The sequence below is a fragment of the Pleurodeles waltl genome, chromosome 4_1 (assembly GCF_031143425.1).
Source record: "Pleurodeles waltl isolate 20211129_DDA chromosome 4_1, aPleWal1.hap1.20221129, whole genome shotgun sequence".
Lineage (NCBI taxonomy): Eukaryota > Metazoa > Chordata > Amphibia > Caudata > Salamandridae > Pleurodeles > Pleurodeles waltl.
In genome coordinates, this window is record NC_090442.1 from 556,505,297 (window position 1) to 556,577,385 (window position 72,089).

Below are 72,089 nucleotides of genomic sequence, written 5' to 3' on the forward strand. Positions count from 1 at the left end.
GCCCAACCATATACAAGCAAGCCTGTGTGGTCCCAGCTCCAATGGGACTTGCCAAACTGAGACTATGGCCCTCATTTCAACCTTGGCGGTCTTTTCACAAGACCGCTGAGGTGCCGCCGGGCTGAAGACCGCCAGTGGTGGCGGTCTTCCGCTAACCATATTATGACTGCTGGCGACCCTCCACCCTTTTTTGGATGGACAGCCACCAGCAGCCATACTGGCAGTCGGCAGTGTAGTGGAGGCTGCTCCACCATCACCGCCACATCATCAGAACACCGCCCACCATAATACGACCCAGTATTCGGCGTGGCAGTGTTCTGGTGACGGGGTGCTGTCGGCGGAGCAGCCCCCATGGATCCCATTCCCTCCCGGAGGATCATCGGAGCAGGTAAGGTGATCGTCTGTTAGGGGAGGGGGCGGTGGGGTGCTGTGTGGTATGTGCGTGCATGGGGGTGTGCATGGGCGTGTGTAGAAGGGTTGTGTGAGTGCGTCTATGCATGCGGGGGTGCAATGTGTGTATGGGAAATGTAACATGTATGTATGTGTGCATGTATGTCCGCGTGCATGTGTGTGAGTGGTGTGAGCGTGCGTGTAGGGTGTGTGTGGGGGTTTCAATGGTGGTGGGGAGGGGGTCCTACCACCTTTGGGGCATGGTAGGGGGGTCATGGGTGTTGGGGGAGGACTCAGGGGAGGGGGGGGAGGGAGAGACCCCAATCCTGGCACTGATGGTACATACGCCATGGATTTCGTGGCGGTACAAAACCCCACGAAATCCATGCCGGTATGCGGGGTCCTGATACCGCCGGTGGTCTAGCGACGGCCGACGGGCTGGAGACCGTTGGCTCCAGCCTGGTAGTCATTACCGCCGTGGGAGACGGTGCGGGACATTGGCGGTTTGGCATATGCCAAACAGCCAATGTCATAATGGGGCGGTAATGACCGCCGGCCTGTTTGCGGTCTTACCGCCCTTTTTCCGACGTCTGCCAGGGTTGTAATAAGGCCCTATATCCCTCTGCATGAGTACTCAAAGTCAAAACATGCCTGGGGTTGTTTCAGTCTTGTTTTGTTCAATTACCCCTTGAGGAACAGGGTCAAGACTAATTTGGATATGGCTAACCCTTTTATGTGTAATGCAGTGAGGAAATGGCTGAAATGAATCACTTTTTCTATCTCTCATCTCCATTTTAAACCCATGTATGATTCTTTAAAATTATTCCTTACAATCAGTCAGTTGGCTCATTTCTTCTATGACCTACAATGTTTCCAGAGGAAAGGACACAAGGAGAAATTACTCAATCTCCTAACTCTTCTACAACACTTAAGTAATTATAGGTTGATTACTAAAAAGGAATCAGGCAGCTACATGAAAATTTAGAGGTATAAAGTGTAAGTGGCAAAATAATCTGCCATTTGTCTGGGTATTTTGCAATTTTGTGTGTGAGTTTTTGCCTGGGAAACAGTTCTATAATGGAAGGATGTTTCCCATGTGAAGAAACAAGAGAAAAATATAACTGTGCAAATGCACATTTGTGCTAACTTGAGACTGTAAATGTTCAATTCATCGGGTAATTCACCATTGTTGGGATATGGGTGACAAGTTCATGTCAAGAATATTATGGACGTTGGTGTTTGTTCTCAATTGCAGGTACACCAGTCGAAAAAGTCTAGGATGTGTAATACAGTGCAAGGATGGATGCATCTACCCTACATTTTTAGAATATCTATTGACTTTGTAAATGGTCTCTCTTTAGATTTATTATGGTTTAATTCATCTAATATAACCCATGGTATAGATCAATCAATCAATCAAACAATTTGTAAAGCGCGCTACATACCCGTGAGGGTTTCAAGGTGCAGGGGGGGGAGAGGGAGGGTGCTGCTACTGCTCGAAGAGCCAAGTCTTGAGGAGTTTTCTGAAGGAAAGAAGGTCCTGGGTCTGTCGTAGATCCGGCGGGAGGGTGTTCCAGGTCTTGGTGGCGAGGTACGAGAATGATCTGCCGCCGTAAGATTTGCGTCGGAGGCGAGAGCTAGGTTAGCGGAGCGGAGATGCCGGGTGGGAGTGTAGAAGCTGAGTCTGTTGTTCAGGTATGATGGTCCGTGTTGTGGAGTGCATTATGTGCGTGGGTGAGGAGCTTGAAGGTGATCCTCTTGTTGACGGGGAGCCAGTGAAGGTCTCTTAGGTGGGGGGTGATGTGGCAGTGGCGAGGGATGTTGAGGATGTTGAGGATGAGTCGGGCGGAGGAGTTTTGGATGCGTTGGAGGAGTTTGGATGGGATACCGGTGTAGAGGGTGTTGCCGTAGTCGAGTCTGTTGCTGACGAGGGCCTGGGTTACTGGGTTACTGTTTTTCTTGTTTCTGTTGGGATCCATTTGTAAACTCTGCGAAGCATGCAGAGGGTGTTGTAGCAGGAGGAGGAGATGGCGCTGACCTGCTTTGACATGGAGAGTGAGGAGTCGAGGGTGAAGCCGAGGTTTCGTGCGCTGTCGGTGGGTGTCGCTGGGGGACCCAGCGTGGACGGCCACCATGAGTTGTCCCAGGCGGCGGGGGTGCGCCCAAGGATGAGGACATCTGTTTTGTCCGAGTTCAGTTTTAGCCAGCTGTCTCTCATCCAGTCGGCGAAGGCTTTTAGTCCCTCGTGGAGGTTGGTTTTGGCGGTGTGCGAGTCCTTGGTGAGGGAGAGGATTAGTTGGGTGTCATCGGCGTAGGAGATGATGTTGAGGTTGTTCTGACGTGCCACTTGTGTGAGGGGGGCCATGTAGATGTTGAACAGCGTCGGGCTGAGGGATGAGCCCTGGGGCGGTTGCTAGGGCATCGCATAGTTCTTGGGAGGGGGTGATGTCGTTGACGGTGGCGTTTGGGTTGGAGAGTTCTTTTACGATGCTGAAAGTTCTTTGCAGTCGTGGGTGTTGTTTTCTAGGTGGGTTTTGAAGGAGGATCTTTTTACTAGCCTGGTGAGTTGGTGGTGTTTGCGTGTGGCATCCTTGAGTGACGTGTGGTTGTCTGGAGTGCGTTCGAGTAGCCATATTTGCTTGAGTTTTCGGCAGTGCCGTTTGGAGGCTTGGAGGTCGTCGGTGAACCAGGTGGCTTTTTTCTTGATGTGGTTTTTGGAGGGTTTTCAGAGTGGAGCAAGGCGGTCGGCGCAGTCGTTGATCCATAGCTTGAGGTTGTGTGCCGCCGTGTCAGGGTCGGTGGGGTTGATGGGCGGTTTCTGGGCTAGGGCGTTGGTTAGTTGAAATTCGGTGACTTTGACCCATCGGCGGCGTGGCAGTTGTTCGGTGAGGTGGTGTTCTGTCTGTTTCTTGAAGGTGAAGTGGATGCAGTGTTGGTCAGTCCAGTAGAGTTCGGTGGTATGGTTAAAGGTAACGTGGTTGCTTGTGGAGAAGATGGGGACAAGGGTGTGACTGGCTGTGTGGGTGGGTGTGTTGACGAGCTGTCTGAAGCCGAGGTTGGTGAGGTTTTCGGTCTGGGTGGTGGAGTTGGTGTCATTGTTGTTTTCGAGGTGAAAGTTCAGGTCCCCGAGGAGCATGTAGTCCGTGGAGGCGAGTGCGTGGGTGCTGGCCAGGTTGACAATGGCGTTGCTGAAAGGTGCCCTTGGTCCTGGGGGTCTATAGATGAGCGTTCCTCTGAGCGTGGTGTTGGGGTCGGTGCGGACTTGGAAGTGAAGGAGTTTGGCGGCGCTGAATGAGTCGTCCAGGGTGGTTTTGACTTCGAGGGTGACTTTGTGGACGATGCCTATGCCTCCTCCGGTTCTGTTGGTGCGGTCTCGGCGAGCGACTTTGTATCCGTTCAGGATAGCTATGGCGATGTTAGGTGCTGAGGAGTCGTTCCACCAAGTTTCGGTTAGAAAGGCCATGTCCGGGGAGGTGGAGTCGAGCAGGTCCTAGTCTTCGATGGCGTGCTTGCGTGCTGAGCGGGTGTTGAGGAGTATGCAACGGAGGTGGTTGATCTTGATCCTAGGAGGTTTGTGGCACCGTTGCAGGTGAAGCTGCAGTTGTGGCAGGAGAAGGGTCAGTGCGTGCTCTTTGGCGAGGCCTGGAAGCTGGTGGTGTCTCGGCTGGTGTTGAGTGCGCGGAGGGTGTCGGTGTTATAGCGAATGCTGACGGGGTGGCTGTTGCCGGGGCCAGGGGTTCTGCAGCTGGGCGTGTTTGGGCGCAGACGGGCTTGCCTTTGGCGCGCCAGCGGGGCAGCCTCGCCGCGGCTGCCATGAGAGGAGGGGAGGGTGGGAGTGGCAGCTGGGAGGTGGGAGGGCCTGGCAAATGAGAGGGCTGGGGGGTGGGGCCGCAGGGGACGCAGGAGCGGGGAAACCAGCAGCGAGGAAACGGTGAGAAGGAGGGGGGAGGGGCTGCAGGGGACGCAGCGGCGGGGAAACCATCAGCAAGGAAACGGTGAGAAGGAGGGAGGAGGTGGGAGGGGCCGCAGGGGACGCAGCGGCGGGGAATCCAGCAGCAAGGAAACGTGAGAAGGAGGGCGGAGGTGGAAGGGGCCGCAGGCGACGCAGCGGCGGCGAAACCAGTAGCGAGGAAACGGGATGGAGGTGGCGTGGAAGGCAGAGCGGGGAGCGACCTGCCTGCAGAAGCAGGGTCAAAGGTTGCTCCCTGCTACCGCGCCGCGTCTGCCATAAGAGGAGGGGAGGGTGGGAGTGGCAGCTGGGAGGCGGTAGGGCATGGCGAATGAGAGGGCTGGGGGGTGGTGCCGCAGGGGACGCAGCGACGGGGAAACCAGCAGCGAGGAAACGGTGAGAAGGAGGGGGGAGGCGGGAGGAGCCGCAGGGGAGGCAGCGGCGGGGAAACCAGCAGCGAGGAAACAGTGAGAAGGAGGGGGGAGGTGAGAGGGGCCGCAGGGGACGCAGCGGCGGGGAAACCAGTAGATCTACCCCTCCCTTATATGGCACACAACAGTAGTAACTTGCAGGAAAATGCATTTGTGTGCATGTTACTTATTCATTTCTTTTTTGGTGAATTGGAGATCCATATGAACTGAGAGTGCGGGTTCTCTATATCTCAATCTTCTGATGTAATCATTAAATAACACCTGCTACTGGTCATATGGATCTGTGTTTATGACAAGGAGAAGTAAGAAGTGATAATCTACATAAATACATAGCACCAATTATTAGACGTTAGTTCAGTCAATAAGGAGAATTAGGGCCTCATTACAACCCTGGCGGTCATGAGACCAGGGCCACGGTGGAGGTTGGACCACCGTCAAAGCAGCGGTCCAGCCTCCACCACGGTCGGTCGGACTGCTGACACCGCCAGGTTGTCACCAGCCTGCTGGTGCCATCTCAATCCGCCAGGCCAGCACTGCTTGCAACGCTGCAATGGAGATTACGAGTACCCTTTCCGCCAACCTTTGCATGGCGGTACCCCCACCATGCAAAGGCTGGCAGAAAGAGCAGCCTGGGGCTCCATGGGGGCCCTTGCACTGCCTATGCACTTGGCACGGGCAGTGCAGGGGGCCCCTTGGACAGCCCTGTTGCACTTTTTACTGCCTGAATTACAGGCAGTGAAAAGTATGACATGTGCTGTCGCACCCAACGCACCGCCACATTGCTGCCAGCTCAATTATGAGCCTGCGTCAATGTTAAGGCCCTGTCCCCCACTGGGTCGGTGGGCGGAAATGCTGTTTCCGCCCACCAGCCCAGCAGGCAACTCTGTGCGAATTAGTTTGGCGGACAGAAACTCGTAATGTGGGCCTTAGTGTCAGGTAAAGAGTTTTATTTTCATTTCTTTTAATGTTTCATAGTTTTTTCATTAAGTATTAAGTAAAGTAAAGTTAGTATTAACTTTCAGTTTCAGCATTAAAAGTTAATATAATCCATCAATCAATATTTGATTATAAAATAGAATACAATATTTGTTAAAATAACAGTTAATATTGAAATAATACAGCCAAGGTGTTCCATAAGGAAAAAAGCTATTCTAGATTAAATTGGAATGATGTGAAAAAAGGTGTCCGTTTGTAGACCCATAAAGAGTTCTGATGAGAGAATCAATACACAATCATAAAGCTTTTGCATAATAATCTGGAAAGTATTCTTAGCACACAAATCAGCAGACAGTTAACAAAATCTATATAAGGAAGCTCTCATGAAGAAAGGCATCAAAAACCCAAACATTAGTCTCCGGCCAGAGTTGGGGAAGGACTCTGAGCACTCATTTAGAAAAACACACTAATAATAACACACAATAATCTATGTTGCTACACTTTTAAAATGTATTAAAATAGAAAATGTCAGCAAACTCCTGGATATAGACAGACTTACCATCTTCCCAGACTGGTGCAATAGTCTTTAGACACTAGACTTTGAAGACCTTGAAAGGTTATAGTTATTTTGTGTGCCAGGCTGTATATCTCATGAGTCATTCTTCCAGTTGCTTCCTCTTCCTCCAAGAAAGATCTCACTATTGGTTGCCTAATACAAAACAAATGCCTTTTCACTAACTAACAGGAGGCTTCTGGGAAAAATGTAACAGAAAGAAAACATTGTGTGCAAACAACTATTCAATAAGTGAGAAAAGCCTTTTGGTGTTAAAATACCTTATTTTTCAGTTAGCATTGCATGGACAGTTAGGCAAATTTAAGTCAGACATTTTAGTTATTTTGCAGGCCTTTATATTTTAAGTATAATTACCTACTACAAATTTTGCACTTATTATTTTTCCTTGAATGTAAGCTTTTCACATTATTAATTGAATCAAGCTGTGAGCGAATAAAATTCACTTCAACAAACAATATGAAGATAAATCTGACCCAACCCCAGTGTTTCAAAGATAAAGAATTTGCCAGCCTCCTAGCAATTGAACTTGTCATTGTATTAAAATACAAATATTGTTAAAACATAATTTAAAGTTTAGAATGTAGAATTTCCATGGCAATATTTCATCAGCAGTAGTACGGTAAATTTTATAAAAACTATATATCCCAATCCGTATTTCTCATCTTTTCTTCTTTACAAACGTAGTTTTTTGCATCCAAATACTGAGGATGACAGATGCTCTTATCTCTCATATGGTACGTTTCTAAATCTTTGCTCCAAGCCACAGTTTACTAAAATGTTTGACATTTCTCAGTGGGCTAGCAGGTACATGTCAGTCACTTATATTTACTCACTGTGTCAAAGAAATGGTGATTTTTTTTCCCCTCATTGTCAATGACAGGCGATGTGCCTGGCCCGTTCTGTGTAAGCTCTAATAATGTCGCAGTCCGGCTGTGGATCTCATTAAGGTAGAAGAAACTGTCATGCTACTCTGAATGTGCACGAACTGTAGAGGTAACAGGGATGGATGGATGCAGAAAATTCATTTTACCATCCGATATCGACAGAAAGCTGATATTGTACACAGGCACTTTTAATTAGGTAAAAGTCAGCATTATGCTTGAAGGCACGCTGTCATTGTTTTCTAAATGTAATCAAAATATTGTCGTTTGAACATTTTCTTTAAAACTTGCAGACAATTAGGATATCCTAAATGCCTAGGTGGTCAAGTATTTTCGAAAGCTTATGACCCATATCTATTTCCAAAAAGCTATTATTTTGGTTAAGTGCACGTTCTTCAAGGTAGGCATTTCATTGGTACTATTTTTGCACTTTTCTACTTATACTTTTCGAGTTTCCTATTTCTGTCTAAACAATGTAATTTTTCACGTTTATCATAAAAACGTTTTTTTTATTTTTTATAATGTGGCATCTATTCTGCCAGCACGTCTTTGACACTAACAGCCACAAATGGCACAACTTGCAAGAATGCCTATTCATTGTAAACCATATTTCCCAGGACATTGTGACTTGCAGTACATAATAGAGGGTTCACCAATAACCTCGACCAATAGAACCAGCCTCTGGATAGGAGGAGTTTAATATGCCGAGGCATCAATGGATAAGGGCAGCAGCTAGAAACAGGGGTATGCCTTTACGATGTAACAGCTCCCCCTCACAACAATAAAAATCTGAAGGAAAAAAGCCACACAAGGGAGCATAGTACAGGGTCTTGCCGAAAAGCTCAAGAAAAAAGTATCTAAGGGAGCACAAGGATTCACATTCTGAACCATTTTCTCATAAATACTAAGCCCGCCTGAAAATACTACAGAGAAAAGACATGAGATGTAACCATATGTACATATATCAGGGAAAACCAGTGCTTAAATGTTATTTATTGACTTAGGAATTGTTATCAGATCTAAGAGAGCCTCCAAATTATTCCACTGTACATTTTAAGTTGTTTGCCTGAAAACACTGCGAGCTATCCATATTTTGGTGTCCATAACTGATAGTATACTGAGGTGGGGAGTCCATATTGCCATATTTCTAAATTAACTACTAGACTAACTATTAGATGCCTGAGTGTCAGTAATATTTGAGAGAACATTTCAAACAAATATGAGGGGCGTGCAATCGGCTCCTTTATGAAAGTATCAAATTTTTAATTGTTTCCTATACTGTGTATATTTCACATGGTTTCCCTGATAAAATGACTACATTAGCAGACAAAACATGTATGAAAAGTCTACGGCCCTCAAGTTGTAACTGCTGTGCAGCCGCCAATGCGGCCACACTCCCGCGGTGGCCATTATGACATCCCCGCTGGGCCGTCGGGCGGAGCTGGCCCAGCAGGGATGTGGGCCGCAACATGGGAGCTGGCTCCAAATGAAGCCGGCGGTGTTGCGGCCGTGCGACGGGGCTGGGTCAGGGGCCCTGCGACTCCTCTTTCCGCCAGCCTTTCCATGCCGGTTCCGACCGCCATGAAAAGGCTGGCGGGAAGGGGACTCGTAATCCCCTGGGCAGCGCTGCAAGCAGCGCTGCCCGGGCGGATTAAATCCGCCGGGACCACCGTGGCAGAAAACCTCCGGTCCCGGCGGTGTGACCGCCAAGTTTGCACCGCCAGCCTCGTATTGTTAAACAGTGAAATAAAATTATTCTTGAGGACTAGCTTTCTACCTTCGATGTGTTATTAGATGTTACTACTGCTGAAAGAGAGCATTTTCTGAGAACTAAAATCAAAAGTGTTTTCTACTCCTATGATATGACATTGTCTCTTGCTTTTAAACATTAATTTTATGTGAATCATTCATGTACTAATGAGATGCAGATACATTTAGACAGTACCTTATAGATAAGAATAAAATGTGATTTTTCAAGACTTAAGCCCTGATTTAGAGTTTGGTTAACAGTTCACTTCATCAACACAGCAAGGTACAATATTTCTGCCTCTCCAATGGACCTCTGCCAGTCAAAGTTAAACATGCCTGCCGGCCCTGCATGTACCCCTCTAAATTGGCAGGAACTACCATCATGGCACTTCCAGTCAATGTAGGAAATGTTTGATGGTCTGTACCATCAGCCATGGTGGCCCACCATCAGGGTGGGTGATAAGAAGTCTTTCCTCCAAAGGCCCCTACTCAGTAGGGCCATCAGCGAAAGTATTCCTCTGATAGATACAACAGGGGCGCTCTCAATGAAATACTTACACTCTGCTAGACTCTAAATGAGTTGAGCTCACTGAGGGTTTCACGAACAGGATACTCTTTCATGTTTGAAATTCATTGCCCTATCTACCAGACTCCAAAACCAACCCCAGATTCAATTTTATATCCTGATTTTACAGTTTGAAGGTGCTTGGCTTAAATTGGAAAAAACACAGAGATTTGATTTGATTTCAATGGTGCAAGGTAAACAAAACAATATAATTTCTCCATTGCTGGAATATATGTGGGGTTTGTAGCAGCTGGTGAGCAGCCCCCTTGTTCATTGTTACCATGTTGTGGGATTTATTATAACAATTAATTTGATACCAAACTTAAGGTATCTAACACTTAAGGGGAATTAATGCATTTAAATAAAGTCTCCTCATTCTAGCCTATAGAGGCCATTCACTACAATGAGGGTAAAAACTAATCGGGCTGTTAGACCTCACCAGGGCTTATAAAGCTATTTTTATAAGGTCCCTGCTTATGGTTATATGCACCTAGCCCTAGGGGCACATAGGGCACACCTTAGGGGTGACCTATATGTAAAAATAAGGTAGTTTCAGACTTTGGAACTACTTTTAATTCCAAAGTCGAATTTGCATGTAACTAATTTAAAAGCAGCCAGCAAGGCAGGCCTGCCTTTAAAATGACACAGGGCACCTCAGCAGTGCACCTTTGGGTGCACTACCTATGCTAAGGACCGTAAACCTACACGCCCTACCATATACTAGGGACTTACAGGTAGGTTGACTTGGCCAATTATAATTAGCCTAATTTGCTTATTGATTTTACACAGAGAACATGCCCTGGGACTGGTTAGCAGAACCCAGGGTGCCATCAGAATCAGGAAAACACCAGCAAAAAGTGAAAAATCGGGGCAAAAAGTTAGGGGGCCTCTGCAATCAGCCCTGTTTTCTCACAACAATGGACTTCTCTCTGTCCTACTTCATGATTCCCTAAACATTTCAGAGGACTAACATGCAGGCAGCACTTTCTCAGGCCATAGCATCTTGGTTTAGAATTTGTACCAAACGTCCTTCGGTAAAATATGCTGTCTTATATTTCTGAGAAATGCTGTTAACACTAGTTTACACACATACTTTGCAATGGTCTTATTTTACACCCTAAGGGATCCTTAATTGTACCCCTGGTCTCTTCTCAGAACCAAAACTGTGCTGACCTGGTTGCCCTTTAAGGCCTTCACACAACAAACACTCAATGACTCATGCCCTCGCTTGAGGATTCCAAGCCCAAAGAAGTCCTGCTTACCAAATAGATTGCTAAAAGCTGGCCTAAATTTCAAATCCATCTACCAACCTAATCCCTCTAAAAAAAAAAATACCAACAAGAACCACAGACACAGATGTCTAAAAGAACGTCAAGAAAATGTATCTATAACTTCTATTTCTGCACAAAGAACAGGTGCCTGAAAACTGGTCTGATTTACTTCATGCACAACAGCTTCCAATGGAAAGATCGCATTGTCAACCATCTTTGTGTGTCACACTCCACCAAAATCCTGTATGGTCTCAAGTGCTCTATCTTGCTGTTCTGCGGTTTCAAAGCTGAAGCATTGATCTTTACTTACAGAACATCACATTTTGATCGAGCCCTCTAACAGCAACCTGTAAGTGTTTGACCACCAATTCCCCACTTCAATGAACCACAAGAATGTCATAAACTCCATGCTCTTACACCCCCACCTGCTCTACCCCCAGTCTAGAGAATCTTCCTGTCCTACCTCATCTCACCCCCACAACCAATCCTGCACATATCCCTCAGTCCACAAACAATGGCACTTGGTTCTCAATCCACTGCCTCATCGCCTTATCCAATTACCCCAACTAGCACCCACCTGATCAACCCAAATACCATAGAATCTGTCTTTTAATCAACTGCCTCATTACCTTATCCAATGACCTCTGCCAGCATCTCTCTCTATAGCCCATTTACACCTATGCCTGGTTTTCGTCCAAACCCTCCTTCTGTTTTGGTGTCCACCTTCCCAGGCCCCTCTAATCCCATGACTGAATCCCATTCTAACCCTATGATGCCAATTAAGTTATGTCTCTCTAAGCCTACTCTCCCTATTGTCAAGGTACCACGCACCTTCAGGCTAATTCTCAACACTTGAAAAAGAAATCCAAGAGTGAGAAATTAGCCTCTAGGGAAAAGAGGGTTGATAGGAAGGGAGCAGGAAGAGGTAGAAAGGAATCTCAACACTCAGCTCCCTACCTCTGTGCACTCAAAGCATTTTCTCTAGGTTGGGTTCTTGTTCTCTGAAGTCTGACTTCCATTGCCATCACACTCACCCTTAGGAATAAAACACATAAATGTAAGTCACTTGGATTACACACAAGTTTTTGCTAAAGACGCAATTTAGAATCTAATCCAGTCTCTTCAAATTGTGTTCAAACTTTTAGCACTCACCAAGTTTCAGGTCTTTCTAAATCTGTAAGAGTTCTCTTTCTTATGAATTCCCAAACAATTCCTATTGAAGGCATAAAACGTTGGGAAACTATGCATATTCTTTTACTGCATAGAATGATCATATCTATGTCCCAAAAACCATAAATGGAAGTCTCGGACTTCTGTTTAGAGTCTCAAAAGTCTAGGTTCAGTGCATTGAACGTATTGGGGCATGTTTGCCAGGAAATGCCATGATACTCCCTTGGGCCACTGAGGACACCATGAGCCAGGAATCAAGGAAGGGAGATCCTTCTCCCTGACAAAGAACAAAGTAAAGTGAGGTCTGAGGCTTAGGAGACTTAGGAGTCTTTATAGACCGCAACCCAAGATGGCTGCTGAATTCCACAAGAACTTGAGATCTCACGAGATCCGGAGTACCGCTTTGAACAGAGTATAAGAGGGTGGGTGAGACTAAGGCATGTTATTGTACAGGGAGTGAGACCAGCCAGAAGGTTCATTCAAGTGATGATGAGGGGCACACAAGGCGCATGATGCTCGAGCCATTACACCTAGCATCCAAGTTTCTCAGACTGGCTTCAATCTCCCCCCAGAGTACACTCCATCCAAACCAACTCTCAGGATACTAGCTCCCAAACTCACAAAATCTCATAGCTGGCTCTCTCCTACAAATATGTGAACCTGTGTTAGCCAATAGACCCCCTCCTCCTTTGCCATGACTGTTAATAGTATAGCATAATCAGTCATAATTACTGTGACAATAAACTATCTTTTAACCTTTATAATCATTCATTTAGACTAAAAGGACGCCGCATGACATTTAACCTTCCCTTGGTCCTCACAAAAACTTAAAGTTCACAAGGTGCTGATCTTTCTCACTTACTCTTTTTTATCCTGAACACCAGGCATAAAATTTATGACACAGAAAAATTAAACACATTTTGGCTAATCTGACATCCGTAGACCTCACAACTCGGAAAATCAGAATAGTCCTCACCTCTCTCATGTCACCTTGAAAAAAATAATAATACCCTGCTGCCCATGGCCATGCATCCCTAGAAGCAACCATGAACTCTGGCCTAAAAGAGCTTAGGACTATCTTTGAAGGAAAACATTGTTGCGTTTCCTGAGGCCAATAGCTCTACTAGTGTAGCTCTCCCATCAAATTAATATTTTAGGAGGTAGAATGAAGTGTAAATTCAAGATAACTGCAATAATGCCAAACCCTAGGAATCTTCCCAAAATCACAATGAAGTGATTAGACAATGTGGGATGCTCTGGTGTGGAAACTGCAGTCATTTAGAGAAACTAAATCCAATTTAAATGTTTCAGAGTTGAAATTCAATCCGTGTTAAAATGAGTGGGAGTCGACCTTGCTTCTGTAGGCTCTACTCAAACCAAGATTCACGTCAGTTATCACTGGTCAGGAGACCCCAAACTTTCAATGGCCAATTTATGGATCTCATCACCAACCTCCCTTGCCAACCAACATCTTTGTTGGGGACTTCAATTATCTTTAGAACAACTATAAAGATTCTCATGTAGTACAACTGAACTAATTTCTAAGTAATAGTCAAATACCTATGTACAAGTCTAAATACACATGAAAGGCTTAACCTTTGAGCGGATTGGACCCTTTCTCTTCATTCCATCCTTGAGGTTGAGTGGTATAACCACCACAACATCCTTTTCAACTTCACTTCCTAAAGATTATTAACTAAAGGCCAAATATAGAGATTTGAATCATAGATTATAGGCATAAGACAAACCACTACCAACACAAAAACCATGTTGCATCTTTAGATGCTGCCCCAGAAAAAAAAAAAAACAACTCTTGAATTTAGAAACATGTCCAAACACTGACATTGTAGTAAACATTCCAAAGGAAAGTTGTGAGGAAATATCAGACTTCTTTGTTGAAAAGATGAAAAAAATATTCAACATTAGCTGCCAAAGGATTCAGAAAACAACAATTTGCCCCTTCCTAAGTAATACTTCCTTAAGGGACTTCAGAAAAGTCAATGAAACTAAACTCCTCAAGTCAACAGCCAACAACAGACACTCCACCACAATGTGTATCTGATGCCCTCCACCTTAATCAAAAAGAGCAGATATTACATCTCTTCTTACTGGATACAAGATATCAATTCCTCACTAACCCAAAGTACACGTCACTTCACTCTTGAAACAATCAGGAGTCAACACAGAAAACTTGAAAAATGTCCTTCCATTGACTAACATCCCGTACATGTTGAAAGTTTTGGAAAGTTGTACCTCAACTCAACTCAATCAATTGATCGATCACAACACCTACTCAGCAACTTTCAACTGGATTTCTGAGCTAGTTGTAGAAAAGAAACAACCATCCTAAAGATCATGGACGATGCTGTATACTGAATGCGAATAACTGTTGCTTACTCACACTACTCAACCAAATTGCAGTTTACATTACACTCAATCATGGCATCCTACTAAACACTCTAAAGGATAGAATGGGTATAAACTTTCCTGTCCTAAGATGGTTCTCTTCTTACCTGAACAGCTTGTCCAAAGAAATTAAACTAAACTGTACCCTATCAAAGCTGACTCCCATTGTCCATGGGTACCATATTACCCATTACTCTTTTCAACCTGTACATGTAGCCTCTGACTACAATCCTAAAACACTCATTTGAAAAATAATCTGCTTCACCTAAAAGCTTTATCTCTGAAAGATGTAGTCCAATTAAACCAAATTATAAAGGACATGCAATCTTGGCTATCATTCAGTTACCTGAAGCAGAATTCAATAGGGCAAGGTGAACCCTCCATATGTCAAAGAAATCCCGCTGTTCTGTTTTAGTATATTTTAGCATGGCAGCAAGAGGTGACAAACAGACTACTTCTTCTTTGAGTAATGAGCAACAAAATCAGTGCATTAGTCATTAAGGGACTCATTTAGAGTTAGGCAGGTGGCGAAGAGTCTGCTTTTGACTCAGCTTCCCTGACTAATGACCACCTGTCATATTTACTGATCCCTGCTAGGTTGATGCAACTCCCATTGCTTTCAGGGGAGCCATGACTAAGTGGGATCAGCTGAAGGTGCTTAAGATTTGCTGAGTGTGTGCCATGTTTGATTTACCAACTTAGTAAAGTGTTTTGTTTTCCAAAATTGACCCCAACAGGAAGGCAATTTTCCTCTTGTATTGTGGCCAAAGTATGATTCCTGCACCCAGGACCGCATTGTAAATCATGTCAGACATTTGAATGAGTAATGGTTGCCCATTCTATTTGGGCTACTATGACTTGATGACCCTGTGGTGGACGGGCTAGCAGGATAAATGTTTCCAATTTTCCAGCATGAGAACTACCTAAGACTTAGACATGGGAAACCCAGAAGATCCCCAAACATTAAACATAACATGGAACTAAATGTTTGGTGGGGTATGTGTTCTTCTGATTTAAAACAGTGTTCGCACTCTTAAAATTATAAATAACCCATGCAGTGTTAATGGAAATTTCTCTGTGGCCCGTTGGCAGTATGCAAGATAAAACTAAGTTAGCTACACTTGAAATGATACAGAAGTCACTCACATTTTGTCATACAAATGGTAGAGCTTTTTTAAACAAGAATGCCCTTTGGTTCTTAGGCATTTTTTGGATAAAGAAAGGTTCCTTGAATGGTTCTGGAGACAGTGGCCCCTGCCTTGAACTCACCATAGCATGCTATAGTTGTTTGCCCATTGCCTCAAAAACAAACACAATGTTCATGCATGTGCACTGGAGGCATTGTTCATGATGTGGATGAGAACCAGGGTGGGCTTTGTGGTTGGAGGTGCACTCCATGTTCCTAAGCATTTCAAGTTTACTGGGCTACAGAGGACTGACAGTAGTGATAGTGAAACGGATCCTAGTAGCAGGACAAACATTTTAGCATGTTGCCTGCTACGTAGAGATGCCTACTAGCCTCTTCTGTGTTTCAAATTTGGGTTGCCTACCCAACTGCACATGAATTTTTGCACCTGTCCTTGTGGTCCATGGACATTGTGATTTTGTGTCAATTATTTGTGGGTGTAAAACATGTATATAGAATGTGTAGGCTATGTGGCTTCAGCCTAGTGATATTTAAGATGGAGGCTTAGAGATGGCTTAGCCAGCAGAAGTCAGTTGGAGGAATTTGTTAGGCTGGTCCAGTGACCCTATCTAGTGGGGCAGGCAGAGGAATATTAAGAAAAAGAGACTGAGAGACCCTTTGAAGATAGGAACTTTCATTCTCTCCTTTCCAGGCCCATTGTTTTATGGAAGTGCTACTCTGCACATGTTAAAATATAGATATGTGGGGCAGCATCTCTTGCCTTTGTGCTCTTCCTTTGAGTTGCTCCTGACTGGAGGATCACCAAAGAATAAAGTTGTTGTAGCTAGAAAACCATAACTGAAAAACACGGGCAGCGGATCTCGTTAATGCTGTACAAGACCTCAATATCATTGGGATATCTTTGTGAAGCCATTAACAGAGTTGTTAACAGTAAAGTTAAGCTAGAAGAAACATAATAACCAATGTTCCTGATTGTTCTTGCAATACTGTGTTTATTCAAGAGTTATCACATTCAATACTTGGTTCTAGTATATGTCAGGCTCCAAATACCAAACCAAGGGCCAGATTTACAAGGCCCTATCACCACCGGAGTGTCACTTTTTGTGACGCTCTGGTGGCGCTAAACACTGCTCCATATTTACAAGGAAGTGCATCACCACTTTTTATGATGTTAAACCTCCTTGCAAATATGGGCCTGTCCGAAGCAGTTTTCTGCGTCAGAGGGGCGTGCAATAGGTGTCCACCGCAAACAACCATTGCTTTTGACGCTGCACCAGATTTACGAGAAATCGTAAATCTGTGGCAGTGCCACAAACTAACACTTTCCTAGGGGTGGTGTTAGCATGGCAAAATGAGGAGGAATGCTTTTATTCCTTCCGGTTTGTTGCTTTTTCTATATGTGCTGCATTCTAAAACACACATAGAAGAAGCAAAATGCCATGGATGATTGTTTATGTGCAGGCATTCTGCAGCACACATAGAAGTGCCAAATCGCTATTGTAGATTGTTTATTTGCAGGAAGTTGTACCTTCCTTCACAGTAACAATCACTCCCCTCAACGCAGATGCCCTTGCACTATGGTGAAGGATGCCTGCGTTGGCGCAGGCAGCTTAGTTTAGCGCTGGCACAGGGGGTACGAAGGGCTGCGCCATATTCTTGTGAATAAGGCACAGCCCTGTGTTTCAAAACTGGCGCAGCGCTACTGATTTTGGCACAGCACCTCGCTGCACCAGTTCTTTGTAAATCTGGCCCAATGTCATGCTTACATCATAGCTAGGATTGTTTTCCATTATATAGTTGATCTCACAAATTATGTATGAGTGATTGGAATAAAAAGGGACAACATTTTCTTCCTGATTTTGCTCTCTTCTGCTCTCTTGCTTTTGGGGTAAGAGAGCCCTAATTCTGAGGCATCAGTCTCCATCATAAAGGTGAACAGAAGTTTAGGAATATGGATGTGCAAATTTGCTCAATTGGTAATGCCTCAAAATATTTTTATTGAAGCTTTCAAGATTTGCAATATTTGAAGCTTTCTATTAATGAGAGAAAGCTTCACCTGTGCTTCACAGTAGACAGAAACATTGTCTTCTACAGACGTTGACTCTAGAAGACTGAGACCATTTGGCTGTTGTTCTTTGTCAGAGGCGACACACAGTACAATCAATGAATCATACACGCCAAATCCCAAGCATCACCTGGGTGACATTAATTCCCTCCCCTTCTTGTTCCGAATTGGATAAATCACTTTATAACATTTCTGGCACAATACCCAAGCTCCAGGTGTTCATGTCTCAAGCCCACAGTAGCGAATATCCCATCTGCCAAAATAGAAATCCCAGAGGATATAATGGGATTTATATTTCGGTGGACGAGATATCAGTCACTGGTGTGACGGAGTAACCCCTCCACCAAACTCTAATTCAGGCCTAAATTCTATTGATTTTTCAGTTTATGGTTTTTTCTTTACACATCTCTATTTAGGATGTTAAAGTATATAACACTTACTAATTCAACTTCTAACTGCTTGGTTGGCTAGATTAAAAATAGCTTGCCGTAAATCTGGGGAGAGATAGGACATGCATTGTATTAAGAATCTTTAAGTAGAGCCCTGTGAACATTGGTAAAGCATTAGAGAAGCCATGTTTCCTTGACAATGAATGAAGCTGACATTCAGTGACAGCAGAAATCTTTATGAAGGCCACTGACAGCCTATTAGCAAACCCAATAACGCTTATGCAGTTTACTTGATTAGTCTCGAAATACATTTCTCAGGCTTTAATGCCAGATTTATTTGTTAATTACATCATTCTTTACTGACTGCCACCTAAGGGCAACCACCTTAAGAGACAATTATTAGACAGTTTAGAATATCTACAAATGATGTATGCATTAGATATTGGCAAATAGCAGGGACATTTCTTAGTGCAAAGGGCATCTATTCAGTTTGAAAAAGAGTCCTACAAACATGTTTTTCACTTGTGTTCTCTTTTTACTCTAATAGAGTCATGTATGCTTCATAAATCAAATTTAATAGAAATCCATATATGTGCAACTTCTGGATACCCAAGTCAAGGGAAAGGGATACCAGTTATTGAATGTCACTTTATTGTTTCTATGTAATCTATGCATATATTTTAAATAATTCTTTGTTTCAGGTTTTGATAAGGATAATGTGTAACTGAAAAAGTACTGCAGCATTAATTGATCTGACAATTATACCCTCAAGACATAGGAGGAACATGACCTGTAGGGTTTTAGAACACGTTTCAAGAGACATAGGCCCTCATTCTGACCTTGGCGGTCTTTTCGCAAGACCGCCGAGTTACCGCCGCGGTGAAGACCGCCGACCGCGGCGGTATGCCGCTGTGCGCATTCCGACCGCTGGGAGCGTTCCGCCGGAAAACCGCCAGCAGCCACACTGGCAGTCGGCGGGAAAGTGGAGACTGGTCAGCCTCCACCGCCACGCCAGCAGAACACCGCCCACAGAATTACGACCCACATTTCTGTGTGGCGGTCTTCTGTTGGCGGTCTTCTGTTGGCGGTCACCTCCCCATGGCTCCTGCCGCCTCCCGGAGGACCAACGCACAAGGTAAGTTGATCGTCCGTGAGGGGAGGGGGTGGGGGGGTGTTGTGTGATGTGTGCGTGCATGGGGGTGTGCGTTTGAGTGTGTAGAGGGGGTGTGTGAGTGCGTGCATGCGGGCGGGGGGTGCTGCTGTGCCTATGGGCAATGTGTGTAGTTCGGCGGGTGCGCATGTCGGCATGTATGTGTGCGGGTATGTGTCCCCGTTGTGTATGTGTGTGTGTAGGGGGTGTGTATATGTGCATGTTGGGGGTGTGTGCATGTCGGGGTGCGTGTATGTGCATGTCGGGGTGGGGGTGGGGAGGGGGTCCGTACCACCTCTGGGGGGTGGCAGGGGGGTGGAGGGTGTGGGGGGAGGACTCGGGGGGGCAGTGGGGGGTGGGGGAGACCCCTATCAGTGCCAGGGAAGGAATTCCCTGGCCCCGATAGTGCCTACCGCCATGGTTCGCATTGCGGTTCCCGACCGCCAGAAACCGCGGCGGTAAGCAGGGTCATGATACCGTTGGCGGTCTTGGGTCGACCGCCGGGCCGGAGTGCGCAGACTCCAGCCCGTCGGTCATGACCGCCATGGCGGTCGGAGTGGGGAAGTGGCGGTCGATCGCGGCGGTGACCGCCACGGTCAGAATGCCATTTTTTTGACCGCCGGTCTGTTCGCGGTCCGACCGCCGCCTCTCCGCCGACCGCCAAGGTCAGAATGAGGGCCATAATACTTCGGGAAAGCTATAGGCAAAGTTTGTTTGATAAAAGATATTCAATGGGAGAAAAAACGTCCTAGACTGTGGAAGAAACACAGGTTTCTGGTAGCAGGAATCCTGAAAACAGTGTGACCCAGAAATGTGAAACTATTTCTGACTATTGGCATTGATAATTAATTTCTAAGTTAATTGTGACTAGTAATCCATATAATTCCTATAGTAGGATAGTGCATGGTTTTATTTTGGTGTCTAGTGTATATATTGTGTATAATGCTTTTCTCCAGAAGGAGTATTGCCTCTAAGATATTGTTGGTACTGTTTCACCCAAATAAACTACCTTTACTTTTGGTAACACTGAGTATTGTCTTTAGTTGTGTATAAGTACTGTGTAACTATAAGTGGTATTGCATGAGCTTTGCATGTCTCCTAGTTCAGCTTAAGCTGCTCTGCTATAGATACCTCTATCAGCCTAAGCTGCTAGAACACTGCTACTTCACTAATAAGGGATAACTGGACCTGGTATAAGGTGTAAGCCCCCAAGATACTCACTACAAACCAGGCCAGCCTCCACCACACATGCATTTTATAAGGGCAATCTAATGTATCCAGGGTCATTAATTGAGACAATGGTAAACCTCCTTTATTATCAATAAAGGGGGGTGTTTAGATGCTCACATCACATTCAGAGGTGGGTCTTTCTGTTCTGTCTTTCTTCTTTGGGTTAACATATAATTCCAATGGATCTGCTTCTCTTCCATTCTGTACTAATCAATGAACATTGTATTGAAACTAATTTCTTAGGTTGTGCCATGGTTTCCTCTGGATTGTTCGTTGTTTGGGATGGGGGGAAAAGTGAAGGAAGGTGGGAAGAAGATCCCTTCCTACATTTTACCTTTTTACTTTAGTAATCATTACAGGCTGTATCAGACAATTCAATTAGCCATTTCAATGTACTAAGATGTAATAGAATAATAAATGTCTTGTTGAGCCAATCATTGATTCCTTGGGGAAAAAGGTAAACTATGTTGAGCCAGCCAGCCTACTTTCAAACAATACTTAGAGAGTTAAAATTGGTAGTGTAAGACTACAATTTAATGTACCTTGTGGAGAGAATCTTCAGTGGAATGCTCAGTTTTAGATGAACAAACATTGTCTTTGCTGCAAGTGTTGGATAGTTAAGCATTACCTTGTCACAGGCTCAACCACATGAAGGACATTAACAGCAAGACTGCTAATTATAGAGTTCACCTTAATTTTGCTGGCCATGAACCAATTAGTCTGACAGGGAACCTGGACTATACAAGCATTCAGAACTTTGTTTAATATTCCAGGACTACAATCAAATTTTGAATCATCCACTCCAGCTAACATAAATTCTTATATGATTCTGACACTGGAAGTTACAACCTAATTTAGAGTGGCATTTTTAATGTAGTGTATTTAAACCTTCTCACTCAATTCTTGTATTATGGTTGGAAAGTCTCCTGTTTGCAGACTTTTTAGAGCAGGAACTTAAATATGTTGATGCTGCAGTCTGGTTTACATTTAACCTTGACATTTGTCTTCAAAAGAAAGAAACTAACACATGGGCGATTGCACTGAAGCTGTGTTGCCAACTCTCTATGTCACCAGAGAGTTTGCAAAGAACAACTGAAAGAGGTTCCAAGAAGATATCAAATAATTCAAGCTTGAGGAGGAAACCCATTTATAACAAAATCTATGGTAGGACAGAAATTGAGAAAATGAAGAATAGAAATATATAACATGTGCCCTGAATAATGTCTGGATTGAAAACAAAAGAAAATCTTTGTTGAGCTCATATAAGAGAGACCATACTGAGCTGTTGAAAGGGTATAAATGTACCCCACGAATAGTGATCTTTGCCTTTTTTGTGGTGAACTAGGTATCAGTGGTCAATTGTTTGGCTTGGTGGACACTGTACTAAATATCCCAAGTCATCACCATCCCTGAATGGGCAAGACAAATCACCTAATCAGAAGTTGCAATTTTGATAGCTAGATACTGACTGCCTTGTGGTGAATTTTCATTCTCTGCACAGTGCAAACTGCTGTATGCAACAAGGGCCACTCACAACTCCACCAATAAACTTTATATAAACAGACAAAGTACACACAGGATACGTTGTGCCTATTACAACCTTGAACAACTTTAGTCTACGCAAGTTTTTTGTTTATCACATGCTCTAAAGAATTGGAATGAACTGGTAAAGACCTTAAACTAAGCTTGACAAAGTTTTATATATTGTACAGAAATATTTATAAGGTCTGTTTGAAGACACCAAACAGCTTAGTTTCTGTTAGTGGATCAAACACAAAGCTTACAAATAGGAAGACAAAATTGGATCACATCAGATCAAATAATAATGCTGCGATAAAGGATGGAAAATCCCTTTTTAGTGTGTGTGTGTGTGGTTTTCAAATAATTTTTGAATTCACACTAATATTCAATTGAGCAGTAAAACATTAATTTATAGACTTGATTCAGTTAAAGTCAAATCAGTAATAATTCTATATCAGTGGGAGGAGTGGCAAACAACCCAACATGGCAGACATGTGAATTTGTGGCTCCGCATCGGCCGTTCTTTATCCTGGCCATTGTAATACCTTGGGCACCATGCGCCATGAAGTCTACCAGAGACAGTTCCTATCCCCTCAGGGAGAGAGGGTATGGGCAATTGACTCTTTGAAATTGAGGTCTACTTGGACCGATTGTGCCTGGCGGCCTCAGTTCTGTCAGAGAAGATGGTGGCTGTGCCTGAGACCACTGTGTGAGGCCTGGGCAATGTGCGGCTGAAGGACAGGGCTGCAGCCCAGAGCAGTACTCGAGCATGGGGTGCGTGGACCAGAGATCTGACAAGGAGGCACCTGCCTCGAAAGCCGGTAGCAGGGAGGTCTGCAAAGGGGACCAGCCTTGCAGAGGAGGCCTAACCTGGTCCCTGAAGGAGCACAGCAGGCCTGCAGCCACCATGGGCCTGTGAACTATCGGCGGCACCCCCTCATCATGCCCTGGGGGGCAATGCATGGGGAGTCAGCAGAGAGGGTTGCCCATGCCAAGGGGGCCTGGCAAGGTCCCTGAAGGTGCTGACTGGGCCTGCACCTACTGCCTCAGTAATAGGAGGATCAAAAGCATGTGGTGGCTGCATCAGCACTCAGGATCAGAGTGAGCAGTGTCTGATTGGACCGACAGAGACTCTCAGTATCCTTGTCTGCAAGCTGAGGTGAGTCCCCGTCTGAGTGCAGAGTGAAAGAATAGGGGGCTTTGATCTGAGCTGCACTGGTGTGAGGGGTGATGGGACTGGGTATGACAGAAGAATAAGGAGCTCAGCCAGGGTTCCCTGATTGGGCAAAAACACCCAGAAATTGCCAGCCCCTGAATATCCTGGGAGGCTCCCAGGTTTGCCCTTCCGTGGAAAAGTGTTGAACTTGGCACATGGCTCTCTGCCTAGGGACATGAGGAGGAGTGTGGACAGGAAACTGAGAACTGTGAGGGCCACACTTGGGGTGCCCTGGCCTGGATCAGATGAGGCCTAACCTTACCCCTCATGCATCAACCGCTGAGCACCTTCCACTAACATAAGGATGTGGGCACCCACTGCTCAGAGCGGAGGACTCCAGTTGTCCCCTGCACTGCAACAAGGACCCGCAGTCATTAGGACAGAAACATCATCTTCTGTTTCTGGAGTGTCAACCCAACCAAAGACTTTGGGATGCCTGCTTTTCTCCACATTCCACGTGGCCACTGCTCATGAACAAGGGTGAATCGACCATTGGCTTGCCTACTCCCTGCTGGCCCCGCTGCTCACTTGGGGAGGATGAAACCCCAGGCCCAAGGGCAGCAACCTGAGCAGGTAGACCCCACCTAAGACACAATTGCCCTGACAGAGGCAGTGGATCCACTGGATCCTGGAAGACCATTACAGACATCAAAGGCATCCTCCAATGTAATATTGGCAATGTGCCTGCCAAAGTGGGAATGTTACATGTTGATCAACACAAGATCTCAGACAGGGTGAAGGTCACAGTCTCTGTGCCTGCAGGTATACAAATTCTCAAACCGAGTGTGAGTGCTGGAGCACTGATCCGAGGACACAGAGGGGCACAACAGGTGGAACAATTTAAGTGTGGTAGGCCTCCCAGAGGGCACAGAGGTTGGAGACATGGATGGTCATTATGACATTGGAGGTGAGTGATAAAGTGGCAGAAATACCTCCAACAGGCTGGCGGTAATTACTGCCAAATTAAGACCATGGTGGTGAGAACTCCCATAGACAGCCAATGTAGAACACCATCCACCAGGGCATTAACACTACTCACCACGGTGGTAGCCATCAACAGCCAGACGGAAGACAAGGTACCGCTCACTATATCACAACTCTGCAATCCTCCAGGATTTCCGGGGCATAACCAAAGCCATTAAAAGCCTGGCAGAAACACTGCACAGAGACCAAAGACTCACCATCAGAGACACAGAGAAGAACGCTGCCACCATGGAACCAGAACTGCAAGTCTTCCCGATGCTCTTCTACGCCATGCTCCACCTGAAACACCAACACCATTGAAGACGACAATGGTGAGTTAAGCCACATAACACACAAGGGAGAGAGGGAGGAAAAGGAGAGTGACACACACACACGGACGACACACACCAGACACACACACCATACACACAACCAGCTGCAGAGGAAAACCATTGGCACATGACACACAGCATAATAATACAAGGACTAGAGTTCAGAAGTACAGAAAATGTATTAGCAAGGCAAAAGCCACCACATGAACCAATTGGAAAACAAAGAGATATGTACAATTGTCCACAAAGGTCCAATGCCCAGTCCAAAGTACTAAGGGCTCACATGGCCACAGGGCACAGTCCAAAGCCCAACTCGTTTCCTGACAACATCCTCACAGAACTGTGCTAGGGCATAATTATTGAAGTGGGCAGGCACCTCAGGGGAAGAGGGTGGGGGGCCACCTCAGCCGAAGTCGGGAAATTTGCCCACTGGTTCTGGAGGGGGCTCCATGTCCATTTCCCAATGCTGGGGTGTGCAAGGTCATAGTCTCTGAGGTGGGGGACTTGCACTCTGGTTTAGGAGAGGGCTCCATGCCCATTTCCCAATGCCGGGGAGTGTAAAGTCACAGTCTTTGAGGTGGGGGACTTGCCCACTGCTTCTGGAGGGGGCTCCTTGTATAGCAGCCTCTGGAGGGTCACCTACATGTCCGCTGCTGGAGGTGAGGGCTGCACCATCTCAGCTGGAGGTGAGGGCTCCCTGACCACTGGTGGTGGTGGTGTTGCTACCTTGCCAGCCTCTGCTGGAGTTGAGGGCTGCTGTGTCTCAGCTGTGGAAGGTGCCTCCTGGGCAGCCTCCGCTGGAGGTGAGGGCTGCTGTGTCTCAGCTTTGGAAGGTGCCTCTGGGGTAGCCTCCATTGGAGGCAAGGGCTGCTGTGTCTCAGCTGTGAAAGGTGCCTCCTGGGCAGCCTCCGTTGTAGGCGAGGGCTTCTGTGTATCAGCTGGAGGTGAGGGCTTCTTTCCTTTCCTGGCAGGAGGTGAGGGTTTCTTCCCCTTCCTGGTTGTTGGAGTGGGATCCTTCCCCTTCCTGGCTGGTGGAGTGGGATCCTTCATTGTCTTGCCTCCATGGCTTGGAGGTGCCTCCTCTGTCCCCATGGACTGTTTGGCTGAGGTGCTGGGCTGGGTCATTGGGACCCTGCTCTTACTGGCAGGACAATGGGTGGAGGGGGAGGGAAGAGGTCAAGTTGAGCAAGGAAAAGCTTCTTGGGGTCCGTGGGGTGGTATGGGGGAGGAGGGATGGGGTGGAAGGTAAGAGAGTGGTTGTTGGAGGAGTACGTCTGCTGGACTTGGGTGCAGGTGCATGGGTAGTGTGCTGATGTGAGGTGGATGGCTGTTGGGTGTCTGAGTGCCTGCATTTGTGTCCTTTAGGAGGGGAGCAGACAGGATCGGAGAGGACACAGAGGATGCGTGGGTGGATGTTGTGGAGGTGTCTGCTAGTGAGGCGTGTGTGCTGCTTGGGGTGGCAATTATGATGGTGGCTATTGAAGTGCATGCAGGTGCAAGTGTGGACGTGGCTGTGAGGGAGGGGAAGGAGGAGGGGGAGACAGTGGAGGCTGTGGATGTAGTTGTGTGTGCAACTGTCTTGTGTTTGCGTGAGTACTTGTGGGCTGAAGTGTGGTGCCTGTGTTTGACTGTGCCACTCTTGTGTGGTGTCTTGTGGGCATGCTCGTCTGTATGTGTGCATCGGATGGGATGGGGTTGAGAAGACTGGAACTCGGAAGTGGTAGTTGGAGGGGGTAGGATCTGGGAAAATGGCTGCCATTAGAGGGGAGGCCAGAGCATGAATCGATCTCTGTTGGGCATCCAATCCACAGTGGATGCCCTCTAGGAATGCATGGCATTGCTGCATCTGGGATGCCATCCCCTGGATGGCATTCACAATGGTTGGCTGCCCTAAAGATATGGATCTCAGGAGGTCAATAGCCTCCTCACTCAGGGCAGCAGGGTTTACTTGGGCAGGTCCTAAGGTGCCTGGGGTGGAGGAGATGCCCACCCTCCTGGGTGAGCGGGGATGGGCAACTCACTGAGGGGCTACTGGGAGGGTGGTGCTGGTATGGGGGCGTCGGCTGTATCTGCAGCTGGGGTGGTCACAGAAGTGTCTGCCACCACCTGGGAGCTTCGATCAGAGGAGGTATCTGAGTCAATGTTGTCACCTCCTGTTTCCGCTGTGGTGCTCTCCTCGCCCTCGGCGTCAGTGGACTCTGCCTCCTGGATCTTGTAGGATGCACCTCCCTCTGTTGCCGGTGCCCCTGCTCCTCTGCCAGATGATGCTAATGCACACATGGACAGGATGACAGAAGAAAAAAGGGGGGAGAGAGAGAAAGGGAGCACTAGGTCAATCAGTGCACCAACACCACAGTTGGCATACACAGCACCGTCAGACACAGGCATCAGGATTGAGCACTATGCATTGCACTTGCATTGATTTGGCTAGATGCCACAGCAACATGAGGGCAAAACACGGCCAACTGCACATCTCCTGGGACCCACAAAGCCCTGACTGACATGGAATGCAAACAAGCTATGTTACCTTCATTTGCCATACAACCATTACCCTTGAGCTGGATCACGCTGCAATGTCTGGCCTGGCATTAAGGGGCACCCACTTACTCACATGCAGCACCCAGATCTCATGCCACCTACCAATTATTGTAATATCGCCCACTGTACTCACCCCCTTGTGGCTGCTGTGATGCCCTCAAGCAGCCATCCAGCTCTGGGTAGGCCACTAACAGTATGCAGGCCTTCAAGGGGGTCAGGTTCCCCGTTCCATCACCATTGGCACACACATGGTCCGGCACCCACCATGTATACTACCACCAGACATTCCCCCCCACCGATGACACAATGCTTGCACACACATCTCCATGCATCCTCATTGGGAGGCTATCCCTAGCTGGGCCTCTGTGGTCTTCCGTGCCCAGCATCGCATGTCCTCCCACCATTTCCTGCAGGGGGTGCGCCGCCTGCTGTAGACCCCCAGGGTCCATATGTCCTTGGCCATGGCACGCCACAATCCCTTCTTTTGATGGGCACTGATCTGCAGATGGAATGAAGACAGGAGGATACCACTACACATACAATCCAGCCTGTCACACATATGGCCCACCAATCCTGTTTCCATCACCAGTGGCACACATATCATCCAGCACCCACCATGTACACTACCACCAGACATTTCCCCCCACCGATGACACGATGCTTGCACACACATCTCCATGCATCCTTCCAACATGCATCATGCCCAGGGTGTAGTCACCTGTTGGTCTGGAGGTCCATACAGAAGTCCATTCTGGGGTAGGATCCCATACACCAGCCGCTCCAAATCCTCCAAAGTGAAGGCAGGGGCCCTTTTCCCGGTCACACAGGCCATGGTATGTTCCAGACACAGGTCACAGTAGCACAGGCAGTGCAGGTGTCATCCTGTGGAAAGTCAGGAAACAAGTGAGGATCTGGATAGAAAATGCCGGTCACGTCCACGGTGGTGTACACCGTCACCACCAGTGCCGATCCCCATTGGCCACTGTACTCCATAGAGCCCCATATTAGCCAATGAGGGAGTGCACGGCAGTGCAAGACCGCCTCCCGCCATGACGGCCAACGTCGGCGGAGTTACCTCACTTCCACCTGTCCCAAGATACAGGCGGTCTCCATTTCAAGGTGGTGGACAACGATCAGATAAACCGTAACTGCGTCATTGCCTAAAATTGCACATACATTGCGATTCCCACTGTCCCATCACATTGATGCTATATGTACACTGAGGTGGTGGTTCCATTGTGACAGCCTACTCACTCTTGTGTCCCTTCGATACCTACCATTGCGGATGAACAGGAGGAGGAGACAAACCCCTGTGTACAGACCCCCTGTGGATTTGGCTACGCTGGAGGACAGGCACATTGTATTCACCTATAGACTGGACAGGGCCACAATCACAGAGGTGTATGCCCAATTGGTGCCTGACCTGATATCAGCCATTCATCATCCCACTGGGATCCCCCCTCTTGTATAAGTGCTATCAGTGCTCCATTTCCTGGCAACTGGTTCTTGTCAAGTGACAGTGGGCTTGGCAGCAGGAATGTCACAGCCAATGTTCTCAATCATGCTGGCAAGGGTTTTGTCTGCCCTGGTGAAGCATATGTGCAGCTACATTGTTTTCCCCGAGGTGGAAGATTTGGCCACTGTTAAGGCAGGATTCTACGCAATGGGGCATATCCCCAATATTATTGGGGCGATTGACTGTACACATATTGCACTCGTCCCCCCCTGCCAGAATGAAGAAGTGTTCAGGAATAGGAAGAGTTTCCACTCACTGAATGTGCAAATGGTGTGCCTGGTGAACCAGTACATCTCTCACGTTACTGCCAAGTATCCTGGGTCAGTGCATGACGCCTTTGTTCTGAGGAATAGCAGCATCCCAAATGTGATGGCCCAACTACAGAGGCACATGGTGTGGCTAATAAGTGAGCCAGAGTGCCCACCCACTGTATGTCAGTGTATGCCTTCAGGTGTTATCCCTTTAGCATTGTGTTAGGCTAATGTTTGTCTCTCAATACTTGCAGGTGACTCTGGCTACCCAAACCTATCGTGGCTCCTGACCCCTGTGAGAAATGCCAGGACAGGGGCTGAGAACCGTTATAATGAGGCACATGGGCAAACCAGAAGAATAATCGAAAGGCCCTTCGGCCTCCTGAAGGCCAGTCTCAGGTGCCTGCATCTGACAGGTAGATCCCTGTGCTACTCACCCGGGAAGGTCTGCCAGATAGTAGTGGCATGCTGCATGTTGCACAACCTGGCCCTCAGATGCCATGTCCCTTTTCTGCAGGAGGAGGAGCCTGGGGGTGCCCCTGTGGCATCAGTGGATCCTGAGGACAGTGAGGATGAGGAGGCAGAGAATGAGGATGTGGACAACAGAAGATCAGTTATACGTCAATACTTCCAATGACACACAGGTGAGGCAGTGGAACTGATCATTGCTCTGAATATTGATTTCATCTGTGTGACTGTGGCATGAAGGCATTCGCTTCCTTTGCGTCTCAACTTACTGTCACCTATGGCATGTCATTTTACAGATGTTGGTGATATACCAATGGTGTCCTGATGTGATTACTACAGAAAGATACAGATCATTAATTGTATGCTATCACAGTGTTCATATCATTTGCACCAGATGTGACTGTTCCCCTGAATGCCCATTCTCAACACATAAAATACTATCAGTCATGTTGTATTCAAGGGTGTTCATTGTAGTGCTATAAAATTGAGGGTAAAGTGCAATGGAATGGGGTGATGGTAGAAGAAAGTTCAGGGTATTGTTTCAATCTTTATATAGCACAGGTGCAGTGTCCAAGGGGGCATAGGAAGGGGAGCAAAGGCAGTTCAAAGTAGACAAGGTGACAGGGTGGGACACACAGGGGACAATCAGGAGAATCTAATTTCCTGGCAGTGATCTTGGTCTTGGCAAGTGTCTCTGTCTTCTGTCTGGGTCGCAGGGAATGTTTGTGGGGTGGTTCACCTTCTGCAGGGGAAGGGGTGCTGGTGGACTGTGGGTCCTGTGGCAGGGCCTCCTGTCCACTAGTGGCAGCGAAAGTGGAGGGCTGTTCAGTTGACTGGCTAGTGGTAGTGTGCTGTCAATTCCCTCATGATGTTGGCCATGTCTGCCAGCACCCCTTCTATTGAGATCATGGTTGTGTTGAGAGCCTGAAAGTCCACCCTGATCTCCAGATGGTGTTCCTCTTGCAGCCGCTTGTTCTCCTGCATGTTGTCAAGGATCTGGCCCATCGTGTCCTGGGATTGTTGGTAGGCACCCAGGATCTTGGTGAGTGCCTACTGGAGGGTCGGTTTCCTGAGCCTGTCCTCCCCCTGGCGCACAGCAGTCCTCCCAGTGTCCCTGTTCCCCTGTCCCCTGAATGGTGTGCCCACGGCCACTGACCCCAGGTCCTTGGTTGTCTTGGGTGTGAGGTGTGGACTGGGGTCCCTGTCTAGATGGGCACACTGCTGATTGACGTGTCCGGGGGACAGAGGTGTGGGGAGGTTGGGTGGGTGCTGTGGTGTTGGATACTGATGGGGGAGGCTCTATGGTGGACTGTGAGTGGGCTGGGGTGACCGACTGTCCAGTGGTCCCTGATGGGCCAGGTTGTTGATCCAGATCCTGAAGTCCAGAGTTACTTTCATCACTAGGGGCATCTTCTGTTGGGGGACTGGTTTGTTGTGGAACTTCCTCTCCGCTGACATTGACTGGGGCATGTGTGGGGATGTAAGTAATGTATTATGCCTCATGTCTGTGACATATTGTACATCCCTAGATTCCCCTCTCTCGTTGCTGTTGCCCTGCCCCCTTGGTGTGTGTATGTTGATGTATTGCGGAATTGTTAGTTCCACTATGCTGTGCATGCTTTAATGATGGGTGTCCATGCAGGGGTGGGAGGGCTGTCCATGCATTGGTATTGCATGCAGGGCTGGGCGTTGGGGTTAGTCATATGTGTAGGTGCAGTGTGTGGGATGGAGTGGAATGATGGGAGTGAGGGTTAGGGGGTGTGATGGCATGCAGGTATGGGGGTGATAAGCAGTAAATATTGCCTCACCAGTGTCCAGTCCTCTGGCTACTCCAGTGAGTCCCTCAGGATGTAGTATTGCCAAGACTTGCTCCTCCCATGCTGTGAGCTGTGGGGCAGGAGGTTGGGGTCCACCACCAGTCCTCTGTATGGCGAGCTGTACCTTCCTGCTATGGAACATAACCTCTCCCATAGATCATTCCACCTCTTCCTGATGTTGTCCCTTGTTCTTGGATGCTGCCCCACGGCGTTCACCCTGTCCACGATTCTCTGCCATAGCTCCATCTTCCTGGCAATGGATATTTGCTGTACCTGTGCTCCAAACAGCTGTGGCTTTACCCTGACTATTTCCTCCAACATGACCCTCAACTCCTCATCAGTGAAATGGGGGTCCCTTAGTGAGGACATGGTTGTTGTGTGGTGTGTGTAAGTGTGTGGGTGTTGGGTACTGTGGTTGGGTGTTCATAGTGGGGTGCGTGAGGGATCTATGGGTGTATGTGGTATATGTGTCTAGTTTTTGCAGTGGGCTTGGTGTCAGTCTGGTGGCAATAATTTTTATTTATAAAGGGTTGTGTGTGATGTTGGTGTGTGTTTGATAGTGCTGTGGGTGGCTGTGGTTTGTGCATGAGTGTCAGGTGTGTGTTTTTGGTATTGGCCAATGGTGTGCAGTTTAGTATTTGGGTGTCCATTCTGAGCGCGCCTGTGTGTACCGCCAATGGTTTACCGCTGTTGAATGCTCACCGTGGTGATTCATGGGTCATGCTGTAGTGGGCGTTGTTTTGGTGACGTAAAGGTATGGGTGTTGGTACTGCCACTTTTGCACTGACCTTTGGGCTGGCAGATTTGTGTATGTGGCAGTATTCTGTCAGATTGGTGTGTGTGTCATAATATGTGGAACGGATATTCGCCACCGCAGTGGTATGCTGGCGGCCGTCACCCTGGCGGTAAGCAGCATTTACCGCCAATGTCATAATAAGGGCCATGGTGTCCTACTTGGAGCAGTGACTCCAAGATAAGGTGGCCCAGATGCATTGGCATTGAAGAGAGGGCATCATGAACCCACCCAACCACCTGTGTCGGGCTGCCCCCGAGGCCTGTGATGGCCAGACATCCTGCTACAGAGAGCACACACACAGGGCCCAATCCGAGTGGAGAATGGCAAGGTGTCCCTGTTCCTCAATTATACAGCTGCTGTGCAGGCCTAGAGGGCTTTGTTCCTTGAGGTAAAGAAAGCACTGCATGAAGATGGCCTACAACACTCCTTTCTGCTCCCAGACAGAAGTAAAAATATGGTTAAGGAGACTACGCATTTTTTCATTGAAACAGTAGAAGCTTGAGTCTGACTAGAGACACCTAGAGCAGAGGATGTCCCCTCAAAGGAGTGGTTGGAGAGCCCCGAGTCCCAGCAGAGGCCCATGAAATGCACATGACGTTCCTCAAGCCAAGAGGCAATCAACAAGTCAACAAGGTTCCAGGCAGACAAAGACCATGGCACGACCCTCCTGGTGACAGCAGAATTTACAGAGTTGATACCCTCTGGATTGGAGGGTAGTCCCTCATTGGAGCGTTGTTTGATGACATCGGCGTTTGAAGACTCCACATCAAAGAGTGGCAACCTTCCATTGGTCACACCACAGATGACAGAGGATCTACTTTGAGGAGGGAAGAAAACAGTGACATAAGGACCCCCCAGGTAGGATGCTTTTCTATCCTGTATGAGGGAATATGATACGTCAATCCAACCATGCGAATGGGGGAGAGATGACACTTTGTTGCCCAGTTTGCCAGCCCTGTGGGGGAGATACTGAGGAGCCCATGGAGGCAGATGACATGCAGGGGCCTACTTGGTGGTACCTGGTGCTATGGGGTCCCCTTCCTGGTGTGGATCTATGGCTGGTTCAGGACATCTGCGATAGCCAGTGGTTGATTGACTCTCATTTAGGCTTATGCGAGTCTATCTCGCATGCATTAACTCACTCCCAAATTCCCCTGGCCTACTAGCTCATGGCTAAGCGGAACTATGGTTGACTCATAGTTGTGATACTACATTTTGGGTGGTTGGCTGTTGCTGGACTGCTCTTGGGTTTTGTAGAGTGGATTTGTTTTGTTTGTTACTTGTCTTTGGCACGAATGTGAATGCATTTCTGGGGGACTGGACCAATGGGGGGATGTGTGGGTGTCCTTCTAACATTTTGCATGACTGGTACATGACATGAAACAGTATCAATGTCATAAAACATCTGATGTATGGGATCTGCAGCTAAAAGCTATGCAATACAGAGATACCTCCTAGGAAAGGGGATCCACATTGGTATGTTACAGGGAATGCATCTCACTGGGGTTGAAATGGAGCGACTTGGGCACCAATGGCACAGTCAGGTATTTGCAACAACGTACTTAGCCTATGCCTGATGGGCTCTGCTAGAGTCCCCTTTGAGGTGATGTGTATGATGATCAACAGAGGGAGGTGCTATGCCCTGGTGGAGGGCAAACGATATGGCAGGCAGGTCACACTGGGGAGCGTGTACATTCTGAATCAAGCCAAAATCACATTCTTACACACCCTCTATGTGCCCATTGGGACTATTTTAGCGAAACGTTGTTGGTGGGGGGGAGTTCAACTGTGTTCTCGGCATGAAGGTGGATCGCTCCACCCCTCTTCTCCTGTGGGTGCTGATGCTAAATACAGCAGCAGGGTTCCAAGACTGTTTGGAAGATGTTTGGATGGTACATCATAGTGCAGTCAGAGAATATTCCTACTATGCCCACATACACCACTTTACACCTGCTTCAACAGGTTTGTCGGATCCAGTTTGTGACCTGGTCAGAGTATCTAGGTTGCACCCTGTCAGACCACATCCCACTGCTATTGGGCTTCTGCCTTGAGGATGAACAGCCTGAGATCCCCACATGGCTGTTACAACTAGCAGTGTTGGCAGAAGCACAGGGTAAGGAGGAGTTGCAGGAGGCCAAGTGGGGTGGTTTGATGTCAATCACAGCACAATTACTGACTGCATGATCAAAAAGGAGGCCCTCAAGGTGGTGATCCATGGACACTGCATGAGCCAATCAGTGGGTGTATGGAAATAACTAGGTCAGAAGCTTGATGGGATACTCCATGCTTGTGGTTATGCCTTGGGCACTGACCCAGCAGCACAGATCAATCTCCGGGCTGTGAAGAAGAGATTCAATGTGGTGCTGGAGTGCCTGCATCACTGCAATTACAAAGAGTACATCATTAAGGCCCACAATGAAGAGGGCAGGGCTGAAAGGCTTGTGGCTTGGGTAATCAAACCAGAAACTCGGAACACACCTGTCACTCAACTGCACACATATGAAGGAGATACCCTGTATTCTCCAATGGCCATAAATTCTGCCTTTTTTTATTATTACACTCAACTTTACAGGCACCCAGACAACTCATGTGTGGGGCAGTCCTGGCCTTTCTGAACCGGCTCACATTAGGAACTTTGCTGCAGAGATGGATGGGGGAAGTAGGGGGCCTGGTGACACCACCGGCATTTAAGGTGGCCATTGGAAGGCATGGCAACAGGTAACTCCCCAGCACCAAATGGACTGCCTGTAGAGTTTTACATGACATATGTGGATATCTAAGACCCGAGGCTGGTGTTGGTGTACATCAATGCATAAACGGTGGGGTCCCTGCTGCCCTCGATGACGGAGGCAATGATAGTGCCACTCCTTAAAGCTAAAGTTCCGGGGGCCCCGGTGGTAGTGTTCCTCCACTCTCTATACAGAACATGGATTTCAAGGTCCTCAGCAAAGTATTGGCAGCCTAACTTCTACTACATATGCAGATGCTAATCCATCCAGACAAGAATGGGTGTATTCCATCAGAGAACACCTCCCTTAATTTGCGGCGGCTTTACTGCAAATTATGACCCTGAAGTTTAGGCTGTCACTGTGGCCATGATTATGTCAGTTGGCCTTGAAAAGGCATTTGACATTATCCAATGGGACTTCCTAAAAGAGGTCATGCACCACATGGGCCTTGGGTACCTTGGGTCAAGTGGGTGCAGCTGTTACACTTCTTCCCGATGGCCAGGGTTAAAACAAGCACCACAGTCTTGAAGAGTTATGACATACATCGCAGGACACACCTCGAGTGCCTACTATCTGCCCTTCTATTTCCCACTGCAATAGAGCCATTGGCGGAACTGCTGAGGCTGGATGACAGAGGCAGGGGTATTGTTGTGGGGATGGACCAATATGTTGCTATATATGGATGAACTTCTACTGTATAAAGGAGATGGTGCCTCAGCTATCAATCCCATGATGAGTCCCCTAGATGACTTTGGAGTCCTATCAGGCCTTCAGGTTAATCGTGACAAGACTTGCCTATTCCCAATTGCGGCCAGTCTTCCATGCCCCTGGATGCCTTGCTGGACTTGCCTTGGGATCCCACTACCTTTTAATACCTGGGGATCCAGGCGTACCACACAATGGCAGACTTGTCAGAGGGCAACCTGGGGGAGAGGGGTTGTTGCGCTCTCTTAGGACCCTTGTGACCATCTGGAGATCACTTAAGCTAGTCCTCATGATATGTATCGCAGTGTCTATGATGGTGATGATCGCCAGGCTGCTTTACTTCTTTGCAAATCTGCTGATTGGTGCTGGGGTCATGACTTTGGTAACTAGGCTACCTCCTTTGAGATCGCATCTCGGATAGAGACCCAAAAGCCCATTCAGGTAAAATTACTAGCTAAGATGTTGAGACCAGTCCCAAGACTCCAAAGCCTTGGCCCCCTACTATCAGTGCCTTTGCATTGCTGAAACCGCTCTATCTGACACACAGGTGCATGGCCTCTACATGCCCCTGCTATGTCATTGATGGGACTTTCTCATGCTTCTCTGTAGCACAAGACTGAGGTGGGGCTGACCACAGTGGGTGACTGCTTTCACATATGCATTTCACTACCACAAGATGATGGCACAGAGGGGTCTCTCACCAGTTTCTGACATACAAAGCCATGGTATGTTTGTTCAGAGACATGTAGGCTAATAGTGATGAAGAGCCCCAATCCCATGAAGTTCTCCAGATACTGGTAACAATGTTTTCAGCCCAAAACCTTCAGACATGTTTCAATAGGGCCCTATGTGACATGGTGGGTAAACCCCTGCCAGGCATCAGGGAGAGATGGAAACTTTCAGTCCATGAGTGGTTCTGGATCTTGACATACTCCCATAATGTGTTGCGTGACAGATGAATGAAATACATCCAGTTCAATTATACCTTCATGACATATGTGACACCAAGTAGGATATGGGGGAGACCCGAGGGGATGCCCCTGCGGCACCCACCTGGACTCTGACTACTGTCGAATGACCTGGGGGTACCCCCGCCTACAGGAAATTGGATCCACTGTTCTGACCCATTGAAAAGGGTCCTTAACCGCACTATTGCAAACAAGGTGGAGACCAATCTCCTTGGGTCCTTCCCCAGTCTGAAACTAAAAAAATTGGTATTAGGTTCCTAGACTTGGCGCTGGCCCAGAGGAGGATGGCAATGGCCTGGAAGGCTAGCACAGGGCCTATGATGGGGATCTGGAAGACAGCTGTAACCACATGGAAGAGGATGGAAAAAATACCTACTGGGGGAAGGAGGCCATGGGTTTGCATAGGTGCCCCAGAGCTGAACTGTGGGCTGAGGGAGTCAATGAATGGAAAATCCCACAGATGAAGTGGACCTGAGTTGGTAGGCTGACTCCCTGAAAGAGACACAATTCAGGCAGGACTGAGCGACAAAATGGAATTCTCCCTTTTCTGCCCATGTACAGCATTATAGGGTCCTCCTACAGGCTGGTCCCCCTCCTGCTACAGACGTACCCCAACAGTGGGAGTCTCCCTCTCTCCTATGGTCCTTCTGGGAATCTATGCACTGTTGAGAGGGGACCCCGGCTCATGAAGCCCTCCTTCCTCTGCTCCATATGCCCCACACACATCATCCATTTAATTACTTCTGTCAGAAAGCCATTGTTTTTTTTAGATGACTGTTTGGGAGGTTTCTTTTGTATGGTACTTGGTTTTATTAGTTCTATTCTTTATCAAGCTGGGTGTTTCTTTTTTTTCTTTTTGTTCTATACTTACTTTGTCAACCCGCATTGATACCTCCTATCTGGTGGCCTAGCACCTGTCTGAACAGCTTGCACTGTGCACTAGCAGAGGCTCACTGCAATTGGAGGCTCACTAAGTCAGACAGCACATTGGCACACACTAGAAAGCAATGTTAGTGCCCAACAAATAATATGAGCTGTGTCTCCCCGCTCACTGATCATCTCTTGAGAAATGTGCAATGGCAGGGCAAAGACCCCTCATTAATTTGCCATTTATTTTGATATGCAAATATTTTAATATGATTGGTTGATGAATTTCATAAAATTTATGAACTCATTGTAACAGCTATGTGAATCAACTAACCAGTGAGTGTTTACATTATTTGCATTGCCTGTGAGTCAATACTTCCATTCTGGATATGTTAATTGAATAAATTGTTTACCCCTTTTTCTTCTTTCTCAACTGGGCACCATTGTGATTATTGTTCCTGCTGTTAGCCCCTGCATAATTGTTTTTTTTAAACATTTTTAAGTTTATTGTTAAACAAAATTCTTCTTAAAATGGATTTCTTTTGAGAAGACAGTGCTAAGTATGAATTATGAAACAACTGTAGTGAAGTACATTAGGGCCCACGCTTCAATTCTGTTGTGTTACGTTGTCCATTGGAGTCAGCCTTAAGGCTCCAGACAAAGCACTACATGCAAAATGAATGGAGTTTTTATTATATAACCAGTCCGTCTGCTACATTTGGCAGAGGAACACGCCTGTCAGGATTATACTGGAAGGCAGTGCAATGTGATTGAGTTGGAGCCTTGCTGACGCTGCTTGTGTCTTGTAAAGAATGATATTACTACCCGGAACAACCAGCTGGTTGGTTCCGGGACGGCTGGGCTTCTTAATACCAGCATAAAAGACCCCGCAACTACACGCTGTCTACAGGCACGCGGCAAAGGGCAGGTTCCTGGTTGAACCGAGGAACATATGAAGTAAGTGCGGGACCATCGGGGGGCTGTTTCGGCTTTTTCGGAGTTCCAAGATGACTTCACTTTCACGTCATCTGGCCGACTCCTCACACAGCCCTTTATTCTTAGAGCAACCGCCATAACTGATATTTACACACGTTTTGGCATATACTTTGTTCCCCGTTTGGAATAGATGTGTACTCGCCTTGTCTGAATTCCATGGGGCAACGTAAACTCTTACAGGACAATTCAGTTCCGACAAGATTACGCAGCTAAATGACAACACCATTGTTGAAGGTCCGAAACACTGCCAGTTAGCATAATACACGTTTCTCTAGGCTTTTTACCAAACACTATCAATGGGCATACATATGTATATAATTGTGCAAAATACGTTTTCAATATTGAAAGCAGTGATCTATTCCCATTATCAATATGCAATCATGTTCAACATCATGTTTTCATGTATTACTATGCGGTGCTAAATTACCACATATCATTATCACTTTTATCTAGTTCATTCTCCTTGGTTGATGCTAGCGCAGACCTAGGGAGCCCAATCTCTAATATGGGATGGTAAGCATCGCTAAAACTTATCTTTTTTGAAAACTCTTTAGATAATTATTTATTATTCACTGATTAAGGGTGGTTGTCACTATCATTGTTTGAAATTGTGTGTTTTTTCTGTGTTATCCACCGGCACTAATTGTTTTGTGTCTTTTTGATTATATGCAGGGCGACTGTACTGACCAACTGACTTAGACATATTCTGTCTTCTACTCTGTAAGTGACTAGATGTGCACTTGGTTAATTTTTGACACATAGGAGAAGTAGTATAACAATCAAAGGCTGTTTTTCGTGGGTCCTGAAGAAGCGTCATAGGATCACTTTGTGACCAACCATAGACGCGAAACATGTTGACCATGTTGGATTAGGTAAACTACCTTCCCTAAATATAGAGTGTAATGGTACTTTACTTCCAACAACACTCTTATATTGCTGTTTTTAATCATGACTCAGTTCAGAGCCAATTTTATTAATCTTGTCTCTTTTTCTACACTCTCTGCTCTTTATTCAGTTTCTTTCCCAGACCCTTGCTGTTAGCAATTTTACATTGGTTGAGTGCCACCCAGAATACTGGGTAGCCCGCCAGACATTGCAGCACCAGTCTGGTGAGGACTAAGCCCGATGATGATACCTGTCACCCAAGTGGGTGCTTGAGGGCCCTCCTGAATTCTCCTGAATTCATTCAGTACTTAGTCGCTACTTCCAATCTTTTTTGGTTGGCTTATCTCTCTCTTTCTAGTGGAACAGTGCACCTATATTGATACTACAGGTTCATTGTGGGAGATTGTGCACTGGACCAGGATAAAAATCTCCCTGTCCCCATATTTGTTTATAGATATTGTAAAGAATGATAGCCTGCTCTACATCAGATCGACCTCCTGGCACATCACACCCAGGTATGGGGTGGTTAGGTTATCCCAATGGATCAGGCAGAGAGTACTCCTGTTCTGCCCTCAATAGTGTAGGTAGCAGCAGATGGAAATGTAATAAGATAGCAACTATACCAAGCTTCAATTGTTTATCTTTTTCACCATTGGTATAATGCTGGCTACAATGCATTGTTCCACCTGTCTAATAACTGCCCCTTATTCATTCTATAAAATAAATGTTTAAAAAGCCTTTTTTTGTATCTTTCTTGTGTTTACCTTGGGCATGCAGAGTTACAATGAAAAATTAGCTCTGTTCTCACAATTCCCCTGTGAATGAGACTGGTCATGTTTGAGGTTGCTGTTACACTGGTATGGTTAGGAGTTCAGATGGAGCACTGTGAGCTAGCTAGGAAACAGTAAAGACATTTCTTCATGGTTTAGGTGGACTAAGTCCATAAATCTTGAAGTTCATGTTGACCTAATACACAGTCCTACTCAATTTGTAGGAACTGTATAACACTGATTTCCTAGGAACATTAAAAAAGAAAGGCTTTAGAAGTGATCCAATGATCCACACATAATGTAATGATGTTGCTGCCAAGAGTGTGACCAAGCTGTAGCATGCTGCTGTGCTTCAAGGAAATCTTCTCTCTTCTGACCACAACATGTTAGAAAAGTTTTCTTTTCCTTTTTAAGTCATATGAGATGGTAAACCTGAGGGTTCATCACCCATAATGATGGAAGCAAATTGCCAAACTATGAGAATGACACCTGAATGCACTCACAGCTGTTGAATGTTTCTGCTGGCAATTATAAGTGTGGCATTGCAAGTGTTACGTAACAGGCTTTTTGGTTGATTGTGTCCAGCGTGACCAAGCGTGGTGTTGGGTTCACCCCAGCTGCAGGTGAGAAGCTTCCTTAGAGTTGTAACTCCTGAACATTTACAGGTTGAGGCAGGGTCATGGTTGATGTTGTAAAAAGACTGTAGCCAATTCAACAGAGGTGTGGCATGCTAGACTACTGCTGGGATTAGTTCCACAAATCTCTTCCATGTCAAAGAAGAGGTTCTGACAAACAGGAAGAGAGAGATATGAGAGAAGGAGATGAAAAAATGATGGTCAGCTATGGCAGCAGGAGGCTAAAGCTTGGAATTTGAAGGCTGAAAATACAAGGGAAAAATGATAAAATAGTTGTAATTGTATCTGTGTAAAAGTTAGAACCTTTCTGAACTTTGAGTCTTCTGGACCCTTTTTAAAAGTACTTTACAGCAAAAGCATTTTGGAAGGTATTGCACTGAACAAAGTAGGAGGAGGCTATGAGTTGTCAGTGGGTAGCCACTGTCTACACTGAATTGCAATGAACTTAGCTATTTCTCTCTGTGCCCTCATGGATTTTTTTTTTCTATTTTGGCACATTGAAGTATATACATAGGGCTCATTTGATTGAATCATAAAATATTTTATTTTACCATTATTAACATAATGGTACATATTGACCCTAAGGTCTCACCAGAAGTCATACTGCTCTACTGTCTCACTAATTCTTGCACTGCAACCAATGATGTTGTCCATTCAGGAGATGAGTGGTGTTAGAAATGGTGTCTTTGGTTGACAGTCAGGTTACCACCTGTTCAAGCAAAGACTCTCACTTTAGTCAGGGTAAAAGAGAATCACCCCCAGCTAACCCCTGCTTACCCCCTTGGTAGCTTGGCAGAGTAGTAGGCTTAACTTCAGAGTACTAGGTGTAAAGTATTTGTACCAACACACAAAGTAACTTAATGAAAGCACTACAAAATGACAACACCAGTTTAGGAAAATAGAACATATTTATCTAAACAAAACAAGACCAAAACAAAAAAAATCCACAATACACAAGTCAAGTTATCAATTAAAAAGTAAAAAGAGTCTGTATGTAGTTTAAAAAACACACTGACACTGTTCGTGTGAAACTGTACCTTGGGTGCATCAAAAATAACCTCGCACAGGTGAGTGTGCATCAAAAAGGGCTTGCAATGCATCGATTCCACTCACAAGTGGGACCTTGCTTTGTTTCTCCTTTCGTCAGGTCGGGTAGCATTGTTTCTTCTCTCCGCAGGAGAGCGATATATGATCCGGTCAGCACTCTCAGGTCCGGGCAGGCCTTGCATTGTTTTTACACGCCCAGTGGTACTTGCATTGGAAATCCAGTTGCACGATGATCCGAAAACCACGCAGCGTGGGTTTCGATCTCTGAGTCTCCGTCAGCAATGCTGCACGTCGTTTCTCCTGCTCCGTGCGTCGATTCTTCGGTCGCATTTCCGGCCAGTGTTGGTTTTCATCTGCAGAGTTTCTTCAGCCGCAGATCGGAGTCGCGTCGATCTTTTCCACGCATGTCGCTCTATGCGTGGTTGCCAGCTTCTCCTTTCAGGGTCCCAGGAACTGGATGGGTACCACAGGGCAGAGTAGGAGTCTCTCCAGAGACTCCAGGTGCTGGCAGGAAGAAGTATTTGCTCCCCCTGAGACTTCAAACAACAGGAGGCAAGATCTAAATCAAGCCCTTGGCGTTTTCTTCTCAAGATGGAAGGCACACAAAGTCCAGTCTTTGCACTCTTACTCTGGCAGAAGCAGCAACTGCAGGATAGCTCTATAAAGCACAGTCACAGGCAGGGCAGCTCTTCTTCCTCAGCTCTTCAGCTCTTCTCCAGGCAGAGGTTCCTCTTGTTTCCAGAAGTGTTTTATAAAGTCTGTGGTTGTGGGTGTCCTTCTTATACCCAATTTCTCATTTGAAGTAGGCGTACTTCAAATTAAAGTCTCTTTTGAATGTGAAATCCTGCCTTGCCCATCCAGGCCCCAGACACTCACCAGGGGGTTGGAGACCGCATTGTGTGTGGGCAGGCACAGCCTTTCAGGTGTGAGTGGCCACTCCTCCCCTCCCTCCTAGCACAGATGGCTCATCAGGATATGTAGGCTACCCCAAAGCTCCTTTTGTGTCACTGTCTCGTGTGAGGTGCAACTAGCCCAACTGTCAAACTGACCCAGAAAGGAAATCTACAAACAGGCAGGGTCACAGAAATGGCATAGACAAGAAGATGCTCACTTTCTAAAAGTTGCATTTTCAACACACAGGTGGTCATTACAACCCTGGCGGACGGTGTTAAAGCGGCGGTAAGACCGCCAACAGGCCGGCGGTAAAAAAATTGCAATTACGACCATGGCGGAAACTGCCAACAAAGACAGCCACTTTAACACTCTGACTGCCATGGCGGTACAAACAAACAGCTTGGCAGTCACCGCCAACAGACAGGCGGAAGACAAAGTAACGTCCACAGTATCACAACCTACCAATCCGCCACCTTTTCCGGAGCGGATTCAACGCGGATAAAAACACGTCGGAAACAGGATTTTGAAGGGAAAACGCTCACCTCTACACACCCCACGAGGAACCAGGACACCATGGAGCTGGAATTCCAAATTCTCCCTGCGATAGTCTTCCTGCTCCTCTAACAGGAGCACGAACGCCGGCGGCGAAGACCACGATGAGTACTGCACCTACGACACAGGGGAGGGGGGAGGGAAAAAACAGGTACACACACACGCAACACCCCAACCCCTACCCCCACCCTCACCCACTACAACACACACACTAATACATATTTATACATGATAGTTACACCCTCCAAACCCCCAGGAAGAATGCAAAGACAAAAGAAAATGAGTGCAACCATTGTAATATATTAAAATCAAGTAGGCAAAAATATATATGTACACCATAAACAAAATATACACCCAGCTAAGTAGTCCAGGTAGTGCTCCAATGAAGCTCGTGGAACACTGGGCCCACACAGTATGGGCGAGGCCCACACAATATCCCCGACCATGACAGAGAGAACACTGCAGGGGCATCAGAGAGCAAGAAAACAGGCACCTCAGGGGGAGGGAAAGGGGGGGCACCTCAGCCGGTTGAGTGCACAACGCCAAATCCATGAGAGGGCCACATGCCTACTGTTACATCCTGGGGAGTGCAAAGCCACAGTCTCTCAAGTCTCTACAGTGGGTGGGTTGCCCACTGTTCCATCCTGGAGAGTGCAAAGCCACGGTCTCTCAAGTCTCTACAGTGGGTGGGTTGCCCACTGTTCCATCCTGGGGAGTGCACAGCCACAGTCTCTCAAATGGATGACAGTCTCCACTGGTTCTGGAGGGGGCTCTGTGCCCAGAGTGCTACATCCTGCTAAGGACAGAGGTAGTGGATGTATCTCCCCACTGGTTCTGGAGGGGGCCTTGTGCCCAAAGTGCTTCATCCTGCTAAGGACAGAGGTAGTGGATGTATCTCTCCACTGGTTCTGGAGGGGGCATGGTGCCCAGAGTGCTTCATCCTGCTCGTGACGGACTCAGTAGCGTCAGTGCCCTTGGTGCTCATGGGCCAGCGGTGCTTGAGGTGGCGGTGCCCTGTTCAGCGGTGCTTGGAGCGGCGGTGCCCTGTTCAGCAGTGCTTCAGGCGACGGTGCCCTGTTTAGCGGTTCTTCAGGCGGCGGTGCCCTGTTCAGCGGTGCTTGAGGCGGCAGTGCCCTGTTCAGCGGTGCTTGAGGCGACGGTGCCCTGTTCAGCGGTGCTTGAGGCGGCGGGCTCCTTTGCAGTGACTCAGCTGCTGGCGATCCTCTCTGTCCCAGCGGGGCTTGTGCTGGTGGTCCTCTCTGTCCCAGCAGGGCTTGTGCTGGCGGTCCTCTCTGTCCCAGCGGGGCTTGTGCTGGCGGTCCTCTCTAGCCCAGCAGGGCTTGTGCTGATGGTCCTCTCTGTCCCAGCGGAGCTTCTGCTGGCGGTCCTCTCTGTCCCAGTAGGGATGATGGCGGTGGCCTCCTGGGCAGCGGGGATGATGGCTTTGGCCTCCTGGGCAGCGGGGATGATGGCGGTCTCCTCCGCCGTGCTGCTCTTCCCAGACTTTCCTGGTTTCTTGTGGCCCTTCCCCACCTTGGAAGGTGTCGCAGCTGACTCCACACTCCCACCGGGACCCCTGGGAGCGGCTTTGGTGGCTGGAGTCTTCCCCCTCTCCCGCTGGGCACTGGCCAACTTTTGATGCTTCACAGGTGGGGGACTGTCCGTGCTGTGGCTCCGTGCCACTCTGGCTTCCCTAGTGGCCGGTGCACTCCAGATTCCGGTGACTACAGGCACCACTGGTCCCGGAGATGTTGTGGCTGAGGTGCTAGTTCGGGACCTAGGAGACAGACGGGGTGGGGGAGGTGTGGGAAAGAGGTCAAGGTTGGACAGGAAAAGTTTTTTGGAGACACTGGGATGGGTAGGTGGAGGGGGTTTGGGAGTGAAGGAAGAGGTTGTGGTTGTAGGAGGTGTTCGTTTGCTGACTTTGGGTGAAGGTGCATGGGCTGGAGGCTGTCGTGAGGTGGATGGCTGTTGGGTGGGTGTGTGCCTGCGTTTGTGTATCTTGGGAGGTGGTGTCACAGACACACTGGGAGAGGACACAGGGGACGTGTGAATGGTAGTGGGGGTGGTGACTGCACGTGAATGGGGTGTGGTGGTGGGTGTGCTGGTGATGGCAGTAGTGGCTGTAGATGTAGTTCATGCAGGTGTGAGTGTAGATGAGACTGGGAGGGAGGAGGGAGACGAGGAGGAGGGGGACACAGTGGAGGCAGTGGATGTTGGTGTGTCTGCATGGGTATGATGCTTGCATGACTGCCTGTGCCAGAGCTTCCCTTGTGTGTTGACGTGTGTGCATGCTGGTCTGTAGGTGTGCTTGTGATAGGCTGGGGTACAGGGGATTGGGTCTGGGTGGAGGAAGTTGGAGGGGGGAGGCTAGAGACAGGGACAATGGCTGCCATCAGTACTGAGCCCAGAGTCTGAAAAGCTTGCTTAAGGGCCGCCTGACCAGAATGAATGCCCTCCAGGTATGCATTTGTTTGTTGCAACTGCCTTTCTACACCCTGGATGGCATTCAAAATGGTAGACTGCCCAACAGTGAGGGACCTGAGGAGGTCAATGGCCTCCTCACTGAGGGCAGCAGGGGTGATTGGGGCAGGGGCTGAGGTGCCTGGGGCAAAGGTGATGCCCACCCTCCCGTGTGAGCGGGCACGGGGCAAAGGCTGAGGGGCTATCTGGGAGGGCAGTGCTGGTAGGGGGGTGGCGGCTGTACCTGTAGATGGTGGGGGCACAGATGTTGTCGCCACCACAAGGGAGCTCCCTTCAGAGGACGAGTCCGTGTCGCTGGTCTCAGCTCCTGTCCCCGACGTGGAGCTCCCCTCGCCCTCCGTCCCACTGGTGAAGTCCGAGTCCATAGTGTGGCCCTCCATGGCCATGTCGGATGCAGCCCCCTCGTGCTCCGGTGCCACTGCTCCTCCGCCTGATGATGCCAATGCACACAAGAACAGGGAGACCACAAAAAGGGGGGGTGGGGTGACAGAAGAAAGACATGTCGAGTGCATGCATTACCGCTACCATTGGCAGACACGACAGACACAGAAGCCCCCTGCACTACGCCGCGCTCTGGGCTCCACTGTTCAATCCCTGGGAAATGGCCTACTAGGCTATGGACGACATCTGCACACATGGATGACACAGGGGCATGACTAGGTGTACTTGGCACTCTACAGAGGTGGGGTGGGGTGCCACATGGCCTGCCTTATGGAGGGACCTTGCCTACGAAACTCGCCCTGGCCTATGGAAACCCATAGCCCACCTCCCCCACCCAGACACCTCCACTGCGTGCAAAATCAGCACGATGAGAGTGTACTCACCCCCTTGTGGCTGCTGTGATGCCCTCAAGCTCCCATCCAACTCCGGGTACGCCACCGCCAGGATCCTGAACATCAGGGGGTCATGGTGCGACGGGCACCCCTCCCACGTTGGGAGGCCATCCCCAACTGAGCCTCTGCCGTCTTCTTGCTCCAGCGGCGAATGTCCTCCCATCTTTTCCGGCAGTGGGTGCTCCGTCTGTGGTATACCCCCAGGGTCCGGACGTCCTTGGCGATGGCACACCAAATATATTTTTTCTGGTGGGCGCTGACCTACATGAATTGTACAGGGGGAAGAGAAACTTATTACCAACTGCACCGTCACAGTCATTGGCCCCCATCCCTACCCTTGCCATGTGGCACATACACTCACCGTCGTTTCATGCACGCCGCAATCTCCCCCCCCTTCTTACATCCACCCCACTCCACACAGGCATAGCCCATACAGTATGCTCCCAGAGTACTCACCTGTTTGTCTGGAGGACCGTAGAGTAGCGTGCACTGGGGGAGGACCCCGTCCACAAGTTTCTCCAACTCCTCCGATGTGAAGGCAGGGGCCCTTTCCCCAGACACTCGAGCCATTGTCTCTTCCAGACCGAGGTCACAGCAGCACTTGCAGTGTAGGTCCTCTCCTGTCGAAGATCAGGTATCGAGTGATTGAACAGATAGAAAATGGCGGTCACGTCCACGGCGGTGCGTACCGTCACCCCCGGCGTACATCGTCATTGGCTCATGGGACCCATAGGGCCATATTTATACTTTTTGACGCAAACCTGCGCTAACGCAGTTTTGCGCCAAAAAAATTAGCGCCGGCTAACGCCATTCTGAAGCACCATGCGGGCGCCGTATTTATTGAATGGCGTTAGCCGGCGTTAGCCGACCGGCGCTGCCAGGTGTGCGTGAAAAAAAACGACGTACACCAGGCAGCGCTGGCGTAGGGAAAAATGGCGTTTGGGTGTCCCAAAATGGGGCAAGTCGGGCTGAGGCAAAAAAATTGTCTTAACCCGATTTGCGCCATTTTTTTGGGGTGCCCAGACGCCATTAACATGACTCCTGTCTTAGCAAAGACAGGAGTCATGCCCCCTTGCCCAATGGCCATGCCCAGGTGATTTATGTCCCCTGGGCATGGTGATTGGGCATAGTGGCATGTAGGGGGGCACAAATCAGGCCCCCCTATGCCACAAAAAAAAATTACAAAAATACTTACCACAACTTACCTTTTCTTCCCTGGGATGGGTCCCTCCATCCTTGGGTGTCCTCCTGGGGTGGGCAAGGGTGGCAGGGGGTGTCCCTGGGGGCAGGCGAGGGCACCTTTGGGCTCATTCTGAGCCCACAGGTCCCTTAACGCCTGCCCTGACCCAGGCGTTAAAAAGAGGCGCAAATGCAGGGTTTTTTGCCCCGCCCACTCCCGGGCGTCATTTTTGCCCAGGAGTATAAATACCACGCACATGCCTGGGAGTCATTTTTTAAGACGGGAACGCCTACCTTGCATCTCATTAACGCAAGGAAGGTGTTCACGCCAAAAAATGACGCTAACTCCATGAACTTTGGCGCTAGACGCGTCTAACACCAAAGTATAAATATGGAGTTAGTTTTGCGTAGAATTTGCGTAAAAAAAACGACACAAATTCGGCGCAAACGGAGTATAAATATGCCCCATAGTGTCCAATGTTAACCAATGCAGCATTGCGCCACGGTCTTGGACGGCCTACATCGACGGTGTACAACGCCAGCGCAGTTACCTCACATCCCCTTGTCCCACAATTCCGCCATTTCAGGGGCCCACATGGCTTCATATTTAACTGCGTCACACATACCTAGGCCTAGAGTCAACACACATACAGGCCACTTTTTGGATTATGATTCGTGTTCTGTGTAAGCTGTGGGTACGTACCTCTGAGTTGGTTGACTCTATGCTTGCTGTTGTCCTTCATAGGCACCGTCCACTGGGACATGTGAGGAGATGACGGCATCCTCCGGTGTACCGACCGTTGGTGGACCTGTCGACAATGGAGGAAAGACATGTGATCATCACCTACAGGCTTGACCGTGCCACAATCCAGGAACTGTGTACCCAGCTGGAGCCAGACCTGATGTCAGCTATCCGCCATCCCACAGGAATCCCCCCTCAAGTGCAGGTGCTGTCAGTGCTCCATTTCCTTGCAAGTGGGTAATTTCAAACAACAGTGGCCATTGCATCAGGGATGTCCCAGCCTATGTTTTCCAATGTGTTGTCCAGAGTGTTGTCTGCCCTGCTGAAACACATGCGGAGCTACATCGTTTTCCCTCAGGTGGAGGATTTGCCTACAGTGAAAGGTGATTTCTATACCCTGGGACATATCCCCAACATCATAGTTGCCATTGATGGGACCCATGTGGCTTTGGTTCCCCCCGCAGGAGTGAACAGGTGTACAGAAACCGGAAGAGTTACCATTCCATGAATGTACAGATGGTATGTTTGGCAGACCAGTGCATCTCCCATGTTAATGCCAAGTTCCCTGGCTCAGTGCATGACGCCTACATCCTGCGGAATAGCAGCATCCCTTATGTGATGGGTTAACTCCAGAGACACCGTGTGTGGCTATTAGGTGAGCACCTGGAAGCAAGACAGTGGGAATGGTTGTCTGGGTCTGTGGATGTCCCTATGAGTTAGTGTGTGTCTAACAGTTGTCCCTCGCCATTTGCAGGTGACTCTGGTTACCCCAACCTGTCATGGCTACTGACCCCAGTGAGGAATCCCAGGACAAGGACAGAGGAATGCTACAATGAGGCCCATGGGCGAACACAGCGGATAATTGAGCGGACCTTCGGCCTCCTGAAGGCCAGGTTCCGGCGCCTCCATATGACAGGTGGTATCCTATTCTACTCACCAAAGAAGGTATGCCAGATCATCGTGGCAAGCTGTATGCTTCACAACTTAGCTTTGCGATGACAGGTGCCTTTTCTGCAGGAGGATGGTCCAGATGGAGGTGTTGTTGCAGCTGTGGAGCCTGTGGACAGTGAACATGAGGAAGCAGAAAAAGAAGACATGGACAACAGGGACTCAGCGATCCAGCAATATTTCCAGTGAAACACAGGTAATAATACAAACCTGCCTACTACATGTACTTTAACACTACTACCTCTCTACTGTCTGTCGTTTTCACCCAGTGTATGGTCACTGAGTTGTCACTTTCCCTTACGATTTCACAGATGTGGGTCCCACAGTGTGACATCTGCTTTTATTCCTCATGGACTACAGCTGTGTGACATAGGTATGATGACATTACAAATTAAAGAGCTTTTTGACACTGTAATTGCTAATACACTATTCTGAAATCACAGACTGACTCCAGATTGTTTTGTGTTTTAAGGGTGTTTATTTTAGTGCTCAATATTGGAGGGGGTAGCAAAATGGTGAGGGGTGATGGTGGAGGAATGTCCATGGCAGAGTCCAGTCTATTAGTCTCACAGGTGCATTGCCCAAATGGGCATAGGAAGTGGAGCTGGGGCAGTTTAAGGATGGACAGGGTGACAAAGTGGGACAGAAGGATGACAATCAGGGTGGTCTCATTTCTTGGCGGGGGTCTTGGCATCGTTCTCTGTCTTTGTCCTGGATCTCAGGGACCGTTTGCGAGGTGGTTCTCCCTCTGCAGGGGGTGGGGTGCTGGTGTGGTGGTCCTGTGGCGGTGCCTCCTGTCCACTAGCGCCGGCAGAGGTGGTGGGCAGTTCATCATCCAGGCTAGTGTCAGGGGCCCCTTGTAGTGCCACAGTGTCCCTCCTGGTGTTGAGTGCTTCCTTCAGCACCCCTACAATGGTGCCCAGGGTGGAATTGATGGCTCTGAGTTCCTCCCTGAAGCCCAAATACTGTTCCTCCTGCAGGCGCTGGGTCTCCTGAAACTTGTCCAGTACCGTTCCCATCGTCTCCTGGGAGTGGTGGTAGGCTCCCATGATGTTGGAGAGGGCCTGGTGGAGAGTGGGTTCCCTGGGCCTGTCCTCCCTCTGTCACACAGCAGCCCTCCCAGTTCCCCTGTTTCCCTGTGCCTCTTTCCCCTGGACCTTGTGCCTACTGCCACTGCCCCCAGGTCCCTGTTGTTGTTGGGGTGGTGGGTTAGCCTGGGTTCCCTGTAGTGGTGGACACACTGCTGCTTGACGTGTCCTGGGGACCGAGGTATGGGCCCGCTGGGGGGGTGCTGTGCTGGTGTTTCCAGTGGGGGGAAGCTCTGTAGTGGCCTGTGCCACTGTGAGGGGAACCGACTGTCCAGAGGTCCCAGGTGGGCCGGGCTGGTCATCTTGATCCAGTTGGACAGAGCTGCTGTCATCACTGTGGGCCTCTTCTGTGGGTGGAGTGGACATGTCTGGACCCTCCTGTCCGGTGACGTTGGGTGGGGTCGGGCAGGGGTGTAAAGGCATGATTATCGCATCTGTGTGTGCCATGGTGTGCAATGGGTGGGTGACCCTCTACCCCAGTGCTTCCATTCTTGTGTGGGACCTTCTGTGATAATGTTTTAGGGGGGTGTATGGGTATGTGCAGTGGCTATGCTTTGGGGATGGGTGTCCATGCTTTGGTGTTACATGCAGGGCTTGGGTTTGGGATGTGTGGTTTGTGATATTGGGACATGTGTGAGGAGTTGGAGTGACGGGGGAGGGTGAGGGTGGGGGTATGTGATAGCATGCAGGTAGGGTGGGGGATGAAGTAGGTAAAGGTTTGACTTACCAGAGTCCATTCCTCCAGCTACTCCTGCGAGGCCCTCAGGATGCAGTATAGCCAAGACCTGCTCCTCCCATGTTGTGAGTTCTGGGGAAGGAGGTGGGGGTCCACTGCCAGTCCTCTGAACCGCAATCTGGTGTCTTGAGACCACGGAACGCACCTTCCCTCGTAGGTCGTTCCACCTCTTCCTGATGTAATCCCGTGTTCTTGGGTGCTGTCCCACTGCATTGACCCTGTCCACAATTCTGCGCAATAGCTCAATCTTCCTAGCTATGGTGGTGTGCAACACCTGTGATCCGAACAGCTGTGGTTCTACCCGGATGATTTCCTCCACCATGACCCTGAGCTCCTGCTCAGAAAACCTGGGGTGTCTTTGCGGTGCCATGGGGTGGTGTGGGTGATGTGTGGGGTGGTGTGTGTTGTGATGTGTGGGGTGATATTTAGAGGTGTGTTGTGTGAGGTGTGTGGATGTTGTGTGAGTGATGGTGTTGAGTGCCTGTGGATGCTATTGTTCTTTCTGGTGGTGTCGCTCTCTGGCCTTCTGTCACAATTGTTGTCGAAGGGGTTTGTGGGTGATGTTGGTGTGTGTTTTATAGTGTATTGGGTGTGTGGGAGTGGTTTGTGTATGTGTATCAGGTGTGTGTATTTCGATTTGTCCAATGTGGTACTGTTTTGTATATATGTGTGTATTTTGAGCGCAGCGGTGTGTACCGCCAATGGAATACCGCAGTTGAAAGACCGCCGCGTGGATTCGTGGGTCGTGATAGTGTGGGCGTATTCCTGTTGGCGTGACGGTGGTGGTTTTGTTATCGCCAGTTTATCACTGACCTTTGGTGTGGCGGGCTTGTGTGGGTGTCTGAATATTGGCGGATTCCGTGCTGTGGGTCATAATAGCTGTGGTGGAATTCCGCGGCCGCAGCAGTGTGTTGGCGGTCTTCTGCATGGCGGTAAGCGGCTTTTACCGCCAATGTTGTACTGACTGCCGCGGACATCACCGCCATTTTCTGTCTGTTCAATCACTTGATACCTGATCTTCGACAGGAGAGGACCTACACTGCAAGTGCTGCTGTGACCTCAGTCTGGAAGAGACAATGGCTCGTGTGTCTGGGGAAAGGGCCCCTGCCTTCAGCACGGAGGAGTTGGAGAAACTAGTGGATGGGGTCGTCCCCCAGCACACGCTACTCTACGGTCCTCCAGACAAACAGGTGAGTACACTGTGAGTATACTGTATGGGCAATGTCTGTTTGGAGTGGTGTTGATGAAAGATGGGGGGGAGAGAATGAGGCGTGCATGATACGACGGTGAGTGCATGTGCGTTGTGGCAAGGGTAGGGATGCGGGCCAATGACTGTGACGGTGCGGACAGTGATATCTTCTCCTTTTCCCCTGTACTATTCCTGTAGGTCAGCGCCCACCAGAAGAAGGATATTTGGCGTGCCATCGCCAAGGAAGTCCGGACCCTGGCGGTCTACCACAGACGGAGCACCCACTGCCATAAAAGATGGGAGGACATTAGCTGCTGGAGCAAGAAGACGGCGGAGGCCCAGCTGGGGATGGCATCCCAACGTGGGAGGGGTGCCCATCGCACCATGACCCCCCTGATGGTGGGGGAGGTAGGCTGTGGGTTCCCCTAGGCCAGGGCGAGTGGCACCCCACCCCACCCCACCTGTGTTCAGAGCCAACTACACCTAGTCAGGCTCCTGTGACTTCCATGTGTGCAGCAATCGGGCATAGGCCTTGTAACCCATGTCCCTGTGATTAATTAGGGAACTCTAAGTACATGGCGTAGTGCAGGGGGCTTCTGTGTCTGTAGGGTCCGCCAATGGTAGCGGTATTGGATGCACTCAACATGTCTTTCTTCTGTCTTTCCCCCCTTTTTGTGGTCTCCCTGTTCTTGTGTGCATTAGCATCATCAGGCGGAGGAGCAGTGCCACCGGGGCAGGAGGGAGCTGCATCCCACATGGCCCTGGAGGGCGACACAACGGAGTCAGAAGCAACCAGTGGGACGGAGGGTGAGGGGAGCTCCACGGCGGGGACAGGAGCTGAGACCAGCGACACCGACTCCTCCTCTGATGGGAGCTCCCTTGCGGTGGTGGGCCCCTCGTTGCCCCCCGCATCTACAGGTACAGCCGCCGACCCCTCTACCAGCACCGCCCTCCCAGCAGCCCCTCAGCGTGTGCACCTTGGTCGCTCACCCAGGAGGGTGGGCATCTCCTTCGCCCCAGGCACCTCAGCCCCTGCCCCAGTCACCCCTGCTGCCCTCAGTGAGGAGGCCATTGACCATCTCAGGTCCCTCACTGTTGGGCAGTCTACCATTTTGAATGCCATCCAGGGTGTAGAGAGGCAGTTGCAACAGACCAATGCATACCTGGAGGGCATTCATTCTGGTCAGGCAGCCCAACAGCGAGCTTTTCAGACTCTGGCCTCAGCACTGATGCCAGCCATTGTCCCTGTCTTTAGCCTCCCCCTTCCAACTTCCTCCACCCAGGCCCAAAACCCTGTACCTCAGCCTATCCCAAGCACACCATCAGACCACCATGCACACACGTCAACACACATGAGAAGCTCAGGCAAACATAAGCACCACACATCCCACAGGCACTCACGCAAGCATCATACACATGCAGACATACCAACAGCCACTGCCTCTACTGTGTCCCCCTCCTCCGCGCCTCCTTCCTCCCTCCCAGTCTTGTCTCCACTCACACCTGCATGCACTACATCGTCATCCACTACCTCCATCACCAGCACACCCACCACCACACCCCGCTCACGTGCACTAACCACCCCTACTACCATTCACACATCCCCTGTGTCCTCTCCCAGTGTGTCTGTGAGCCCACCTCCCAAGGTACACAAACGCAGCCGCACACCCACCCAACAGCCATCCACCTCACGACAGCCTCCAGTCCATGCACCTTCACCCAAAGTCACCAAATGTACACCTCCTACAACCACTACCTCTTACTCCACTGCCAAACCCCCTCCATCTACCCGTCCCAGTGTGTCCATAAAACTTTTCCTGTCCAACCTTGACCTCTTCCCCTCACCTCCCCCACCCCTTCAGTCTCCTAGGGCCCGCCTTTCCAGGTCCCAACCCAGCACCTCAGCCACAACATCTGCGGGAACAGTGGTGCCAGTAGTAACCGGCTTCTGGAGTGCGCCAGGCAGCAGGGCAGCCAGTGGGCCAAGGAGACAGACCACGGACAGTCCCCCACCTCAAAAGCACAAAAAGTTGGCCAGTGCCCGGCGGGAGAGAGGCAAAACATCTTCCACCAAAGCCTATCCCAGGAATACAGTTGGGAGTGTGAAGACAGCTGCGCCACCATCCAAGGTGGGGAAGGGGCACAGTAAAACAAGCAAGTCTGCGAAAACCTGCACAGCGGACAACACCGCCACCAGCACCGCTGAACAGGACACCACTGCAACAAGCACCGCTGCCAAGAACACGGCCACCACCAGCACCACTGAACAGGACACCGCCGCAACAAGCACCGCTGAACAGGACACCGCCGCCACCAGCACCGCTGAACAGGACACCACCGCCACCAGCCCTGCTGAACAGGACACCGCCGCAACAAACACCGCTGCCAAGGACACCGCCGCCACCAGCACCGCTGAACAGGACACCACCGCAACAAGTACCGATGCGAAGGACACCGCCGCCACCAGCACCGCTGAACAGGACACCGCCGCCACCAGCACCGCTGAACAGGACACCGCCGCAACAAGCACCGCAGGCCAGTGAGCGCCACCCGCCAAAGTCAGAATGAGACCCTAAGTCTGCTATGGTGAGGGAGGGTTCAAGGCAGCAATGCACTTCATAGATTAACTGCAGAACCAGTTAATCTATAATACTTCAGATTCCGGTTTGAGTGGATCAAAGTCCAGTAGACATGCATGAAAGACAACAGTGAACTCATGGTGCTATCTAATGTTCCAATAGAAATGTGTGACCCCAACCTGGAAGCAATCCTGGTCTTGAGTGATTAATTATTTTTTTTGTGTATGTCCATCTGTGCCTGAAGAACACTTGCAGTGCTATTCACAAACATAACATATATGTAACACATTACTCCTCCAATATTTAGCAGCTTTACTACATCTAGCTATTCACAAAATCTGAGTATAAGGTTACTCAAAAATATAGACTTACATGTTTCCATGCACTGAAAAAGGGATTGCAGCCAACCTTTCAAGTGTAAGTTAATCCTGAAAAAAACATTAGGAAGTCTAGCACCACATATGGCAATCCTCTGGTTCTGCAATTCCCTTCAATAGATGATAACAGAGGAAAGAACATAAAATACAACTTTACAGGAAATATTGTTAAATTTAATGAAATAATTATATATATATATATACTGTATATATATATATATATATATATATATATATATTTATATGTATATGCATATATATATCTATATATATATATATATATATATATATAAATAATTATAACAGTCAAAATGGGGAGAACCCTGTCTTCCATTCCAGCATTTGTGACCCCAAGGCATCATGGTAAATGCAGTCATTAGCAAAAATTTGAACAGAGTTTTAAAAGTTTTTCACCATAAGTTGGTGCGGCGAGTGCCGTATCTTCGGACACATGTTTCTGGCTATTTGGCCGTCGTCAGCGAAGAGCAACGTGTAGCTGGCGGGGTTGCTTGAAATGCCGCCTTGAAAGTATTCACAGGTTTAAGTACCACTCAAGAGGGCGCACAGGTGCTTCACCCGAGCTCGTCAGCTCAGAGGCTCACGGGAGCCTTAATTACAACAGTCAAAATGGGGAGCACCCTGTCTTCCATTCCAGCATTTGTGACCCCAAGGCATCATGGTAAATGCAGTCATTAGCACAAATTTGAACAGAGTTTTAAAAGTTTTTCACCATAAGTTGGTGCGGCGAGTGCCGTATCTTCGGACACGTGTTTCTGGCTATTTGGCCGTCGTCAGCGAAGAGCAACGTGTAGCTGGCGGGGTTGCTTGAAATGCCGCCTTGAAAGTATTCACAGGTTTAAGTACCACTCAAGAAGGCGCACAGGTGCTTCACCCGAGCTCGTCAGCTCAGAGGCTCACGGGAGCCTTAATTACAACAGTCAAAATGGGGAGCACCCTGTCTTCCATTCCAGCATTTGTGACCCCAAGGCATCATGGTAAATGCAGTCATTAGCACAAATTTGAACAGAGTTTTAAAAGTTTTTCACCATAAGTTGGTGCGGCGAGTGCCGTATCTTCGGACACGTGTTTCTGGCTATTTGGCCGTCGTCAGCGAAGAGCAACGTGTAGCTGGCGGGGTTGCTTGAAATGCCGCCTTGAAAGTATTCACAGGTTTAAGTACCACTCAAGAAGGCGCACAGGTGCTTCACCCGAGCTCGTCAGCTCAGAGGCTCACGGGAGCCTTAATTACAACAGTCAAAATGGGGAGCACCCTGTCTTCCATTCCAGCATTTGTGACCCCAAGGCATCATGGTAAATGCAGTCATTAGCACAAATTTGAACAGAGTTTTAAAAGTTTTTCACCATAAGTTGGTGCGGCGAGTGCCGTATCTTCGGACACGTGTTTCTGGCTATTTGGCCGTCGTCAGCGAAGAGCAACGTGTAGCTGGCGGGGTTGCTTGAAATGCCGCCTTGAAAGTATTCACAGGTTTAAGTACCACTCAAGAAGGCGCACAGGTGCTTCACCCGAGCTCGTCAGCTCAGAGGCTCACGGGAGCCTTAATTACAACAGTCAAAATGGGGAGCACCCTGTCTTCCATTCCAGCATTTGTGACCCCAAGGCATCATGGTAAATGCAGTCATTAGCACAAATTTGAACAGAGTTTTAAAAGTTTTTCACCATAAGTTGGTGCGGCGAGTGCCGTATCTTCGGACACGTGTTTCTGGCTATTTGGCCGTCGTCAGCGAAGAGCAACGTGTAGCTGGCGGGGTTGCTTGAAATGCCGCCTTGAAAGTATTCACAGGTTTAAGTACCACTCAAGAAGGCGCACAGGTGCTTCACCCGAGCTCGTCAGCTCAGAGGCTCACAGGAGCCTTAATTACAACAGTCAAAATGGGGAGCACCCTGTCTTCCATTCCAGCATTTGTGACCCCAAGGCATCATGGTAAATGCAGTCATTAGCACAAATTTGAACAGAGTTTTAAAAGTTTTTCACCATAAGTTGGTGCGGCGAGTGCCGTATCTTCGGACACGTGTTTCTGGCTATTTGGCCGTCGTCAGCGAAGAGCAACGTGTAGCTGGCGGGGTTGCTTGAAATGCCGCCTTGAAAGTATTCACAGGTTTAAGTACCACTCAAGAAGGCGCACAGGTGCTTCACCCGAGCTCGTCAGCTCAGAGGCTCACGGGAGCCTTAATTACAACAGTCAAAATGGGGAGCACCCTGTCTTCCATTCCAGCATTTGTGACCCCAAGGCATCATGGTAAATGCAGTCATTAGCACAAATTTGAACAGAGTTTTAAAAGTTTTTCACCATAAGTTGGTGCGGCGAGTGCCGTATCTTCGGACACGTGTTTCTGGCTATTTGGCCGTCGTCAGCGAAGAGCAACGTGTAGCTGGCGGGGTTGCTTGAAATGCCGCCTTGAAAGTATTCACAGGTTTAAGTACCACTCAAGAAGGCGCACAGGTGCTTCACCCGAGCTCGTCAGCTCAGAGGCTCACGGGAGCCTTAATTACAACAGTCAAAATGGGGAGCACCCTGTCTTCCATTCCAGCATTTGTGACCCCAAGGCATCATGGTAAATGCAGTCATTAGCACAAATTTGAACAGAGTTTTAAAAGTTTTTCACCATAAGTTGGTGCGGCGAGTGCCGTATCTTCGGACACGTGTTTCTGGCTATTTGGCCGTCGTCAGCGAAGAGCAACGTGTAGCTGGCGGGGTTGCTTGAAATGCCGCCTTGAAAGTATTCACAGGTTTAAGTACCACTCAAGAAGGCGCACAGGTGCTTCACCCGAGCTCGTCAGCTCAGAGGCTCACGGGAGCCTTAATTACAACAGTCAAAATGGGGAGCACCCTGTCTTCCATTCCAGCATTTGTGACCCCAAGGCATCATGGTAAATGCAGTCATTAGCACAAATTTGAACAGAGTTTTAAAAGTTTTTCACCATAAGTTGGTGCGGCGAGTGCCGTATCTTCGGACACGTGTTTCTGGCTATTTGGCCGTCGTCAGCGAAGAGCAACGTGTAGCTGGCGGGGTTGCTTGAAATGCCGCCTTGAAAGTATTCACAGGTTTAAGTACCACTCAAGAAGGCGCACAGGTGCTTCACCCGAGCTCGTCAGCTCAGAGGCTCACGGGAGCCTTAATTACAACAGTCAAAATGGGGAGCACCCTGTCTTCCATTCCAGCATTTGTGACCCCAAGGCATCATGGTAAATGCAGTCATTAGCACAAATTTGAACAGAGTTTTAAAAGTTTTTCACCATAAGTTGGTGCGGCGAGTGCCGTATCTTCGGACACGTGTTTCTGGCTATTTGGCCGTCGTCAGCGAAGAGCAACGTGTAGCTGGCGGGGTTGCTTGAAATGCCGCCTTGAAAGTATTCACAGGTTTAAGTACCACTCAAGAAGGCGCACAGGTGCTTCACCCGAGCTCGTCAGCTCAGAGGCTCACGGGAGCCTTAATTACAACAGTCAAAATGGGGAGCACCCTGTCTTCCATTCCAGCATTTGTGACCCCAAGGCATCATGGTAAATGCAGTCATTAGCACAAATTTGAACAGAGTTTTAAAAGTTTTTCACCATAAGTTGGTGCGGCGAGTGCCGTATCTTCGGACACGTGTTTCTGGCTATTTGGCCGTCGTCAGCGAAGAGCAACGTGTAGCTGGCGGGGTTGCTTGAAATGCCGCCTTGAAAGTATTCACAGGTTTAAGTACCACTCAAGAAGGTGCACAGGTGCTTCACCCGAGCTCGTCAGCTCAGAGGCTCACGGGAGCCTTAATTACAACAGTCAAAATGGGGAGCACCCTGTCTTCCATTCCAGCATTTGTGACCCCAAGGCATCATGGTAAATGCAGTCATTAGCACAAATTTGAACAGAGTTTTAAAAGTTTTTCACCATAAGTTGGTGCGGCGAGTGCCGTATCTTCGGACACGTGTTTCTGGCTATTTGGCCGTCGTCAGCGAAGAGCAACGTGTAGCTGGCGGGGTTGCTTGAAATGCCGCCTTGAAAGTATTCACAGGTTTAAGTACCACTCAAGAAGGCGCACAGGTGCTTCACCCGAGCTCGTCAGCTCAGAGGCTCACGGGAGCCTTAATTACAACAGTCAAAATGGGGAGCACCCTGTCTTCCATTCCAGCATTTGTGACCCCAAGGCATCATGGTAAATGCAGTCATTAGCACAAATTTGAACAGAGTTTTAAAAGTTTTTCACCATAAGTTGGTGCGGCGAGTGCCATATCTTCGGACACGTGTTTCTGGCTATTTGGCCGTCGTCAGCGAAGAGCAACGTGTAGCTGGCGGGGTTGCTTGAAATGCCGCCTTGAAAGTATTCACAGGTTTAAGTACCACTCAAGAAGGCGCACAGGTGCTTCACCCGAGCTCGTCAGCTCAGAGGCTCACGGGAGCCTTAATTACAACAGTCAAAATGGGGAGCACCCTGTCTTCCATTCCAGCATTTGTGACCCCAAGGCATCATGGTAAATGCAGTCATTAGCACAAATTTGAACAGAGTTTTAAAAGTTTTTCACCATAAGTTGGTGCGGCGAGTGCCGTATCTTCGGACACGTGTTTCTGGCTATTTGGCCGTCGTCAGCGAAGAGCAACGTGTAGCTGGCGGGGTTGCTTGAAATGCCGCCTTGAAAGTATTCACAGGTTTAAGTACCACTCAAGAAGGCGCACAGGTGCTTCACCCGAGCTCGTCAGCTCAGAGGCTCACGGGAGCCTTAATTACAACAGTCAAAATGGGGAGCACCCTGTCTTCCATTCCAGCATTTGTGACCCCAAGGCATCATGGTAAATGCAGTCATTAGCACAAATTTGAACAGAGTTTTAAAAGTTTTTCACCATAAGTTGGTGCGGCGAGTGCCGTATCTTCGGACACGTGTTTCTGGCTATTTGGCCGTCGTCAGCGAAGAGCAACGTGTAGCTGGCGGGGTTGCTTGAAATGCCGCCTTGAAAGTATTCACAGGTTTAAGTACCACTCAAGAAGGCGCACAGGTGCTTCACCCGAGCTCGTCAGCTCAGAGGCTCACGGGAGCCTTAATTACAACAGTCAAAATGGGGAGCACCCTGTCTTCCATTCCAGCATTTGTGACCCCAAGGCATCATGGTAAATGCAGTCATTAGCACAAATTTGAACAGAGTTTTAAAAGTTTTTCACCATAAGTTGGTGCGGCGAGTGCCGTATCTTCGGACACGTGTTTCTGGCTATTTGGCCGTCGTCAGCGAAGAGCAACGTGTAGCTGGCGGGGTTGCTTGAAATGCCGCCTTGAAAGTATTCACAGGTTTAAGTACCACTCAAGAAGGCGCACAGGTGCTTCACCCGAGCTCGTCAGCTCAGAGGCTCACGGGAGCCTTAATTACAACAGTCAAAATGGGGAGCACCCTGTCTTCCATTCCAGCATTTGTGACCCCAAGGCATCATGGTAAATGCAGTCATTAGCACAAATTTGAACAGAGTTTTAAAAGTTTTTCACCATAAGTTGGTGCGGCGAGTGCCGTATCTTCGGACACGTGTTTCTGGCTATTTGGCCGTCGTCAGCGAAGAGCAACGTGTAGCTGGCGGGGTTGCTTGAAATGCCGCCTTGAAAGTATTCACAGGTTTAAGTACCACTCAAGAAGGCGCACAGGTGCTTCACCCGAGCTCGTCAGCTCAGAGGCTCACGGGAGCCTTAATTACAACAGTCAAAATGGGGAGCACCCTGTCTTCCATTCCAGCATTTGTGACCCCAAGGCATCATGGTAAATGCAGTCATTAGCACAAATTTGAACAGAGTTTTAAAAGTTTTTCACCATAAGTTGGTGCGGCGAGTGCCGTATCTTCGGACACGTGTTTCTGGCTATTTGGCCGTCGTCAGCGAAGAGCAACGTGTAGCTGGCGGGGTTGCTTGAAATGCCGCCTTGAAAGTATTCACAGGTTTAAGTACCACTCAAGAAGGCGCACAGGTGCTTCACCCGAGCTCGTCAGCTCAGAGGCTCACGGGAGCCTTAATTACAACAGTCAAAATGGGGAGCACCCTGTCTTCCATTCCAGCATTTGTGACCCCAAGGCATCATGGTAAATGCAGTCATTAGCACAAATTTGAACAGAGTTTTAAAAGTTTTTCACCATAAGTTGGTGCGGCGAGTGCCGTATCTTCGGACACGTGTTTCTGGCTATTTGGCCGTCGTCAGCGAAGAGCAACGTGTAGCTGGCGGGGTTGCTTGAAATGCCGCCTTGAAAGTATTCACAGGTTTAAGTACCACTCAAGAAGGCGCACAGGTGCTTCACCCGAGCTCGTCAGCTCAGAGGCTCACAGGAGCCTTAATTACAACAGTCAAAATGGGGAGCACCCTGTCTTCCATTCCAGCATTTGTGACCCCAAGGCATCATGGTAAATGCAGTCATTAGCACAAATTTGAACAGAGTTTTAAAAGTTTTTCACCATAAGTTGGTGCGGCGAGTGCCGTATCTTCGGACACGTGTTTCTGGCTATTTGGCCGTCGTCAGCGAAGAGCAACGTGTAGCTGGCGGGGTTGCTTGAAATGCCGCCTTGAAAGTATTCACAGGTTTAAGTACCACTCAAGAAGGCGCACAGGTGCTTCACCCGAGCTCGTCAGCTCAGAGGCTCACGGGAGCCTTAATTACAACAGTCAAAATGGGGAGCACCCTGTCTTCCATTCCAGCATTTGTGACCCCAAGGCATCATGGTAAATGCAGTCATTAGCACAAATTTGAACAGAGTTTTAAAAGTTTTTCACCATAAGTTGGTGCGGCGAGTGCCGTATCTTCGGACACGTGTTTCTGGCTATTTGGCCGTCGTCAGCGAAGAGCAACGTGTAGCTGGCGGGGTTGCTTGAAATGCCGCCTTGAAAGTATTCACAGGTTTAAGTACCACTCAAGAAGGCGCACAGGTGCTTCACCCGAGCTCGTCAGCTCAGAGGCTCACGGGAGCCTTAATTACAACAGTCAAAATGGGGAGCACCCTGTCTTCCATTCCAGCATTTGTGACCCCAAGGCATCATGGTAAATGCAGTCATTAGCACAAATTTGAACAGAGTTTTAAAAGTTTTTCACCATAAGTTGGTGCGGCGAGTGCCGTATCTTCGGACACGTGTTTCTGGCTATTTGGCCGTCGTCAGCGAAGAGCAACGTGTAGCTGGCGGGGTTGCTTGAAATGCCGCCTTGAAAGTATTCACAGGTTTAAGTACCACTCAAGAAGGCGCACAGGTGCTTCACCCGAGCTCGTCAGCTCAGAGGCTCACGGGAGCCTTAATTACAACAGTCAAAATGGGGAGCACCCTGTCTTCCATTCCAGCATTTGTGACCCCAAGGCATCATGGTAAATGCAGTCATTAGCACAAATTTGAACAGAGTTTTAAAAGTTTTTCACCATAAGTTGGTGCGGCGAGTGCCGTATCTTCGGACACGTGTTTCTGGCTATTTGGCCGTCGTCAGCGAAGAGCAACGTGTAGCTGGCGGGGTTGCTTGAAATGCCGCCTTGAAAGTATTCACAGGTTTAAGTACCACTCAAGAAGGCGCACAGGTGCTTCACCCGAGCTCGTCAGCTCAGAGGCTCACGGGAGCCTTAATTACAACAGTCAAAATGGGGAGCACCCTGTCTTCCATTCCAGCATTTGTGACCCCAAGGCATCATGGTAAATGCAGTCATTAGCACAAATTTGAACAGAGTTTTAAAAGTTTTTCACCATAAGTTGGTGCGGCGAGTGCCGTATCTTCGGACACGTGTTTCTGGCTATTTGGCCGTCGTCAGCGAAGAGCAACGTGTAGCTGGCGGGGTTGCTTGAAATGCCGCCTTGAAAGTATTCACAGGTTTAAGTACCACTCAAGAAGGCGCACAGGTGCTTCACCCGAGCTCGTCAGCTCAGAGGCTCACGGGAGCCTTAATTACAACAGTCAAAATGGGGAGCACCCTGTCTTCCATTCCAGCATTTGTGACCCCAAGGCATCATGGTAAATGCAGTCATTAGCACAAATTTGAACAGAGTTTTAAAAGTTTTTCACCATAAGTTGGTGCGGCGAGTGCCGTATCTTCGGACACGTGTTTCTGGCTATTTGGCCGTCGTCAGCGAAGAGCAACGTGTAGCTGGCGGGGTTGCTTGAAATGCCGCCTTGAAAGTATTCACAGGTTTAAGTACCACTCAAGAAGGCGCACAGGTGCTTCACCCGAGCTCGTCAGCTCAGAGGCTCACGGGAGCCTTAATTACAACAGTCAAAATGGGGAGCACCCTGTCTTCCATTCCAGCATTTGTGACCCCAAGGCATCATGGTAAATGCAGTCATTAGCACAAATTTGAACAGAGTTTTAAAAGTTTTTCACCATAAGTTGGTGCGGCGAGTGCCGTATCTTCGGACACGTGTTTCTGGCTATTTGGCCGTCGTCAGCGAAGAGCAACGTGTAGCTGGCGGGGTTGCTTGAAATGCCGCCTTGAAAGTATTCACAGGTTTAAGTACCACTCAAGAAGGCGCACAGGTGCTTCACCCGAGCTCGTCAGCTCAGAGGCTCACGGGAGCCTTAATTACAACAGTCAAAATGGGGAGCACCCTGTCTTCCATTCCAGCATTTGTGACCCCAAGGCATCATGGTAAATGCAGTCATTAGCACAAATTTGAACAGAGTTTTAAAAGTTTTTCACCATAAGTTGGTGCGGCGAGTGCCGTATCTTCGGACACGTGTTTCTGGCTATTTGGCCGTCGTCAGCGAAGAGCAACGTGTAGCTGGCGGGGTTGCTTGAAATGCCGCCTTGAAAGTATTCACAGGTTTAAGTACCACTCAAGAAGGCGCACAGGTGCTTCACCCGAGCTCGTCAGCTCAGAGGCTCACGGGAGCCTTAATTACAACAGTCAAAATGGGGAGCACCCTGTCTTCCATTCCAGCATTTGTGACCCCAAGGCATCATGGTAAATGCAGTCATTAGCACAAATTTGAACAGAGTTTTAAAAGTTTTTCACCATAAGTTGGTGCGGCGAGTGCCGTATCTTCGGACACGTGTTTCTGGCTATTTGGCCGTCGTCAGCGAAGAGCAACGTGTAGCTGGCGGGGTTGCTTGAAATGCCGCCTTGAAAGTATTCACAGGTTTAAGTACCACTCAAGAAGGCGCACAGGTGCTTCACCCGAGCTCGTCAGCTCAGAGGCTCACGGGAGCCTTAATTACAACAGTCAAAATGGGGAGCACCCTGTCTTCCATTCCAGCATTTGTGACCCCAAGGCATCATGGTAAATGCAGTCATTAGCACAAATTTGAACAGAGTTTTAAAAGTTTTTCACCATAAGTTGGTGCGGCGAGTGCCGTATCTTCGGACACGTGTTTCTGGCTATTTGGCCGTCGTCAGCGAAGAGCAACGTGTAGCTGGCGGGGTTGCTTGAAATGCCGCCTTGAAAGTATTCACAGGTTTAAGTACCACTCAAGAAGGCGCACAGGTGCTTCACCCGAGCTCGTCAGCTCAGAGGCTCACGGGAGCCTTAATTACAACAGTCAAAATGGGGAGCACCCTGTCTTCCATTCCAGCATTTGTGACCCCAAGGCATCATGGTAAATGCAGTCATTAGCACAAATTTGAACAGAGTTTTAAAAGTTTTTCACCATAAGTTGGTGCGGCGAGTGCCGTATCTTCGGACACGTGTTTCTGGCTATTTGGCCGTCGTCAGCGAAGAGCAACGTGTAGCTGGCGGGGTTGCTTGAAATGCCGCCTTGAAAGTATTCACAGGTTTAAGTACCACTCAAGAAGGCGCACAGGTGCTTCACCCGAGCTCGTCAGCTCAGAGGCTCACGGGAGCCTTAATTACAACAGTCAAAATGGGGAGCACCCTGTCTTCCATTCCAGCATTTGTGACCCCAAGGCATCATGGTAAATGCAGTCATTAGCACAAATTTGAACAGAGTTTTAAAAGTTTTTCACCATAAGTTGGTGCGGCGAGTGCCGTATCTTCGGACACGTGTTTCTGGCTATTTGGCCGTCGTCAGCGAAGAGCAACGTGTAGCTGGCGGGGTTGCTTGAAATGCCGCCTTGAAAGTATTCACAGGTTTAAGTACCACTCAAGAAGGCGCACAGGTGCTTCACCCGAGCTCGTCAGCTCAGAGGCTCACGGGAGCCTTAATTACAACAGTCAAAATGGGGAGCACCCTGTCTTCCATTCCAGCATTTGTGACCCCAAGGCATCATGGTAAATGCAGTCATTAGCACAAATTTGAACAGAGTTTTAAAAGTTTTTCACCATAAGTTGGTGCGGCGAGTGCCGTATCTTCGGACACGTGTTTCTGGCTATTTGGCCGTCGTCAGCGAAGAGCAACGTGTAGCTGGCGGGGTTGCTTGAAATGCCGCCTTGAAAGTATTCACAGGTTTAAGTACCACTCAAGAAGGCGCACAGGTGCTTCACCCGAGCTCGTCAGCTCAGAGGCTCACGGGAGCCTTAATTACAACAGTCAAAATGGGGAGCACCCTGTCTTCCATTCCAGCATTTGTGACCCCAAGGCATCATGGTAAATGCAGTCATTAGCACAAATTTGAACAGAGTTTTAAAAGTTTTTCACCATAAGTTGGTGCGGCGAGTGCCGTATCTTCGGACACGTGTTTCTGGCTATTTGGCCGTCGTCAGCGAAGAGCAACGTGTAGCTGGCGGGGTGCTTGAAATGCCGCCTTGAAAGTATTCACAGGTTTAAGTACCACTCAAGAAGGCGCACAGGTGCTTCACCCGAGCTCGTCAGCTCAGAGGCTCACGGGAGCCTTAATTACAACAGTCAAAATGGGGAGCACCCTGTCTTCCATTCCAGCATTTGTGACCCCAAGGCATCATGGTAAATGCAGTCATTAGCACAAATTTGAACAGAGTTTTAAAAGTTTTTCACCATAAGTTGGTGCGGCGAGTGCCGTATCTTCGGACACGTGTTTCTGGCTATTTGGCCGTCGTCAGCGAAGAGCAACGTGTAGCTGGCGGGGTTGCTTGAAATGCCGCCTTGAAAGTATTCACAGGTTTAAGTACCACTCAAGAAGGCGCACAGGTGCTTCACCCGAGCTCGTCAGCTCAGAGGCTCACGGGAGCCTTAATTACAACAGTCAAAATGGGGAGCACCCGGTCTTCCATTCCAGCATTTGTGACCCCAAGGCAACATGGTAAATGCAGTCATTAGCACAAATTTGAACAGAGTTTTAAAAGTTTTTCACCATAAGTTGGTGCGGCGAGTGCCGTATCTTCGGACACGTGTTTTCTGGCTATTTGGCCGTCGTCAGCGAAGAGCAACGTGTAGCTGGCGGGGTTGCTTGAAATGCCGCCTTGAAAGTATTCACAGGTTTAAGTACCACTCAAGAAGGCGCACAGGTGCTTCACCCGAGCTCGTCAGCTCAGAGGCTCACGGGAGCCTTAATTACAACAGTCAAAATGGGGAGCACCCTGTCTTCCATTCCAGCATTTGTGACCCCAAGGCATCATGGTAAATGCAGTCATTAGCACAAATTTGAACAGAGTTTTAAAAGTTTTTCACCATAAGTTGGTGCGGCGAGTGCCGTATCTTCGGACACGTGTTTCTGGCTATTTGGCCGTCGTCAGCGAAGAGCAACGTGTAGCTGGCGGGGTTGCTTGAAATGCCGCCTTGAAAGTATTCACAGGTTTAAGTACCACTCAAGAAGGCGCACAGGTGCTTCACCCGAGCTCGTCAGCTCAGAGGCTCACGGGAGCCTTAATTACAACAGTCAAAATGGGGAGCACCCTGTCTTCCATTCCAGCATTTGTGACCCCAAGGCATCATGGTATATGCAGTCATTAGCACAAATTTGAACAGAGTTTTAAAAGTTTTTCACCATAAGTTGGTGCGGCGAGTGCCGTATCTTCGGACACGTGTTTCTGGCTATTTGGCCGTCGTCAGCGAAGAGCAACGTGTAGCTGGCGGGGTTGCTTGAAATGCCGCCTTGAAAGTATTCACAGGTTTAAGTACCACTCAAGAAGGCGCACAGGTGCTTCACCCGAGCTCGTCAGCTCAGAGGCTCACGGGAGCCTTAATTACAACAGTCAAAATGGGGAGCACCCTGTCTTCCATTCCAGCATTTTGTGACCCCAAGGCATCATGGTAAATGCAGTCATTAGCACAAATTTGAACAGAGTTTTAAAAGTTTTTCACCATAAGTTGGTGCGGCGAGTGCCGTATCTTCGGACACGTGTTTCTGGCTATTTGGCCGTCGTCAGCGAAGAGCAACGTGTAGCTGGCGGGGTTGCTTGAAATGCCGCCTTGAAAGTATTCACAGGTTTAAGTACCACTCAAGAAGGCGCACAGGTGCTTCACCCGAGCTCGTCAGCTCAGAGGCTCACGGGAGCCTTAATTACAACAGTCAAAATGGGGAGCACCCTGTCTTCCATTCCAGCATTTGTGACCCCAAGGCATCATGGTAAATGCAGTCATTAGCACAAATTTGAACAGAGTTTTAAAAGTTTTTCACCATAAGTTGGTGCGGCGAGTGCCGTATCTTCGGACACGTGTTTCTGGCTATTTGGCCGTCGTCAGCGAAGAGCAACGTGTAGCTGGCGGGTTGCTTGAAATGCCGCCTTGAAAGTATTCACAGGTTTAAGTACCACTCAAGAAGGCGCACAGGTGCTTCACCCGAGCTCGTCAGCTCAGAGGCTCACGGGAGCCTTAATTACAACAGTCAAAATGGGGAGCACCCTGTCTTCCATTCCAGCATTTGTGACCCCAAGGCATCATGGTAAATGCAGTCATTAGCACAAATTTGAACAGAGTTTTAAAAGTTTTTCACCATAAGTTGGTGCGGCGAGTGCCGTATCTTCGGACACGTGTTTCTGGCTATTTGGCCGTCGTCAGCGAAGAGCAACGTGTAGCTGGCGGGGTTGCTTGAAATGCCGCCTTGAAAGTATTCACAGGTTTAAGTACCACTCAAGAAGGCGCACAGGTGCTTCACCCGAGCTCGTCAGCTCAGAGGCTCACGGGAGCCTTAATTACAACAGTCAAAATGGGGAGCACCCTGTCTTCCATTCCAGCATTTGTGACCCCAAGGCATCATGGTAAATGCAGTCATTAGCACAAATTTGAACAGAGTTTTAAAAGTTTTTCACCATAAGTTGGTGCGGCGAGTGCCGTATCTTCGGACACGTGTTTCTGGCTATTTGGCCGTCGTCAGCGAAGAGCAACGTGTAGCTGGCGGGGTTGCTTGAAATGCCGCCTTGAAAGTATTCACAGGTTTAAGTACCACTCAAGAAGGCGCACAGGTGCTTCACCCGAGCTCGTCAGCTCAGAGGCTCACACGGGAGCCTTAATTACAACAGTCAAAATGGGGAGCACCCTGTCTTCCATTCCAGCATTTGTGACCCCAAGGCATCATGGTAAATGCAGTCATTAGCACAAATTTGAACAGAGTTTTAAAGTTTTTCACCATAAGTTGGTGCGGCGAGTGCCGTATCTTCGGACACGTGTTTCTGGCTATTTGGCCGTCGTCAGCGAAGAGCAACGTGTAGCTGGCGGGGTTGCTTGAAATGCCGCCTTGAAAGTATTCACAGGTTTAAGTACCACTCAAGAAGGCGCACAGGTGCTTCACCCGAGCTCGTCAGCTCAGAGGCTCACGGGAGCCTTAATTACAACAGTCAAATGGGGAGCACCCTGTCTTCCATTCCAGCATTTGTGACCCCAAGGCATCATGGTAAATGCAGTCATTAGCACAAATTTGAACAGAGTTTTAAAAGTTTTTCACCATAAGTTGGTGCGGCGAGTGCCGTATCTTCGGACACGTGTTTCTGGCTATTTGGCGTCGTCAGCGAAGAGCAACGTGTAGCTGGCGGGGTTGCTTGAAATGCCGCCTTGAAAGTATTCACAGGTTTAAGTACCACTCAAGAAGGCGCACAGGTGCTTCACCCGAGCTCGTCAGCTCAGAGGCTCACGGGAGCCTTAATTACAACAGTCAAAATGGGGAGCACCCTGTCTTCCATTCCAGCATTTGTGACCCCAAGGCATCATGGTAAATGCAGTCATTAGCACAAATTTGAACAGAGTTTTAAAAGTTTTTCACCATAAGTTGGTGCGGCGAGTGCCGTATCTTCGGACACGTGTTTCTGGCTATTTGCCGTCGTCAGCGAAGAGCAACGTGTAGCTGGCGGGGTTGCTTGAAATGCCGCCTTGAAAGTATTCACAGGTTTAAGTACCACTCAAGAAGGCGCACAGGTGCTTCACCCGAGCTCGTCAGCTCAGAGGCTCACGGGAGCCTTAATTACAACAGTCAAAATGGGAGCACCCTGTCTTCCATTCCAGCATTTGTGACCCCAAGGCATCATGGTAAATGCAGTCATTAGCACAAATTTGAACAGAGTTTTAAAAGTTTTTCACCATAAGTTGGTGCGGCGAGTGCCGTATCTTCGGACACGTGTTTCTGGCTATTTGGCCGTCGTCAGCGAAGAGCAACGTGTAGCTGGCGGGGTTGCTTGAAATGCCGCCTTGAAAGTATTCACAGGTTTAAGTACCACTCAAGAAGGCGCACAGGTGCTTCACCCGAGCTCGTCAGCTCAGAGGCTCACGGGAGCCTTAATTACAACAGTCAAAATGGGGAGCACCCTGTCTTCCATTCCAGCATTTGTGACCCCAAGGCATCATGGTAAATGCAGTCATTAGCACAAATTGAACAGAGTTTTAAAAGTTTTTCACCATAAGTTGGTGCGGCGAGTGCCGTATCTTCGGACACGTGTTTCTGGCTATTTGGCCGTCGTCAGCGAAGAGCAACGTGTAGCTGGCGGGGTTGCTTGAAATGCCGCCTTGAAAGTATTCACAGGTTTAAGTACCACTCAAGAAGGCGCACAGGTGCTTCACCCGAGCTCGTCAGCTCAGAGGCTCACGGGAGCCTTAATTACAACAGTCAAAATGGGGAGCACCCTGTCTTCCATTCCAGCATTTGTGACCCCAAGGCATCATGGTAAATGCAGTCATTAGCACAAATTTGAACAGAGTTTTAAAAGTTTTTCACCATAAGTTGGTGCGGCGAGTGCCGTATCTTCGGACACGTGTTTCTGGCTATTTGGCCGTCGTCAGCGAAGAGCAACGTGTAGCTGGCGGGGTTGCTTGAAATGCCGCCTTGAAAGTATTCACAGGTTTAAGTACCACTCAAGAAGGCGCACAGGTGCTTCACCCGAGCTCGTCAGCTCAGAGGCTCACGGGAGCCTTAATTACAACAGTCAAAATGGGGAGCACCCTGTCTTCCATTCCAGCATTTGTGACCCCAAGGCATCATGGTAAATGCAGTCATTAGCACAAATTTGAACAGAGTTTTAAAGTTTTTCACCATAAGTTGGTGCGGCGAGTGCCGTATCTTCGGACACGTGTTTCTGGCTATTTGGCCGTCGTCAGCGAAGAGCAACGTGTAGCTGGCGGGGTTGCTTGAAATGCCGCCTTGAAAGTATTCACAGGTTTAAGTACCACTCAAGAAGGCGCACAGGTGCTTCACCCGAGCTCGTCAGCTCAGAGGCTCACGGGAGCCTTAATTACAACAGTCAAAATGGGGAGCACCCTGTCTTCCATTCCAGCATTTGTGACCCCAAGGCATCATGGTAAATGCAGTCATTAGCACAAATTTGAACAGAGTTTTAAAAGTTTTTCACCATAAGTTGGTGCGGCGAGTGCCGTATCTTCGGACACGTGTTTCTGGCTATTTGGCCGTCGTCAGCGAAGAGCAACGTGTAGCTGGCGGGGTTGCTTGAAATGCCGCCTTGAAAGTATTCACAGGTTTAAGTACCACTCAAGAAGGCGCACAGGTGCTTCACCCGAGCTCGTCAGCTCAGAGGCTCACGGGAGCCTTAATTACAACAGTCAAAATGGGGAGCACCCTGTCTTCCATTCCAGCATTTGTGACCCCAAGGCATCATGGTAAATGCAGTCATTAGCACAAATTTGAACAGAGTTTTAAAAGTTTTTCACCATAAGTTGGTGCGGCGAGTGCCGTATCTTCGGACACGTGTTTCTGGCTATTTGGCCGTCGTCAGCGAAGAGCAACGTGTAGCTGGCGGGGTTGCTTGAAATGCCGCCTTGAAAGTATTCACAGGTTTAAGTACCACTCAAGAAGGCGCACAGGTGCTTCACCCGAGCTCGTCAGCTCAGAGGCTCACGGGAGCCTTAATTACAACAGTCAAAATGGGGAGCACCCTGTCTTCCATTCCAGCATTTGTAACCCCAAGGCATCATGGTAAATGCAGTCATTAGCACAAATTTGAACAGAGTTTTAAAAGTTTTTCACCATAAGTTGGTGCGGCGAGTGCCGTATCTTCGGACACGTGTTTCTGGCTATTTGGCCGTCGTCAGCGAAGAGCAACGTGTAGCTGGCGGGGTTGCTTGAAATGCCGCCTTGAAAGTATTCACAGGTTTAAGTACCACTCAAGAAGGCGCACAGGTGCTTCACCCGAGCTCGTCAGCTCAGAGGCTCACGGGAGCCTTAATTACAACAGTCAAAATGGGGAGCACCCTGTCTTCCATTCCAGCATTTGTGACCCCAAGGCATCATGGTAAATGCAGTCATTAGCACAAATTTGAACAGAGTTTTAAAAGTTTTTCACCATAAGTTGGTGCGGCGAGTGCCGTATCTTCGGACACGTGTTTCTGGCTATTTGGCCGTCGTCAGCGAAGAGCAACGTGTAGCTGGCGGGGTTGCTTGAAATGCCGCCTTGAAAGTATTCACAGGTTTAAGTACCACTCAAGAAGGCGCACAGGTGCTTCACCCCGAGCTCGTCAGCTCAGAGGCTCACGGGAGCCTTAATTACAACAGTCAAAATGGGGAGCACCCTGTCTTCCATTCCAGCATTTGTGACCCCAAGGCATCATGGTAAATGCAGTCATTAGCACAAATTTGAACAGAGTTTTAAAAGTTTTTCACCATAAGTTGGTGCGGCGAGTGCCGTATCTTCGGACACGTGTTTCTGGCTATTTGGCCGTCGTCAGCGAAGAGCAACGTGTAGCTGGCGGGGTTGCTTGAAATGCCGCCTTGAAAGTATTCACAGGTTTAAGTACCACTCAAGAAGGCGCACAGGTGCTTCACCCGAGCTCGTCAGCTCAGAGGCTCACGGGAGCCTTAATTACAACAGTCAAAATGGGAGCACCCTGTCTTCCATTCCAGCATTTGTGACCCCAAGGCATCATGGTAAATGCAGTCATTAGCACAAATTTGAACAGAGTTTTAAAAGTTTTTCACCATAAGTT